The sequence below is a fragment of the Vipera berus genome (genome assembly GCF_964194415.1).
Source record: "Vipera berus genome assembly, chromosome: 3".
NCBI classification, from domain to species: domain Eukaryota; kingdom Metazoa; phylum Chordata; class Lepidosauria; order Squamata; family Viperidae; genus Vipera; species Vipera berus.
The window spans coordinates 51429512-51490459 of NC_138204.1; the positions used below are offsets into that span (position 1 = coordinate 51429512).

General features: G+C 40.7%; 2 protein-coding genes across 7 annotated transcripts; both read left to right on the forward strand.

Moving 5' to 3' along the window:
- The first annotated feature begins 15547 nt into the window (after nt 1-15547).
- CDKN1A (cyclin dependent kinase inhibitor 1A) lies at nt 15548-25051 on the forward strand. 6 transcript variants are annotated; one of them, XM_081326085.1, is made up of 3 exons: nt 15548-15610; nt 21917-22324; nt 23196-25050. In XM_081326085.1, the coding sequence occupies exons 2-3, from the start codon at nt 21925-21927 to the stop codon at nt 23243-23245; spliced, it is 450 nt and encodes a 149-aa protein (XP_081182211.1). In that variant the 5' UTR covers nt 15548-15610; nt 21917-21924; the 3' UTR covers nt 23246-25050. The 6 variants fall into 6 exon arrangements, with proteins under 6 accessions (XP_081182211.1, XP_081182210.1, XP_081182214.1 ...); XM_081326084.1 differs by having other exon boundaries at nt 15574-15610; nt 21920-22324; XM_081326088.1 differs by lacking the exon at nt 15548-15610 and adding an exon at nt 16647-16658 and having other exon boundaries at nt 23196-25051.
- A 7115-nt stretch (nt 25052-32166) lies between these two features.
- Nucleotides 32167-60055, forward strand: RAB44 (RAB44, member RAS oncogene family; the record flags this gene model as incomplete). The annotated part of the gene is made up of 12 exons (XM_081325460.1): nt 32167-32270; nt 33198-33344; nt 35176-35266; nt 37991-38086; nt 40309-40493; nt 44165-44183; nt 47224-48154; nt 49286-49367; nt 50896-51010; nt 55066-55167; nt 58124-58200; nt 58777-60055. The coding sequence occupies 12 exons, from the start codon at nt 32167-32169 to the stop codon at nt 58862-58864; spliced, it is 2037 nt and encodes a 678-aa protein (XP_081181586.1). The 3' UTR covers nt 58865-60055.
- Between the last annotated feature and the right edge of the window lie 893 nt (nt 60056-60948).

The following is a 60948-nucleotide window of genomic DNA, read 5'->3' on the forward strand; positions in this document are numbered from 1 at the left end:
ACAACTATTCATTCAGTGACCTTTCAAAGTTACAACAGTATTGAAAAAAGTGACTTATGACTGTTCTTCACATTTATGACCATTGCAGCCTCCCCATGGTCACGTGATCAAAATTCAGACCCTTGGAAACCGGCATGTACTTATGACAGCTGCAGTGTCTCAGGATCATATGATCACCTTTTGCAACCTTCTGACAAGCAATGTCAATGGGCAAGCCAGATTCACTTGACAGCTGTCTTACTAACTTAGCAACTGCAGTGATTCACTTAACAAATGTGGCAATACAGGTTGTAAAATGGAGCAAAACTCTCTTAACAAAGGTCTCCCAATTCTTGAGCTCAATTGTGGTCATAAGTCAAGGACTACCTGTATTTTGTACGTCAGACTGACAGTACCTCTTTTGTATTGATAGTCAAGATCGAGTATTCAAAATATATCTGGATAAATAAAAGCTGGATGCTGGACTGGAAAGTTGATCTATTCTCACATATGTATGTGAGATGTATATATGACATATCATCATCATTATCATCATCATCATCATCATCATCATTTTAGCCATTGTCTATCTACTACAGGATGAAGGCCTCTTCCGTATGTTTCCAACCTATACGATCCTGAGCTTTCTTTTGCCAATTGGCCCAGCAATACTATAATAATAATAATAATATAAAGTTGGAAGGGACCTTGGAGGTCATCTAGTCCAACCCCCTGCTCAGGCAGGAAACCCTATACCATTTCAGGCAAATGGCTGTCCAGTCTCTTCTTAAAAACCTCCAGTGTTGGAGCATTCACCACCTCTGGAGGCAGGTTGTTCCACTGGTTAATTGTTCTAACTGTCAGGAAGTTTCTCCTTAGTTCTAGGTTGTTTCTCTCCTTGACTAGTTTCCATCCATTGCTTCTTGTCCTGCTTTCAGGTGCTTTGGAGAATAGCTTGACTCCCTCTTCTTTGTGGCAGCCCCTGAGATATTGGAACACTGCTATCATGTCACCCCTCACCCTTCTCTTCATTAAACTACACATACCCAATTCCAGCAACCGTTCCCTATATGTTTTAGCCTCCAGCCCCCTAATCATCTTTGTTGCTCTTCTCTGTACCCTTACTTACTGATGTCATTGAACCACCTTCCTTTAGGTCTCTTTTGTGGATGCTTTTAGTCAAGTGGTATCCATTCTATGACTGCCTTTTTCCATCTGCTATCAGCTCTTCTTCTCGTGACCAGTCCATTTTCATTTCAATTCTTTTTACTCTCTTGATGATATCGTATACTTTTGTTTGTTCTCTAATCCATGTGCAGGTCTTTTTATCTTGTCTTGTGATACCAAGCATGTATCTTTTCATGGCTGTTTGCACCGCTGGTAGCTTTTGTATCGATTGTGAAGTTAGTGTCCATGATTCACCGGCATATGTTAGAGAACGTAGCACACACTGTTTGAAAGTTTTTCTCTTCAGGCATATGGGAAGGTCGCTCTTGAAATTTACACTTAGCTTGCCAAATGCCTGCCAATCACGCTGTTCAATTTCCATTATTATATCACCTTCCACTGAGATCTGTTGGCCAAGGTATATGTAGTGGTCTAATGATATATACATAGTGATAGTCTTGAAAGAAAGAAAAAAAAATGATCCAAAGCATTGAAAGAAAGAGTAACATGTTCAGGCAAATTGCACAGAATCTTCCTTTTCAAATGAATCTTCTTTACTCTATTGCAGAACTATCCTCTCAGACATTTTATTGCTGAGGAATGGATTATTCATATCATAAACAGTCACCCTGCAATAAAAAAAGAAGAGGAATTAAACTGGCATTTCACTTGGGGTTCCAGGTTGACTGGTTTGCCAACTTGTCTCCACCCTGATTACAGAATGATTGAACAATCCAGTGAGGTCATTAATGTACAGAACCAGCCTCCTATTCAAATGACCATTTGATATCTGTTCCTAGTTGTTTGTTTTAATGGATTGAGCTTCAACATTTACTCAGAATAGTTTATCTTGTTTCTGCTGGCTTTTGTGAAGACTGACAGTGACTTTCTCTCACCTTTCTAAACTAAGGGGGATATGACAAAATATAACAGGTTTTTTTCCCTTTGTCAATATCCAGGCTACATACATTTGACTAACACCTGTAAGCATAACCCTAAAGATCCATTAATCTGGAAGTTTGCTAATGGCCTAAACCAGTGGTAGGCAACCTTGGCTCTTTTATGACTCATGGACGTCAGCTCCCAGAATTCCTGAGCCAGCCATGCTGAGGGGAAAGGGAGAGGTTTCCAAGCTGAGCCATCCTGGCTCAGGAATTCTGGGAGTTGAAGTCCACGAGTCATAAAAGAGCCAAGGTTGCCTACCCCTGGCCTAAACCATGTTCATGCTGCATACTAAATCCATGGTTTGCTTAACTGAATAAATCACAATTGGTTGGATTCACCCAGTACACTAAGCCATAAACAAGCAAATTGATTTTCCAAAACTGGAGGCTCATTTTTGAGAAAATAGCCTATATAGAACTCACTGTACCCTGAAACTGTTTATTACCAGCGGGCAATAGGAAAAAACAGAAAAACAACAACCATGACTAAATTTAAATACACAATAGTTTATCAAGCCATTGTGACTATCCAGAACCTCTAATCATATCTTTCCCTACACATCAATACTTGGTTATGCCTGTCATTTCTCATGATGCCATCAGATCTTCTGAATTTGTCTGTTCCTGTATTTTCAGCAACAAAGTTGCCCTCATGCTCACTTCAAATCTTTGCTTCTGCTTTTCTACCAGGACATCACTTTGCATAAATCCAGATGATCTCTAGCTTCTCAATCTACACATTCACATTACACTTCACATGTTCACACCTACCTCTTCTATTCCTTAACTTGAAATCTTCTGGTTCACCCCTCTGCATCTCTGCCCCCTATTATAGGTTGCAAAAGCAAAATTCTCTCCACCCCAGTTGGTACTTTCTCACTCCATGTGGCCTCCATTTTCAGTCTGATTCTTAGCCTGCCTGGTCCAGGGACAAACTGATTGGTGTTCCTGGTCCTTGAATCGGAACCTATGGCTTTTCTTGGTCCCTCTTGCCTGCCATCTGCTCTTGTTTACTATTGACTGTTTGGTAGTCTAGCTTTTCAACCACCTGATCACTGCTCTTCCCAAGGCATTTGCCCAGGCTGAGGCTACTAAGATGGGGAAGAGATTTCCAGTCTCTTCTTCTTCCAACCATTTTTTCTACCTGGATTGTGAGCCACCTATTTTGTCAGTCAATAGCCATACATTTCTCTGCCATAACAGTTTAGCAATTAAACTTTTTCTTACTTCTGTCATCTTCTTACTTCTTCTATTTTTCTTTCTAGTTCCACCAACTGTCACCTTCTCATCTTTCCATCTTACCTATACCGATTCTGTTCAGTCTAATTCCATCACCTGTTTGTCTCTTTTAAAATCTTGTGATTCCACCAACTAAACAGACTGACCGTTGGTATTTCCCAAATTCTAGATAGCAGTAACATTCCAATTGCTATTTTTTCTTCAGTCCATTATTTAGACATCTGTAGTCATCTTCAGTGGCCAATCAATAGTTTCCAGCTCAGTCCTTTGTTCTTTTGAGATTAGAGAGCTTGCTCCATGGATTGGATAACACAAATGGTTACTATTTTTGAGTGTTCCACATTTCCCCTTTATTCACCATTCATCCTTCTGGTGTCTCTGGGACCTAGGATGTTCAATGGTATTTGAACTGACATTTTTCTAGTTCATTGTTGTTTATTCAATAAACCATGATTTATCAAGCCATGGCTTAGTGAAATTTATGAGTTCAGGCAATAGTCTTCATCAGTGCTTTTTTTGTAAAAGAAAAAGGTGCCGGAACTCACACATGTCATACAACCCGCCTTGCCTACCCTACAAGGTTCCATCCAAAAAAGGTGCCGGAACTCCGTTCTGAACGTTCTATGAAAAAAAAGCCCTGGTCTTCATGCACTATGTTAAAACACAATGTAATTTTTCTGTGTGGTTTTGCTGTAAATTATGTGAAATCAGTCTTTATGGCTTATACATCATGGTCTACACAGCTTAACATACTTTTTAAATACAGCCAGTTGTGATTCATTCCATTGGTCATCAATAAACAGTTGTGTGTACAAATGCCTGGTGCATGAAAAAATAATAATAAAAAATCAAACTTGGCAGCATCTCCAGGGTTGCTGAATGGGAACTGAAGGCTTGTATAGCTTTTCTCCTGGTTTCAATTTCCTGATCTATATTATGTTATTGAAATTGTGGGAAATGCCTCAAGTAATAGCATTTCTCATAGGACTCCTCCCTGTTTATTTTATTTTTGCCTATTCGAGATGTCTAAATAATAAAAAAACAGAGTTATTTTTTTTAAAAAGTGCTGCATGTGATACCGGCAGAAGCCCGTTAGAAATCTGGAAGCAATCATCAAGAAGAATCTCGGTAAAAACCCTCATGGGAAAGCAATTACAACCACAGAGCTAAGCAGAGAAATCTGGACATGTCCAAACATATCCCAACTGGTCTCACTAATGTACAATGTGAAATAGATAACTGATGTTAAATGAAGGCAACTCTCAGTATCAACATTAGGAACTAATGCTGTGGGCAGCATGGATGAAATCACAGCTTGCTCTCTCTCTCTCTTCCTTTATTCTACAGATATGGCCCTGATGAAGATAGCACAACAGTTAGGTGCAACATAGCTTTCTTCTCAGTGTAATATATCAACCTATTTTCACCTGTTTCAAATAGATTTTGCACATCACTTCACCTTTCATTACTGTAGTCTTTATAGTAGATATTCCTTCAACAAAGTAAGTGTAAATTACCACAGAGTTACCATTATCCACAGATGGGAAAAAAATCTTAGTGCAATAAATTAAACCCTAAGAGTGCAAAAATCATGATTAGATATGAAAAATCAGCATGAGGAGAGAATCCTTTTTTGTTCACAGTTTGGGGACTGTCTGGTAGAGGAAATGGAGAGAACAAGATAGGATCTGGCATTTACAGACTCCACAACCACATCTCCCTGAAGAGATTATTCACCTGATGATGTATGATTTGGTGGTCTATGATCTGCTTTACATATCCTGACAATCCATGTTTTATTGAATAAACTATAGTTACCTGGATTCACACAAAATGCTGTGTCACAGATAAACAAGATTATGATTCAAGAGAAACTCATTAACAATTTTTATGGGGAACCTACACAAGGCAAAACATCTGCTGTAACCCTGGTAACATGATAGTTCTCTATCCCAACATATGTTCAACATCACACAATCCTGGATACTTAAGCTCCTACTGTCTTCTAGGTAACATAAATCAATCATTCCAATCTCTAATCCTCAAGATCTATTTGGATATATTTCCAGAATTCTGCATGAATTTGACATCTCTGAATTGTAATCCCTGATTTAACTGAAAGACAAGATTGCAGTGTCAGTGAAAGACTGAAATAATTTACCAGCTAAATCTTGTAAGGGCAGAGAGACTGAGCTTTAAATATTTTTGATGGATAGATCATAGGTAAAATTATGTAATTTCAGTTTCTAATAGTCATAAAAGATCTTCATGGAGTACAGCAGATTACAATGAATCTACAATTTTTGAAATAAAAATTCATAATGTAGAGTGTGCCTTTGTCCATTTTGGGTACGAGTTGTTTGGAATTTCCCTTTAATTTTTCCTTGCTAAATAAAATGAATGACATAATTACTGATGGTGAAATCAGTTCTAGTTTTCAGGAAGGCTGTCTTTTAAATCTTTCATTTTCATCTTTTAAATCTTTCATTTTTATTTTTCTTATGATAAATGTATAAGAATTAAAATAGGCTGATCCTGATATAATATTGGTTGTTGTTTTTTTTTTAAAAAACCCACTTGTTTAACCTGCTGCAAAGTTTTATATTTAATTACTCAGTATAATATAGTATAAATAGGACAGTTAAACCTTTTAACTGTATAAAGTATAAAATAATAATTATTATTCATGTAGCACCACTCAGGTGTGTAGTGTTTTACAAAATACAGGTTTGACAGGCTCCTCCCCCAGGGATCAGCCTAAAAATAGACAGTAGGGAAACAACAGAAGAAGGGCAGAGAAATAGAACTAGAAGTAGAAAGGAGAAGAATATGTTGTCATTCCAGATACACCTATCTTGGCTAGATAATATTAGAATCATGTGAAACACATAACAGTTATTATTGACTGGGTTGTTCTCTGAACTGTCATATTCACTTGTAGAAATATATAGACTGGTACCTGGAGGCTGATTATGTGACACACTGCAGCTTGAGGTTAGAAGAGAAGACCTAGAGCCTTGGTGGAGCAGTGGGCTAATGCCTCCTTAAGTAACACCAGCTGTCTGCAATTAGTGCAGGTTCGCGTCCCACCAGGCTCAAGGTTGACTCAGCCTTCCATCCTTCCGAGGTAGGTAAAATGAGGACCCAGATTGTTGGGGGCAATTAAGCTGACTTTGTAATAATGCCGCTTGGGGTGTGTGTGTGTGTGAAAGCCCTAATAAGCAGGCATATACATAGAATGAAGGCTACTGCTAAGCTTGTAAGCCGCCCTGAGTCTTCGGAGAAGGGCAGGATATAAATGGAAATAAAATAAAAAATTAAAAAAAATGCTAAAGAAGATGAGATTTTTAATTGGAACTCTGTTGACTTTGTGGAAGCTACATGGATTGCTTTTCAAGGAATTCTTGCTTTATGTAGATTGTTTGCTTCCAATATGAAGGCGTGTAATAAAGAAAATCCTAACAAAAGTATTAAACTTCTCACATTCAAAGACAATCAAGTCTTTCACGTTTCCTGAAGATTCCCACAATACCCAACAATAACTTTCTTGAGGATTAAACAGATTAAGGAAGACCTGACTGCAAAAATCTGAATGACCATTAGACTACATTAGACTACAGCAAAGAGAGCTTTCTATATTACTACTATGCCAAGGTGCAGTCATTCCAGATTACTGCAGCCCGGATTTGATAGGCCTACATTGGAGGCTAGACATATGGAATTTCAGCTGACCAAAGGTAATGCTATACATAAGCTATATTGCTCTCATTCAGTTGACATGAATAAAAAGGGATTTGGTACTGCCTGAAATAAGCAAAGCCTTTTATTATTGGGCAATGACCTCTCAACACATGGCAACAATAAGAGTGTGACAATATGCTCTAACTTCTTTGTTCTAGGTCACAAGAACAAAACCCCAAATCTGGCTGGCTGCTAGCTGTCTTACAGATAACAACAGTTCTTTTATACTCAGATTGAGTTCCCAGCAGGGAGGGAAAAGTGTAGGGAATACACAGATATTCTTCCCTTATGAACTCTTTTGTCACCCAGTCAGTAACTGGTTAGTGAACACCAGAGACTGATGAATAATAATAAAAAAGAGCAATTGCTGTTTTCACCTGTAAACTGAATGGGGTGGGTGGGGAAATGACATTTATGGCTTAAAAATTATAGAAGTCTTAGCTTTATAAACAGTGCTGGAGCCTATCCAATATAGTCAAATGAAAGGTCTATGCTGGGGAAACTCAAAGTTTGCAGAAGAACCAATACCCACAAAAAGGGAGAGGGGAATTCAAAGTATCTCAATGAGGCCAAACCTGCTTAGTGACCCTGACATGTGTCTTTCTGTCTTTTGGGAGTGGGAAATGAAAACCAAAATGAAAGAGAAATTGATAGGAAGTGGTTGGAAACCTGAATGGTAACATTTTGTTGCCAATTTCACTTGTGAAGCTAAAGCCTATTTTTTGTCCTGTTGGGCAAATTATGGCCCCAGGACTGTCTGTGGTCCCTGAGTTTCTTTAATGAAGGCTCTGGAGCAGGGATGTCCATAGGGTATAGTCAAACATGTCACAAGATAACAGCCACAACAGTGCAATTGAAGCTCTGCCAATTTTTTATGTGTATCATAATTGCCATCGTCACACATTTGACTGTATCCTGTGGACATCCCCTGCCCGTACTGCTGAAAAATAAGGGCCTTATTCTTACTATTTTAAGGCAGGAAACATCTTAAGAGTATAGTGCAGCTCCCACAAAAGCTTTACCAAGTTGAATGAAGTCCCATACACTTATACCTCAAAAAACACACACAACCACTTATATATATAAAAAAACACCACACACTTTGCCTGTGACCTCAGTTTCACTCCTAGCAGTGTTGAGTTCAGCCTACATCTAATCAAAGGTTGCCTGCCCCTCTTGTAAGTGAGAGAAATACTGATACAGAGTCCTTCTGTACTCTCTCTCTCTCTGTGTCTCTGCTCTTCCAAGAACAATTTCACTCGCCTTTAATCTGGAGCAGAATTTCTTAGACCATTTATTTTTACTTTTTCATCTTTACATCTACAACCACCTGACAATGATTTCTTTGGCTGGCAGTATCATAACATATTCAGAAACAGGTGCTTGTATAACTTGCTGTAGTAATTCACGCATTTACAAACTGGGAGACTAATCCAACATTAGCAAAACAGAACCCCTTTCAGACATTTCTGAGATACCTCCTAAAGACAACCTGCTCTTAAAAGAAGAAAGCATGAAAAAGGGAATTCTGGGTTCAGGTTTATCATACACCCTGTCCCCTTGGACCAGTCCCTGGCGACATTCACATGATTTACTGAATCACCTAATTGCAAACCAGCCTGTCTGGTTAGTTTATGTTTTATGTGCTATGCAAAACTAATAACTTTCCAGCAGTTAGACTGAGGCTGTGGTTAGATGCCCTCACACATAGTGGCTGCCACATGTGCACGGTCAGTCCCAAAATAGTTATGAACTAGCAAACTATCTTCTCTGAATGTTTTTTACCTTGCCAGCGAGACCCTTGCGAAGTTGAAAGGCATTTTTGCAAGTAAGCATAATGCTATATGCTATATGGTTGGCATTTTGATGCAATCTAGATCTAAGGAAAAATTTCCTGACAGTGAGAACAATTAATCAAAGGAATGGCTTGCCTCCAGAAGCTGTGGGTGTTCCATCACTGGATGTTTTAAAGAAAAGATTAGACAGCCATTTCTCTGGAATTGTATAGGATCTTCTGCTTGAGCAGGAGGTTGGACTAGAAGGTCCCTTTCCACTCTGTTATTCTGTATTGTGCTTTGTGGCATACAGTATTTGGCTCTATAGATTCAAATTTAACAAGTTTTTAACATGCCAAGTGGATCAGGAAGCGTGATAAAGTGTCTGGGACATATTTCTCCTTTTTAATCTCTCTCTTGCCATCCCAGGGAGTTGACTAAGGCAAATACAGCCACTATTTCTCAAGCTAAACTATCAAGTAAACTTAACATGAGAATAAATCAAAGTTGGCAGACTCATTTATAAGCGCTATTTTGTGTTCTTCAGAGAAATATAAATTAATGGGGAGTGCCTGCTGATTCCATGCTTATTATAGTAATAGGGTCCTGTAAGATCCTCTCTCTCTCCTTGCATTTATGCCCTCTTCCTCTTTGCCTTGTGCAATACAGAGAGGGGTGGGTGGGGGTGGGAAGGAAAAGTGGCTTAGTTTAGGAATCATTGCTGTAGTGATAAAAGCTGCAGAGAAAATATGGGACATGTAGAAGAAATATGAGCAACACTGATCTGGTTCTTATCGTATGGCCTAGTTTTCAGTGTAGCATAAATTCCACATTTTGGAACACTCTGTTGTTAGCTCACGGCTATCAATGTAACAAGGCATGTGATCCTATTTAAAAAAGAAAACAGCTTCTGCTATTGTTCCACTTATAGGAGTTTCCCACTGTTTTGGCATCATTTGAAAACATATGGAAAAGAGGTGCTGTTTTTGTTTTTGTAATTCATAGTGAGCTGCTAACTCACAGTCACAACTGTTTCTGGCACGAAATTAATGCCTTCCCAGGCCCTCTACTCTATTTTTTTGTAAACATAATTTCTCTGCTCTGTTTAGCTGAGTGAGAGAGACTGGGTATAACAAGGGAATCTTTCACATGTGGCCCTTTGCCAGGGGGAGGTCTTACATCAGCCAAACTGGAGAAGTTGGTCACCAAATTGGGTCTGAGCTAAAGAAGAAGAAGAAGAAAAAAAAACCAGTGCCTGGCACAAAGAAGAATGACATGTCACAAACATGACAAAACTCAAAATATATAATGGGAAGAAATGGGATGGATATAGTGAAATAAAAAGGCAATGATGGGAAGAAGCTGCTGCATCAGTTGAACAGCTGGTAAATATGTAGGCACACTTCCAGAAGTAAAGGTAAGCCATCAGGTTTGAGACTAAAATGGACAATGTGAAATTTGAGCAGGCCACGAACAAGGAGTATATATCGGAGGTGGCGACCCTTTGAGAGCTGTATGCAACGAAATGTCATTTTGATGTATGCCGATTGGTGTACATTCAAAGTGACAATAAAGTTATCATCATCATAAAGAAAATCAGGCTTGAATCAAATCTAGTTCTTTTTCAGTTGCAAAGGGTGAATGAAAGCACAACACAGTAAATACAGCTCATGTAGAACAATTGTGACCACCATATAGTACTGTATGTACTACACAGTACTCTTCTTCTCCTTTTCAAAATTATAGATGACAGGTTAACAATTTGCAAGTAGATTTAATAGTTTAACAGCTTGAAATTTTTTTTTTGGCCTGTTTCGCAAAGGGTGGGAAAATAATATTGTTATATTATACTAATCAGCATTCAACTAGGGAGAACATTAGGCATATACGTGTTAGTTTTAGTTAGTTTTTTTAAGACACTTTTTTGTAAATGTCTTTTTTGTTGTATTTTTTCTTTTGGTTTTTTTAATGTTTTGGTGTTTTGTATTTTAACCTTTTTTGAATAAACTAAACATTTTGAAAAAGTACTCTTCTTCTGAATAAATGTTTATTGGTTCAGAAATAGTAAATATAGTTAGGATGCAGCCTCTTCAGTCTCTCATGCCCAAACATGTTCTTTGCTAAAATACAGCAATTTGAAATCAGCTTATTCAGTGAATGCCGGAAGAGGACATTTACCGTTTTTATGTAGAAGTGAATTTTCGAAACAACTGGTTGTTTACTTCACTTTTGTTTTGTATTGAAATACTACAAGTTCATGGAGCCTGCGTCTTTTAAAAATTCACTGATTTTCGATGAGACTGATATATTCTGCTGCTTACTCCCTCTTCCCATGCAGATTTTTTTCTAAGAGATTTTATGCTGTCCCAACTGTAATTAGTTTTTGAAGATCATAATACAGTAAGCATTTATAATATTTGATTAGGGAAACTATAACTCTCTAAAAGTTGCCGAGTGACAACTCCCAGCATCCTGAACCATCACAGCCACAGGTAAGCAATTCTGGTAGCTGACACTCAGCAATACCCAGAGTGTGACAACTTCCCTATATTTGTAGGGCACTCAACACATATATTTATTTTTACTCATGTATTCAATTTCTATAGCTGCTAAACTCAACCATTTATAGTTTGGATTTTCTACATGAGGAGAATATTCCAGAGTTATAATTTTTTTTCTCCTATATAGTTGCAGTGAGGAAATCTTGTCTTTTCTAAATTCTTTTGGCCAGAGACAAGGTATTTAAAATATTGTCATGTAACAGATATATGATGATGATCCACATTGATGATCCAGATATAGCAATAGCACTTAGACTTATATATGCTGCTTCACAGTGCTTTTACAGCCCTCTCTAAGTGGTTTACAGAGTCAGCATATTGGCCCCAACAATCTGGGTCTTCATTTTACAGGCCTGGGAAGGATGGAAGGCTGAGTCAACCTTGAGCCGGTGAGACTTGAACTGTTGAACTGCTGGCAGCCAGCAGTCAGCAGCAGTAGCCTGCAGTACTACATTCTAACTACCATCCATCTCATTATCAAGTGACTATGGGTGGCATTTATTTTAATTTAATGTTGGTTTAATGGCTATGGGAACTGAAATGCAATACATTTGGAGAACACCAGAGCGTGGGGAAGGTTTATTCTGATCATTCATTTAGCCACGATGGCGCAGTAGTGGTGCAGTGGTTAGAATGCAGTATTGCTGGCTGACTCTACTCTAATCTTGACAAGGGTCAAGGTTAACTCAACCTTCCATCCTTCCGAGGTTAGTAAAACGAGGAACCAGATTGTTGGGGGCAATATGTTGACTCTGTAAACTGCTTAGAGGGGGCTGTAAAGCACTGTGAAGCCATATACAAGTCTAAGTGCTATTGCTATTCATTTTATTTATTTGAAAAATTTATATTGCTGCCTACTTACTCCCAGATGACTCAAGATGGCTTACAGAAAATAAAAACACAATAAAAAAGAAATAATAAAAAATAACCCTCCACCCCCATCCCACGACAACACACTTACCAGCCATTTAACAGGCTCCATCCCGCTTTGGGTTCCCCAGGCCCACTGGCAGTATCACGTCTTCAGGGCCTTCCAAAAAAGTGTCAGGATGGGGGCTAGTCTAATTTCTGGAGGGATGAGGTTGCAGAGGGAGGAAGCTGCCACGGAGATGGCTCATCTTCTGGGCCCTGCCAGATGTATCTCCTTAGGGGACAGGACCTTCAACATTCCTTGCCTCCTCACTCTAGTGGGTGTGGTGGATGTGACCGGCAAGAGATGGTTCCTGGGTTCAAGTCCCTGATCCCAAGTCATGAAGGGCTTTAAAGGTGACACATTGATTTGCACTTGGAAGCAAAATGGCAACCAATGCAGCTCCCGCAGATGTGATACATGTGCACAAGTCAGCATTTACAGCGAAAAGCTGAAGTTAATCCTCAGGTAAATAAAACATGAAAATAATGGTAATAATTTTGAGACAATTTTATCAAAATAGTATTTTAATTTAAACAAATCATGAAGATTTTCAGCTCCGTATTTTGCTTTAAAAGGCTCCGCTCACATACCGAGGCCTTCTTCACATCACTTCTTAGGAACTTAAAGAGACCTAATAATCTTACTGTTCCAAAATGAATGGGGGAAAAAAATAAACAGGTTCAGGTAATTTTGATTTTCCAAATACAGATTGTGAATGTAAGTAATATCTTTTTCAGTGCACAGGCTCTTAACAATTAGTTCAGAGATTGGATATATTGGAAACCATAATAGTTTATTAAATCCTTGCAGAAACTGAGTACACTCTAAAAAGACATCAGGCCACTGACTTCAGATGAGTGGAAAAGGGCCACAAATTGTTAGTTATTTCTGTATTAGAGGGAAGGGAGAGATACTGCTGTGTTTCCACGAAAATAAGACCACCCAGAAAATAAGCCCTAGCCTGATATTTTTTTGGGGTGCTAATATAAACCCCACCCCAAAAATAAGCCCTGGGGTGTGTGGGCATGGTCAGCACAGGAGGCGGCGAGCTGGCAGTAGCCGCAGCCAGCGCAGCGCAGGTAAATCCAAGCATGGATAGACAGGGAGGGGAGGCAGGCGATTTGGACGTCCTGTGCGGCCACCTGGCACCTGAGTCAGGCAACTGCGCAGCACATCCAGATTGCCTGCCTCCCCCCCATGCCTCTGCCTCCACCTGCTGCTGCTGCTACTGTGCCAGCTTCCTGCAAGCCAGGCAGCTGCAGCATGTCTGGATCACCTGCCTTTCCCCTCCTCCCGCCTCTGCCTCCCCTCTCACTGCCAAGGGGCCAGTGGGCTGCGGCTGCTCTGGATACCATTGGCCAATGTGGGCTCTTCACCTCTTGTGCGTGTGCCGGGGTTGGGCACCAGGCCAGGATGATCACCCTGATACCATGTTTTCCCGAAAATAAGCCCTAATGCATCTTTTTGGTGCAAAAAAAAAGGCCGTCTTATTTTCAGGGAAACACAATAGTGCAGGGATGTCCAACCTTGACAACTTTAAGACATCTGAATTTCAACTCGCAGAATTCTCTGGCCAGCTTAAATATAATTTTAGTACTTTTAGTATTTTTAAACAATTTTAAGACACATGAACATATATACAAAATGCTGACAATTAGGATCAACTTTATCAATATGTTGTTAGTTGTGAAGTCGTGTCCGACCCATCGTGACCCCATGGACAACATTTCTCCAGGCCTTCATGTCCTCTACCATCTTCTGGAGTCCAATTAAGCTCACGCCTATTGCCCTCAATCTTTCCCAGCATTAGGCTCTTCTCCAGTGAGTCCTTCCTTCTCATTAGGTGGCCAAAGTATTTAAGTTTCAACTTCAGGATCTGGCCTTCTAAAGAGCAGTCAGGGTTGATCTCCTCTAGGACTGACCGGTTTGATCGCCTTGCAGTCCAAGGGACTTGCAGGAGTCTTCTCCAGCACCATAGTTCAAAGGCCTCAATTCTTTGGCGCTCAGCCTTTCTTATGGTCCAACTTTCACAGCCATACATTGCAGTTGGGAAGATCATAGCCTTGACTATACGTACTTTTGTTGGCAGGGTGATATCTCTGCTGTCTAGATTTGCCATAGCTTTCCTCCTGAGGAGCAAGCGTCTTTTAATTTCTTGGCTACAGTCCCCATCTGCGGTGATCTTGGAGCCCAGGAAAATAAAATCTGTCACTACCTCCATTTCTTCCCCATCTATTTGCCAGGAATTGAGAGGGCCGGATGCCATGACCTTGGCTTTCTTAATGCTGAGTTTCAATTTACCAATATAAGCAATAACAAATTTGTTTGCAAAATCAGCAAACTGATATTCTGAAATTTTGTGAGGCCCCATGGATTGTGAGCCCTTAGAATGTAGGTTGCTTAGTTTTTTCCTAAATCCAGCACTGCCTTCAGGACTAAGCTATCCTCACTGTCTGTTTTTTCCTGCATTTTGAGAAGGGGTGGGTTTCTGAATGAGGATTACTTTTGTGAATGTGGTATCTTGCCAAGCAGAAATTTGACCTGCAGGATGCATGTGATTCCTTTGCTGTAGTTCTACTTGTCAAACAGTACACATGAAGACAGTCTGAATCAGCTTTGCAAACTGCACTTTGGGGCGATGCTCACAGGGAATTGTACTGTAGTCCTGTAGAAGAGGAAGGCACTAGACCTAGGGTAGGCAACCTCGGCTCTTTTATGACTCATGGACTTCAACTCCCAGAATTCCTGAGTCAGCATAGCTGACTCAGGAATTCTGGGAGTTGAAGTCCATGAGTCATAAAAGAGCCGAGGTTGCCTACCTGTGCACTAGACTGTGGAAGGCTATTCTCCTTATTCATCCTTGAAATAAATCTGGTCATAATTTCCTCTCTCAGGCTGTTTGAATCAGCTGTGAATATTGTTGATAGGGAACAGAAAGCCTGAAAGGCCCCATCGAATCACAGAGCTACTTGAATTTAAAATTAGTCGGAGGCTGTACTTCTCTGTGAGACTTAAATGAACCCTGGACGAGTTCATTAAGCTACCTCTCACGTCTCGTGTGGACGAGTCCGATTCCTTCCCAGGGCCACTGCGTGAGAGCGCGAACGATGCGAACGAAGCAAGCTAGCTCACTTAGCAAGGCGGACCTTCGGAAATTCCTAGGAGGGAGAAAAGCGGCGAAACTCCGCCTCTTCACGAGGCGGGCTTCTGCAGGCTTTATGTAGTCTTGCAGAAGCGGCGGAGCTCAGAATTGCGGACCAGAGGGCGCTTTTCCTTGAGCGGCTAAGGGAGGTGAGCGTTGCGTCTAACCTACATTTTCCCCGTCTGTCTGTCTGTCTGTCTGTCTGTCGGGAGGGAGGGTGCTGGGCTATCATCAGTGTTGCATGGGCGTGTTGTTCGGATGCATTTATGAATATATGGTCCCGTTTTATAGGAATATCAAAGTTCTATTTATCTCCCTACCTGGACTGGGAGAGCTTGTTTAGGCAATTCCAGACGCGTGCAGGTACTGCCAGGGTTTTTGTGTGTGTGTGTGTGTGTGTGTGTGTGTGTGTGTGTGTGTGTGTGTGAGGGGGCATGTTTCGGGCTGGGATTATGTTCCTTTCTTTTGGAATTTGCTACTTTTCCCCTTCTGGATTAAGAGACTCTCGATGGAGCATCACGGCCTCTTACGATGGGCTGATTATCCAATCCCCTGGTTATAGTTTTTGAATATGAAACGGAACCTCGTCTGGCGAGGGAAGGAAGATCAGCGGACCGAAGGAACGTGAATCGAGTAGCTGTAGTGATTCTCTGCCTTCCCCGCCCTTTTGATCCCGGTTTTATTAGATTCTGCATTCCCGTAGAGACGGTCTCGTCCTTCCACCTGTTCTTTCCACCACCTCTCGCTACTCGTTAGGTGGATGGTGGGGTTGCTTTTCGCACTTTTCCTCCTTGCTCCCAGGAGGAGATAATCGCCAAATGAGATTAGACTCGTTTGGAAGTGAGAGCGTCGGCTGGAGGCTTCTTAACCCCAAGTTCTTCAGCCTCTCTGATGAGCTATCGTCGAATGTGGTCGATTTGCCCTCAGATTCCCGAAAGGCTAATTTTAAGACGGCGATATGGAGGAGAAACGGGGTTGCGATGTTCGTTCGTTCGTTCGTTCTCTCTCTCTCTCTCTCTCTCTCTCTCTCTCTCTCTCTCTCTCTCTCTCTCTCTCTCTCTCTCTCTCTCTCTCTCTCTCTCTCTCTCTCTCTCTCTCTCTCTCTCTCTCTCTCTCTGTCTCTCTCTCTCTCTCTCTCTCTCTCTCTCTTTTACACACAGCAAAATTAAAACGTCGCAGCAAAAGGAGAAGTAGCAGGTTTGGTCTGATAATCGGAGGGAGGGAGGCGGGGGTGGGGTGGGGAAAAACAGGAGATGAAGGCTTCTGGCAGGAAGACCTTCTCTTTCCCGGAGGGCGAAACTGATTTGTGCGCTCTTCGTAGAACCGGGTGCGTGCGTGTCTAATAGGGTAAGTGGTGATGCCCGCAGCCGTCGCCGAGTCCTGCAAGAGGAGCTTGAAGAACCTTTCTCCCGCCTTACCAAAAGGGGTGCTCTTGGGTAGCTGCACTCCAGTTTTGCCTAGGAAAGGAGTCTGTCAGGGCATGCCCTGGCGTGGAGGCGGCGGCGGCTGAGGCTGCCGCTTGCGAGAGGGTGGGGAGAGTCAGGCGGCGGCCGTGAGTGATTCAGTGACAGTCACTCTCTGGGGCTGATGTAAGAGACGTAAGGCCCAGCCCTGCCAGTTTTTGGGGACGTTTGGAAAACGCCTCGTTCGATAGGGATATATAACCACCTTCCTGGCGAGTGAGACAGCCCCCCACCCCCCGGGCGCCCTTCCTAAGGTCTCCTCGGCTTCTGTGAGCAGAAATAGCCCGTGTCACTGGGAGGGGTGGGCCATTGAGACGCACGAGTTCTTCCGACTCTCCGCCCAGCCCAGCCGATGTTCTTGTCTCAGTTGGGAACTCCTTGTTCCCAAACGCAGTTTTATTTTTGTTCTTGCTCTGTTTGGAGAATCAGCCCGCTTACGCTGTTGGGTTTTTTTTTGGTGTTTTTTTTTTGAAGAGTCGCGCGCAAACTCGGGCACGCGCCGGAGGCGGTGGCAGGAAAGCGGCTAGACGGAGGCTGGTTTTTTGTTTACTGGTCCGAATTTATGACTTCGTGTCTTCCAGCAGCTGTGGCATCCTCGTCTTCCTTTGCCTTCCTCCCCCTACTAAAGGAGGGGACGGGCGGGCGGGGTGTGTGAAGGTGAGGAAAGAAGCACCCCTGACCAGCTTTAAGGAGACCCGCCGAGGCTTTAAACCCCAAAGAGACCAGTTCGTGTGCGCGGCTCGCGCCTGGAGTTTTTCTCATTCCTTTGCTTCTCTTAAACACAAAGGCGGTGGTGGGTCGGGTGAAGTTCAGAGAGCTCCAAACCGTAAAAGCCCCCAAAGCTGAGGGGGCAATATGCGTGGGAAGGAAAGAGAGGCGGAGCCGTAGTAAATTCGGCGCACGTTTCCCATTTCCTGGCAGCAATCCTGTCGGGTCTGTGTGGCAAGGGCGATTTCGCAACTTCCAACGCGGCACGTGACGCGGCTTTGCCGTGGTACCAGATGACGTAATCCCTCGGGCGAGCTTCGGGAGCGTCTCGCACGGCTTCCCCGAGGGCCGAGTTGGAAGGGTCTGTTGAGAGAAACAGCCGACGAGACGGGCGATTTCCAGCCTGGAAATAAAGCAGGCAATCGCGCGACCGAAACTTTTGCAGCCGCGGGACGACTCGCTAAACTGCGGGGAGGGGAGGGGAGGGGAGGGGAGGGGGAGGGAGGGAGGATAGCTACTGTTTCAACAATGGTGACCTAAATTTTGATTGGCTGGCGCTTGCAAAGTCCGACTAAAATTCAAGTTCGCAGGGTAAACAAGAGACTAAATTTGTGCTGCGATTGAGATGGCAACGTATGCTGTATTTCATTTTCTTCCGCCAGTAGGCGCTATTATCTGTTAAACCTACAAAGGATCCCTCTCCCCTTATATAGAGGTGGCAAATGATTTTCTGATAACTTAATAGCAGCCAAAGTTAACGCTTGGAGGAGAGTATGGGAGTCGTCATCCAACGTTTCTGGAAAGCATTGGTTGAAGTTAGCAGTAAAGATTCCAGAGCAATCCCTTTCGATAGGTACTGAGCTAGTTGGACTACTAGTAGCCAAGTGAAATATGAGTTTTGGCAGTTGCGTGACAGGCAGTAAGGCTGGATTCACGGTGCAAATTGTAATGCGGTTGCCTTTGTGGTTTTAGCATGTTATGTGAATTCCACCGTTATGGTCTGTAACCACAGTTAATGGCTTGAGGTAGGATGGGAACCAAACCATTGTAGTGGAACTACGGGTGAAAATTCATAGGGAATGACAGTGTGTGAACAAATCCAAAGAACAATTGTGTGGGGCTGTGTTTGCACTTAGTTATTACTGAATCAGTAAATAGATGGGTTCGAGGGACACATTACACTATAACCCATTGTGGCTGGGATCATGAAGGCACAAACAAGTCTCTTTTCTCAAGTCAGATGCACTAACGAGGAACCAGCCTAACAGAGCACATATTAGTATACAAGTGTCCACAATGGAACTCAGTTACTTAGAATTAACCAAGACTACTTTTTTAATTAATTGTACAATTTGGGGGATGTGGATGACATAAAATACTTAAAAACCTGTTGCTTAAATTCATTGATAACTGGTATGTGTGTATTCAGCTGCTTTAGCCAATTTTAATTTTGTCATTTTGTCAAGTGGAAGGCAACAAGAATGATAAGGAAAAGTTCTGAATAACACTTAAGGATACATTCTGAGAAATAAATATTTAAAATATACTTCACTAAACATTTGGAAGCCAGAAATGCGTTGTCTTGAAAATAACTTTGCTTGCTGGTAGAACAACGTCAAAAATAGAGCTAGCTTGATCTCTTTTTGGCCGAGAGTTTCAGAGATTAGGGTTTCGGAGAACTAGGAGAAACCATCCAAAAACTTGCCCAGTGTTGTTTTGGTTATATATTGAAAGCATATGATGGTATAATATATTTTAATGATACCTTCCCCGCCCCCACACTTTGATCTACACGTATTTGTGATCTGGAATCCATATATGTGCTATATGGATTGCCCTTAACTCAGTTGAGATGCAAGCACTGTTGTAAGACAGATGTTGTTACAGTTGATTGTGCCCTCACTCTTTTTGAAGCATGTCAATAGTCCACAAGCTTGTCTGTCTTCTAGGCCAATGTTTCTCAACTTCAACAATTTTAAAATGTTTGGACTTCAACTTTCAGAATTCCACAGCCATACACACTTGCCATTTCATTGGAAACTGGTTCCAGTGAAAGAATAAGAATAAAGAAACTCAGTTCAGAGTTAATATTTATGGGGTAAATGGCTGAGAACTGCAAATATCTATCTGCTAAGCGTCCTGTTTTAGTGACTTGAAGTGGTGAGTTAAAAACTGATCAAGCTGGGTCCTGTCCTTAGCAGTTACAAACCTGCCTGGACTTGTCCTGATGTGACTAAAGCTCTGAGTGATGTCATGTGGCATAGCTGTGTGTAATGGGTATGTGAAGGCTGCTACTATTTTTAATCTCTCTGCCTCTTCTTTAGCAACATCAGTATGCAGAGCAATGCAGATGTGAGGACTATTTGGGGAAGCACTGACCAAAAATAACAGAGACATGGGCATCGCAGTTCAGTTGTGGTTTTGACCCAGAGCTTCTGTGTGGAAAGATGTACTGTATATATATTCAAATAAAGGTGGCAAGTCAAAGAGTAAAATGGGTCTTCAATTTATACACTAGCCAGAAGTCATGCTTGGAGATTCTCTAGTAATCTGCTCTTCATTAATGGAATTCATAACTGAAAAAATGGCATCAATGCAGGATGGCCTTATTGGATGGATACAGAATATAAGTCTTAGTTGCTTGCCTTGTGATGAGCCTTGTGAATGGAGGGGAGGTAATGAGAAGATACCAAACTGTAGCTCTTTATTTATCAAATACACTGAAGTAATTAATGCAAACTCCATTATGGCCAGAAGAATTGTAACATATACAGAAATTGGATGATCCGTGCTGCATAACCACAGACTTGGACTTTGGCATTGTTAATGTTAAAAAGATATGGATGGAGAAGTACTATTCCGCTAATAGTTAGGAACTTTATTGTGTTGTACTGCATTTCATGCTATGATGATGCTATGACAAATGTAGAATGGATATGTTAAATTATATCTTTTATACATCTTTTCTATTTTTTAAATATGGGGAGTCAGAGGTTATTATTCCACACTAATCCAGTCCAAAGAGGAAGATAAAAAAGGCAAGACACAGGATCACAATGCAGTCCTTTGTATGCTTATATTGTGCCCCTGTTTCTGTTGTCTCACCCTATTTGATTACACACACACACACACACACACACAGAGAGAGAGAGAGAGAGAGAGAGAGAGAGAGATTTGCTGCTGTTCTAATCTCTATTTTAACAGTACTTCAGAATATGAGTGAGTGAAATAATTGAGTCCTGTATGAAGTGCCTTTTAGAGAGAATAAATACAAAAAAATCAGCAGAAATTCTGAAACAAAACATTAGGCCTACCTGAATGGTGAGGATGTATAAACAGTAGATATCTCACAATGGAAATTTCCACTTTCATAGGCTATCTGCAAACTCTGCATGGTGCAAAATGCTGTATCTTAAATGTAGGACTTTCTTTTGCATAGTACCTGCCTTTGTTGGTGCCCAGTGACACTGTTCTAGTAAGAAAAAGGTTACATGAGACAACAATGTTAACATTTGGGTTGTGCAAATGCTTTAATTCTCCTTGGACTAGAAGCATTTCATTACTTATAACTATTGGGCAATACTTTTCTGTGTTCAGAACTGTTTAAACATTAGGAAGAACAATACTGGCATGTATAGGGCAAAGAGCATCTACTTGGGAGCTGGTAATAGTTACTCCAAAGAAACTTTTAATTCTTCAAATATTCCCTGACATGCTTCTTTCTCAGGGTGAACTCTTGGTAAAATATGTCCCTGAAAATCTCATAAGTACAATTCTATATGGTTCAGTTCTATTAGAGATACGGTTTGTATCCTGATTATGAAAGTGTCCCACTCATCCAAACTTGTTTTCCGACTAAGGTTTCTAATGACATTTTATTATGAGCTCTGTCACACTTAGCTGGTGTCACTAGATACAATGATGCTCAGTATTATCTCTCTTTTGAGACATATTGCAGTTCTTTAATAAATTAGATCAGGCATGTCAAACTCGCGACGTTACGTGATGTTGCGCGACGTATCGGACCTTTTTCCCATTGCCGAAAATGGGATGGGCGCGGTTTCTCCGTGACGCTCCTGCCCGCAGGCTGGCAGTTTGACACCCCTGAATTAGATTAAATCATGCTATTTTTGTCAAATTCCAGTAATTTGAATCAAAATGATTAATGTTACCCTGATAGACTTTTCAAGGAAATTTATTTACTGTTTTTTTTTAAATTGCTACTGGCTTGGAGGTAAAAAGTGACCTCTCCTTTTTAAAAAATGTTCCTTATCTTTCTCCCAGTAGGAAACATGCCTCTTTCTGAGAGTAAAATCCTTCAACCTTCCTGCAGTAGGAAACTATGCAGAAATCTCTTTGGACCAGTTGATCATGAACAGCTCCAGAAGGACTTTCAGTCCTTGATGAAGGTCCAGCTGGAAGAAGCCCAGCGAAAGTGGAACTTTGACTTTGAAACAGAAACCCCTCTGGAAGGCAATTACAAATGGGAAAAGGTCTCTCATCTAAATATGCTGCCATCTCCGGATCTCTTGGGCCATACAAAGGAGAACAGCTGTACAGGGGAAAAGAGCCGGAGTTCATCAGCACTCTTCAAGAGGCACACAAAGACAGAGAGACAAGTGCAAATGGGCCTTGAAGCTTGTAAGGCTGAGTCCCCCAGATGTTTGAAAAGAAAGCAGACAAGCATCAAAGGTAAGAATGGGGCAGCTCTATTGGTTCTTTGCAGTGCTTTTTTTGTAGAAGAAAAAGGTGCCGGAACTCACACATGTCATACAACCCGCCTTGCCTACCCTACAAGGTTCCATCCAAAAAAGGTGCCGGAACTCCGTTCTGAGCGTTCTATGAGAAAAAAAGCCCTGGTTCTTTGTATCAAGTTATATAGAAGTTGTTAATATCCAGAACTGGAACTGAAATGAAATTTTATAAAACCCAAATCCCATTTTTTTTTAAAAAACCCCCTCACAATTTGAGTTCAAAAGCTTAAGGTTTAAAGTTGGGCATTTGTGCCTTGACTTAACTTATGGAAGATACTTAATGGCCACAGATTTTGTTCAGGATAGTGTGGTATGTCTCTCTCTGTGTGTGTGTGCGTGTATAATCTTTAACAAATTTAGTGTTCATCATTGGGAACTGTGCAAGTAAATTCATTTTTAATTGGAGACATAGCAAATATGTATGTAAAGACACCCTATTGAAGCAATTTATCTATTTGGTTTAAAAATACGTAAGATTATAGATGGAGTATTTATTCTGCCTAGTCATATTTATCAGGTTGCATGTCTTCTGTTGACAACACAAAAGGAAAAGGAAACAAAAGCTGGCATTTAGTGATAAAATCATCATTTCTGATGTATTTCCTGAGCATATGCCCTAATACACCAACAAACACTGCAGTATTAAGGTTTATCAAAACTATGACAGTTCTGGAGATGCAAGGCCTTGTTGGCTGATGTTTCTACTAAAATCTGTGAGCAGACTTATTGACATGCTTGAATCCCATTTGGTCACTTGTTCTTATCCCTTTTAGTAAAAAAAGTTAATTTGTTTTTCTCATCTTTTCTAGACTTTTATGGTTCAAAGCGAAGAACTATCCCTTATAAGTCAAAGCCATGATAACAACACTGCAAGCAAAATGCATCCATGTAGTCTGTTGGCTGAAGATCTTGATCTGTCTTTATTATTATTTGCTGGAATGACCTACTTGGGTACCCCACCCAGTGAACTCATGCAGGATGGCTATTTTGAAGGACCAGCTAATCAGCATTATAATTCCTTCTCTGAAGATCCAGAGATCTGTTATTTTATGTAAACTGTTTTAGTGGACTAGTATAACACTTCAGAAGGATATAGTGGTTTTTTTTTTAAATCATTGGTAGCACTGGAGCCTTATGTGCAATGAAATATTGTAAAATCTTATCTTTAAATATACCATATATAAGTTGCAGCACGAGGGATCATATCTAAAGGGCCAAGTATGTAGGGGCCAGTTTGATGGACACAAGAAAGGGCCAACATTAGTTCTGCTAGCTGCAGAGATGTGTTTTATGTGTCACCTACTTGCCATCTTTTATGGGCCTCAGGAAAAGCTTGATATGTTTTCACTATATGCGGGTGCCGATCTAGGAATCAATAGAAGTATAGGATAATATCTTAGACTTGTGATCTTCCTACATCTTTTTACTCCATTATATTTAAACAAGTATTGTGAGGGGAAAGAAAGGATTGGGGTTTTTTTCAGGCTGGTAAGGGATTTTCTTAAAGATGAAGAATCTATGGTTATGGTGGGTGCAAATGTACATCAAACCATAGCACTTACTGCTGTGAAGAGGGTAGGGTTGGAAATATTGTAAACATTGTAGCCTTTATCAGTTATTTTTTCTGGGTAATTTATATGTTCTTTTGTTATATAACTGTACAGAAATATATGATATAACTGCCTCTCTTATAATATAAAAGACAGAAGATGCAACACATAATATTAGTGTGAGAGACAGGTATAATCATAAAACTGAGCATATTTCACTACTGTCTTACTTGCTCCTTCCATACAATATGTTCTTTGCCAGGATAATTAGCTATTGAATCTGCAGATTGTTCAGTTTGTAATTATGTAGCATTGTAGTGATTAGTGAGGGGAAATGGTGTGTGCTAGCAAGGGTGGATGTAGTATAATCTTTGACTTTCCGTTGCCTTATTTCACTGTTATAGCAAATTTGTGATAGAAGCTGATATAAGGACTTGGCCCAGACTTGCTTTCTGTAATTCCTATAGACTTTATGTAAGAGGCATTGCCAAACTGGCAATTGTATCACTTAAATTAGTATGAGATAATCTAATTTACAGATTACTTCTTGCTTGGAATTTGGGGCTATTATAAATACTTGCTGTTGCACTTTCATATCAAATATCCAAATCTTAATCCTGGGTACAGTATACTATTATAATCAAAAGTGCAGGCCTTATTATAATCTTTATTGCCATCTTGTTGTAATAGGTTAGGGACAAGGGTCCCTTTTCAAAATTTTGTTACAATAGTGTAACATTTTGGTTTTTTTTTTTAGGAAATTGCTTCTTTTATCGGGTCATCTGTAGTTTTAACCATGAAAGAAAAGCTGCTTGATTGAATTTGGAGATTCATGTTGGTTCATGCCATCTGCACAAGGGCCAATCTATCAGAAAAACAGCTTCAGGCACTTTTTATATAATAAATTTCCGTAAGGTCTTCTGAAATTTTTTGTTAGAATTTCTATAGACACATTTGGCCACTTTGACAGTTGCACTTTTACATTCAGGATTATGCTGGGATTATTGAGCATTAATCCAGTTGTGAATATAATGCTGCTGAACTGACTTAAGTCTGAGAGTAAAATAAAGCCACTTCATAATGGAACAACACTTTGCCTGATGTGAATTTCTTGCGTGTTTCATCAGAATTGAGCATATGGATGCTTTGTCCAGGGATGACATTTGATGGGCCTTTAAAAATAGTAGTAGTTTTATAGGGTAAAGGACTTTACAAAAGAAGATTATTACAGGGTAAAAATTCAGTGGAACAACCCACTGAATTACAGACCAGCCAATCTTCTTTTAACCTGACATGTCAGTGAATAAATCATGATTCAGTTAACCATGGATAAGTGCGGTATGCAAACAGCCATTGTATCAAGCATAGCCTCTTCCATTGTTATATTTTAATAGATTAGTATGGTTTGCTTAATTGTGTTTTATTGAATAAGCCACCATTATCTGAGCTTACATAAGGACACTGAACCATTAATTACAGTGGCTGAGATACCTACATTAAGCCAAAACAATCAGTTATAATTAGCACATTGTGTGAACCTAGGAAAAAGTGATATTGGGGAAAGTATAAGAAATTGGACTACAATTGATTGCTTCCTATACAAGTAGTCTTGAGAGAGAGAGAGAGAGAGAGAGAGATTTCCTTATCTTTCATGGCATTATCTAGAAACACTTAGCAAATCCTGTTTCGAAAAAGTTAATGCACAATGTGTTCTTGATAAGACAGTCTAGGGATTACAGAATAAAATACAAAAGTCCATAGTTACAATATTTGAAGAGCTTTTCTCACATAAACTATGAATTAAGTTAAAAAACCAGGACCTTGGGTCTGTAATTATGTTGATCCTTTAGAATGATCAACTCAATACAGATGAATTTTGAATTTTGTAGGATGTTATTAGGGTGCAATTCCATTTTATAGCTTCTATGCAGACCAACTTTTTGATTGTGACATCTTGTGCCTAAACCTTAACTTCACATGAGATAAGCAATGCACACACTGGTTCAAAGGCATCATTGCTTGTTAAAATGTCCCTTTAAATAACAGCTAATCAATGTGCATTTACAATCAACAATGTGACAGAAAGGGAAGCAGGTTATTACACAATTATTAGGAAGAAAGCAATTAACCTGAACAAAAAAAATGTTCTTGGCTGCCATCTCAGACTAGCTTTGATTCAGACAAACTCCTCCAACATAGAAATTCATGACTGCACCTTTGCATAAATACTTTGTTCCATATTGTATATTTTTATATTATACAATATTGAAATATTAATATATTTCTACCTCCGTCACAGTTACATAAACTAAGGCTGACATGAATTTGTGATAAGCTGTTGCTATCCTTTATTTGCTCGGAAATATGTCCCGTGTAGAGTTGAAAGGAATTTCATTTTCAGCTTCTGTCTTACATTTAGCACAACAAATTCTAACTGTGTAACAAATTTCTAATCTTGCATTAAATTGGGAAGCAAACCCAATTCTCCAAAAGGTCTGTTGAGAAATACAATATATGCCAGTAGTATGAATGGTCCCTAAGAATCTTAGGAATGTCCTGAGGGAATGCTAAAAGTTATCAAATGCAAAATTTAATGTATGATTACATACATACATAAAATAATGAGAATTCCAATGCTATTTAATCTGAATTAAATGCAAAAGATTTAAAATCAGTTTTAGGTGTTCTCCTGGGTTCAGTCCCACTGCTTTATGAAATGTAGTCTCCAGCATGCCCTTAAAGCTGTGTTTTTCAACATTAACAACTTTAAGATGTGGATTTCAACTCCCAGAATTCCCCAGCATGAGAAACACTGCCTTAAAGCCAATGGTGCCCATATCTAAAAAAAATAAAAAGGGGACAGTCCTTTTCTAACTAAACCAGAGGTGGGTTGAGCAAGAATGAAAATGACAAACTGATGGTTCAGAGCAGCTGATGAAATGAACCAGCAGATAAAACCTCCCCACCACTCTGCAATTGCACTAACTTCCGCTTGAAAAAAATAAAATAAGGGAACCATCTCTTTAAAGCAGATGAATCTTGCACCGTAGAGCACCCTAAATGCTCTGTCTTTTTATTGACTGGTAAGTTTTCTTAAGAGTTTAGCCAGGGTTAAACTTCAAGTTATGCTTCATCTCTGACTTGGCTAAGAAGGCTTTTTTTAAAAAAAATGTGAAGTTAGATTTCATTTTAATGGTGGAAACTGGGTCTGATTTCATACATAACATTAAACCATAATATGCTTTGTCTGGTTTTGGTTTAGCATGTGACATAAAGTCAGTTACAGTATATTTGAATTCCTGGTTTATGACTGTACTATGAGTAAACCCAACTAAGTGCTTGACTTATTTTAGAACCTGTAGTTAAACTATGGCTTAACATCTGTGAATCCAGTCTCTGAAAGTGAGTTGCTTCCAAAAACAAGCCAAGTGCAGCATATCAGATTGCACTGCCTTTTCCTTGTTGTACCTCCTTTCACATACTGAATCTCATCAGTATGGATAAAAGCATACAATGCCTATGAGAGACAACCTATGTAGCTCGTAAGATTTTCCCAAAGAGGCACCAGGACAAGATTTTGGATGGCAGTTAATCCAAAATCCTCAGTAGCCAATGTAGGAAAAAGTGCTTTGGGCATCTAATAAACTCATCTAGAACATATTTGGAAATGTGGATTCTGTATGGGGCAGACAGTTGCTAGAGAGAGAGAGAGAGAGAGAGAGAGAGAGAGAGAGAGAGAGAGAGAGAGAGAGAGAGAGAGAGAGAGAGAGAGAGAGAGAGAGAGAGAGAGAGAGAGAGAGAGAGAGAGAGAGAGAGAGAGAGAGAGAGAGAGAGAGAGAGAGAGAGATATGAAGGTGGGCTACAGAAACTGAATGAGCTGGCAGTATGTAGCATGGATTGGGGCCCAAACATGGATTCTTGAGAATTTCTCTGTTTTCAAAAGCTATGTTAATTATGTTTTATAGTTTACAGTGTTTATGATTTTTCCCTAAAAGCGGTAGAGAGTATTTTTTCCTCTTGCAGTTCTCCTTGATCCTTCAACTAGAAAAGATGGGTACTCAACACAGAACTTTCTGCAAAGTAAACATATGTTATGGCCTCCTCCACACCTGGTGGCTGGACATTTTAAATACTGTATATTTTATCATAAGCCACAAAAATATACGTAGGTAGGAAATAATGTCCACAGGGTATAAAATATTGTTGATCTATTGTCTGAGCTTGGAGTTTAGTTACAGCCAAATTAGAACCAGAAAGTTAGAAATCAGAGATCAGACATTATGAAAGTAGTTGCTTAGATCACCCATATGAAAGATGTTTTCTTCCTTCCAGGTGCAGGAAATCTACTGGCAGCTTTAGGTAACCAATCACTTCAGAATCCAGGAATGCTTACTAGGTCAGGACTTTTCAACCAGCGGTATGGGTACCACCTGTAGTACATTGGCACCTGGCAGGTGGTACGCGACCATCCTAGAAAAGTGGTAGCGGGGGAGGGGAATGAGCTGAACCGGTGGCAGCACCGCACAAGCCTGAGCGAGAGACGGCTGGAGCTGCAGGGCTGTCAGGGCTCAGCGGAAGCGCCAGGATCAGCACCAGGCTGAGCCCGGAAGAAGCACCGATCAGCTGGAATGTTGCAGCATCTCCAGGGCCTTGTGATTTACACTCAGATGCTTGGCAACTGATTCATATTTATGATGGTCACAATGTCCCAGGCTCATATGAAGTGACCAAAACCTGCTGCAACCACCCAGCAGATGGGAATAAAAACCAAACACCCCCCCCACCCCACCCTTGCTGCCAATCCTCAACAGAAATGCTCACAACGATGAAAACCTCGGACAGGAGGAAAAGCGCCGCCAGGTGGGCAGGCAGGTGTCTTTTCAGTGTCGTTGTAAAAGTTGTACCACTTTTAGGATAAGACAGTGTCCGAGTACCACCAGTCACCCAGGAAGGTGTCAAAAACCTGACCAAAAGAAAAAGGAAAAAAAATATGATAAAGTACAGGTAGTCCTCAACTTACAACAATTCGCTTAGTGACTGTTCAAAGTTACGATGGCACTGAAAAAAGTGACTTATGACCATTTTTCACACTTATGACCATTGCAGCATCCCCAGGGTCATGTGATTTACATTCGGATGCGTGGCAACCGATTCATATTTATGATGGTCACATTGTTCCAAGGTCATGTGATCGCCTTTTGCAACCTTCTGACAAGCAAAGTTAGTGGGGAAACCAGATTCATTTAACAATCATGTTACTAATTTAATTTCTCTCTCTCCTTCTCTCTCTCCCTCTCTCCCCCTCCCTCTTTTTTTCTCTCTCCTCTCTCTCCCTTTCTCTCCCTATTTTTCTCTTTCCCTCTATTTCTCCCTCTTTCTCTCTCTCCCTCTATTTCCCTCCCTTTCTTTCTCCTTCTCTCTCCCTCCCTCCCTCTCTCCCTTTCTCTCCTTCTCTCTATTTCTCTCTTTCTCTCCGTCTCTATTTCTTTTTCTTTCTCCCTCCCTTTTTCTTTCTCTCTCCTTCTCTCTCTCCCTCTTTCTTTCTCCCTCTCTCTTTCTCTCCCTCTCTCTATTTCTCTCTCTCCCTCTCTTTCTCTCTCTCCCTTTCTCTCCCTCTCTCCCTCCCTCCCTCTCTCCCATTGTCCCTTCCTTCTTTCCTTCCTTTCTTCCTTCCCTCCCTCTTTGTCCTTTCCTCTTTCCCTCCCTCCCTCCCATTGTCCCTCCCTCCCTCCCTCCCTTCCTTCCTTCCTTCCTTCCTTCCTTCCTTCCTTCCTTCCTTCCTTCCTTCCTTCCTTCCTTCCTTCCTTCCTTCCTTCCTTCCTTCCTTCCTTCCTTCCTTCCTTCCTTCCTTCCTTCCTTCCTTCCTTCCTTCTCCTGGTGCCGGCCAAGGGCAAGCAGGGCAAGGACACTGTCAAGTCCCAACTCGACAATCAACAGGGTGGGGGGGGGAAATCCGTGCAGCAACCCGGCTACCTGGCCTGCCAGCCGGTCTTTGCTCCGCCAATCAGCTGGGAGGCTGGGACTCTAGATCCAATGCTGTCGGCCAGCTGGAAGTCCCGGCGGGCAGCCCTGACGCTGCCGAACAGCTGGGAGCATTGGCAACCTTCTCTTGTGGCCACCAGTCAGCTGGGAGTGCCGGTGCTTTTGAGCAGGAGCGGCTGTCAAGCCCCAGGGTTGACAATCAACCGGTGGGGGGCGGAATCCGCGCAGCAACCCGGCTACCTGGCCTGCAGCCACTCCGATCTGTGAAACCATTAAAAGCTTTTATGAGGTTAGGGGCCCAAACGTGATCGAGAATAGCTGAATGGAGGGCTATGCATGCTTTTGGCAAGATGCAAGAGATTTTGAGAAGCTCACATCTGAAACAACACATCCTGTATTTTATTTTAAATATTTTTAAAGACTGGGGGAGAGAGGTAGCCAGGTTGCTGTGCGGATTCTACCACCCCCGGTTGATTGTCGAGCCCGGGCCTTGACAGTCACTCCTGCTCGAAAGCACCTGCTCTCAGCTGACTGGCGGCCCCAAGAGAAGGTTGCTGACACTCTGGCTGTTCAGCGGCATTGGAGCCACCCGCCGGGATTTCCAGCTGGCCGGCGGAGTCAGATCCAGAACCCCAGCCTTCCAGCTGATCAGTGGAGCAAAGAGCAGCTGGCAAGCCAGGTAGCCGGGTTGCTGCATGGATTCCCCCCCCCATTGATTGTTGAGCCAGGGGCTTGACAGCCGCTCCTGCTCTAAAGCCAGAGTTTGGCGGCTGGTGAGGCAGTTGCGTGGGCTCTCCCGGGGCTGGCGAGCCGAACGGGGACCGGCCTCCCTCTCTCCGCACTAAAGCGGCACCCACGGAGGCGGCCAAGGGCAAGCAGGGCAAGGCCGCTCCTGCTCAAGTGAGGTTTTGGTGGCTGGCGAGGTGCTCATGCAGGGCTGTCCTGGGGCTAGCGGGCAATGGGGGAGGAGCAGGCCGATCACCTTACTGGTACCTGGGACTCTGATGCGCCTTCCCGGCCATGTGTGCCCTGAAGAAGCACTGATCAGAAGTCAATCCGGTTGCTGCACGAGTCCCTGGGTAGGGCAGGGCCTCGCTCTGCGCCTGTGCTCTTCACTTGCCCTCGGTAGGCTTCCTGCAGGCCGCTGCCAAGCAGCATGTTTTCTGCAAGCAAGTGAGCTGGGAAGGAGCGCAGCGCAGGGAGGGAGGAGGCGGGGGAGGCGGGGAGGAGGAAGGCGACGTCGCGTATCACCAGCAAGGTGCTCGCGTACCACCAGTGGTACGCATACCACCGGTTGAAAAGCCTTGCCCTAGAGCAGTATTTTTATGACTCAACAACTTCAAGTTATGTGGATTTCAACTCCCAGAATTCCATAGCCAGCATGCTAGCTGGTAAATTTTGGAATCTGAAGTGCACACTTCTTGACATTGCTGGGGTTGAGAAATGCTGCCCTAACCTAAATTACCCTGGTATCCTTCAGACTGAAGTTCTGAATTATCTGAATTCAGCCAGCTGATAAAATTAATTTGCGGTTCAATGTGTTATATAAACTATGATTCAACTAACTAAGGTTTAGTTGTGCAAAAGTTTGTGAGTGAAATGTTAATGCAGTTAAATATTAATACTGTGCCATGTCTGTCTCATATGTCAAAATAATAAGTCTACTGAGGATGTAAACATTAGGGATAAATACCCTCCCTACCCAATGAAGCTGTCAATCATGTACAAGTAGAGAATATCTGGGAATGGCAGAACATTTAGACTTAGTCCCTGGGAACAAGAAGAAGCCCCAGTGAAAACCCACAAAAATATTCTATCTCAGAAGAAGAGTTATTTAACTCTAAAGTCATGGAAAAGAACTGGGATTGATGAAAGCACAGAAGTTTTATATTCCACAATCTGATATGTGGGTAAAGTGAAGCTTTTAGTTACTCTGTTTTGGTGTGACTAAGGTGCCAGAGTTCAATAGTGAATGAGCAAACCTTGATAAAAATTCAAAAGTCAGTTCTTTTGTGGCACCTGCCCATTTTTCTTTCATTTTATCTTATTGTAGGTGGCCTTAGAGGGGATGGAGATGAAGGAGTTGAAGTCCACATATCTCAACCTTGCTAAGGTTGAGAAACACTGCACTAAGGAGTTTTCATATAGTAGCACCATGAGTGTGGAGCATGATTTCATATTTGTTTATTTGCAGGGCATTTGCTGACCTCACAGTTCTTGATAATACAGGAAGAAGAAGACAGCTTTGATGAAGGCAACTTCAACCTTGTCCCTGGAGGAAATTAATAGTGAGGAGAAAAAACATTTTGAGTCTTTCATTAACCAGCTGGGAGCTGATAATGTCTTTGAAGAGTAAGAGCAATATGATAACTTTACATCTGTTGAACACTGACTCTCACAGATAAACGGAAGCAGAATGGGAACAAGTGAAAGAGAAATGGATTTAATACAAATCAACAAGTTAAACTAATATAAGAGCCTTAATGGTGGAAGGTGATGTTAGTAATCATGTAAGCGTTACAGGAAAGGTGACTGAGGAATATCTTGCCTCCATCCATTTTTCAGGATCTCTATAAATTCCTTGATTGCGGTCTTGAAATCTGATAGCAAAGCCTTGGGTTTGGGCCATGCAATTTTAGCCAAAGAAGATGCAAAATTAAATTTCCCTAAGCATCTGAAAAATAAGGTGCTTAGGGAAAGGGAAAACGACCCTCTACAGAAAGGATAGACAAATATAAGAGTTTTGGCACTTGTTTGTTTACTAGAACTCGCAAGTTCTATCAATCAGGTGCAAAATCTGTTTCTGATTTTCCAGCAAAATTAGTTTTAGCTGCTTGGTTTAGCATTGGTAGAAATATTTTCCTTGTTTATGTAACTCCTACTGCCCTCTATCCTTAGATATCCCATTTATCTTCATAGGTATCCCTATGTGTTTTTATAGCATATTTTTCAGGCTGTTATCTCCAGCTGTGTGGAACACCAAGTACCAGCAGCAAGCATAACACTTGTCAATTGATATGATCGAAATCAAGTTAGCATATATATTATTATATCTCATTTACCCAAGATCTTTTGTGACTTACCTGTAAATGAGTCACTTCCAAGACAATTTATATGGAAATAAGGATATTTCAATGCTGGCAACAGAAACGTTTCAGCCTTAACGCACATTTCCATGGTGATTTATTCATGTTCAACTAGAACAGGGATAAGCTAATATAATAAAAGTAATTGAACCAGAATACTGACCAGGAAGCAATAAACTCTCCTCTTGTACAGCAGGTCAGAAATATGGAAGATCTGGGTGCAGCTCTGGGAAGCAGAACCACATCTGTTGGGAAATCTGAAGGAGTTCTTGGCTAAAATGACACACTTGATCAAGGAAGCTATGCATGAAAAAGAGAAGATACGGTTACTGCTGAAAATGTAGGTCACTGTATAGCAGTGGAAATATGGGATGTGTTTTCATTAACAGATTTTTAAAATGGGGAAAGCAACACAATTCCAGGAAAAGTAACTATGGAACTGTAAGGCGGGGGGAAAAAGACAAACCTCAGTACCTGAATTACATAACATACTAAGCTGTGGTAGTTGATTTGTTGATGAGTAGTGCGATATGCAAAATATAGTCATTAGATTTGTAAATCATATCTTACAGCAGAGCATGTTACAACGGCTGTTGCTTTTAAAATAAACCATTGCTTCTTGTAATGTAGGAAACATGCTTACATCAGAAGAGGGCAGGCATTTTAGCTTCAAAAATATCAAGAGGCAAAGCCCCAGTTCACAAATCCTGCATATGGATCCCAAGAAGTTGTCCAACATGTATCCTAACTTACAGTCTAAATGTTGGAGATGTGGTAGTTTAGAAGCCTCCTATTTTCATATGTGGTGGACTTGTAGAAATATAAAAGCTTTTTGGATTAAAATTTGGTGGAACATTCAAAAGATTTTTAAGAGAAAGATAAAGTTTTCTCCGCAATTGTTTTTATTGGGTATTGTTGTAGATTGCGATGTTAAAGAAACCAATTTGATGTTGAATATGATAACAGCAGCACGGTTACTGGTGGGACAATATTGGAAGAAGGATAGTTTGCCTACTATAGAAGAATGGGTGTTTAAAGTTTCGAATCTTGCAGAAATGTCTAAGATTTCTGCTTACTTGAAAGATCATTCACAGGAAAGATATATTTCATTTGGAGGAGATGGATAGATTATATTCAGAATAAATATGGGACTAAAAAGTTCCATTTAGCTTATGAGTAGATTGTAGAGGGATATTGTTATTGATCTTAGTGTTGGTACTTCGTATGTATCTATGTTAAAGGGGAGTTAAAGCACATTATGAATTTGGTTAATTGTATATTATGCATAATTTTTATTTAGAATATGATTATTATAACTATAATCCTGTATTTAGCTCTGGGAAGTGGGGGGGGGGAAGTGGGCGGGTTTGGGATGGGGGGGATTTGGGGATATATTGTAAAATCTTGTTTTTGTAAAACTCTTTAATAAAAAAACCAAAAACAAATCCTGCATATTTTGCTGAACTATGATTTGTGAGAGAAGCCACAGTTAGGAGAGTTGATGCATAATTGCTGAACCGACATATTGCTTTGAGGCATGGCATTGTTTATTTGGATTTGACTCAGTATGTTACGTGAGGTCAGCACATACACCTGGGATTAGAAAACTTTGAGTTCAGGGATTAGTGTTTTGTGCACCACGTTTTCCTCATGTAAACTATAATTGGGTGCAGTGGAGAGAAGAAGTTAATAATTGGGAATTAGAAGTCATTATTGATAGCTGCAAATGCTTGGGGTCATATTTTTCATGAGTATTGTTTTTCCACATTGGCATAGATGACCCTCTAGTTTTAACAAAGTAAACAACGTTAAATAGAGACTCCAGGGATGGTTTTGTTTCCTTAAGATACTTTTCTCTAAAATGGGTTTCTGCAGAATTGTTGCAACACCTGTGAGTGATAATCCCAATGTAGCTGCGAATCACTATAGTGGGAAAGGCTGCTTTGGAAAAGATAAGAAAAAGCAGTAGAAGACCTAGTGGTATGCCAATGGCCTCTGGTCTCTCTACCTTATGGGAACTGGTGAGGTTGTGCTAGTGTATTTGTTACAGAACGGTCCTCCTGTAAAATTAGTTACTGGGCAGATTGAGCGTAACTGAGAGTAGTAACAGTTGAAGAGTCTCTTTATGTGCATAAATACCCCTTAACATCTTTTTATTGGCACTCTGCTAGACAAATATCTGATCACAATAAGAAGGTGCAGAAGCTATATGAGGAAATGGAGCAGCAAATTGAAAGGGAGAAACAAAAACTGCAGAATGAGGTAGGTGACCAGTTGAACCATGCCAGTTCCCAAAATGTATGGTTTATTTCCTTTTTTTTAAAAAATGTGCCCTTTCTCAATAACTTTGGGCAAATTTACCTGCAACATCCTAATCTAGGATTATTTTCCTATATAATAATTGGAAGCAAGGGTGTATTTTATCTTCCTCTTCTACAGAAGCAGAATTGAATCTGGCCATCCAATAAGGACATCTCAGGAAGGCCTATAAGGATTTAAGGGACATGGATGAGATACCAGGCCTTCTCCTTGTCAGTCCTCCCAACCCTTTCCCCCCCATTTTAGAATTCCTAAGCTCCAGCAGTGTTTATAAAGTTCCTTTCTCAGGGTATTTTGAAAATAGATTTAACATAGTTCTATTCCTTCAAGCCTTCAACCTTATTTCATTGTTAACAGTATCTACTTTGCAGCTGGTGGGTTGGTTTATATTTGTATACAATTTTATATTTTGATTTATGTTATCTTTTGATTGGGGCAGGCTATAATAATTAAATAAATGTATAATATGAGAAAGGGACGCGGTGGCTCAGTGGGTTAGGACGCTGAGCCTGTCGATCAGAAGGTCGGCAGTTTGGCGGGTCGAATCCCGAGTGCCGTGTAACAGAGTGAGCGCCTGTTACTTGTCCCAACTTCTGCCAACCTAGCAGTTCGAAAGCACGTAAAAATGCAAGTAGAAAAATAGGGACCAGTACGGTGGGAAGGTAACAGCATTCCATGCGCCTTTGGCGTCTAGACATGCCGGCCACATGACCATGGAGACATCCTCGGACAAACGCTGGCTCTTTGGCTTTGAAACGGAGATGAGCACCGGCCCCTAGAGTCGGAAACGACTAGCACGCATGTGCGGGGGAACCTTTTACCTTTACTTTACCTTTATAATATGAGAGGTCCAGGAAAATCAGAGCACCCAATATCCAAAAAATTGGAAGAGAATAAGTGTCCCCAGAAGGGCATTCAGAACTAAGTTGCCTCTGCTTCAGAAGTACTGGTTCTATGTTAGAGGATTTATGCATTGTATTATAAATGTTTAATAACTTCACATTCAGCAGAAAAATAGCAATTCTCAACATGTAAGGGAGTGAGATGATGGGAACTGCCATTTGTAATGTCTCAAGACTATGGATTCCCTCTCTTGTACTGTAGGAAGACACAGTACAAAAATACAAATCTTTTCCTTACCCTGAAATAGTCATTCCACATTTCCCCTGACCTAGCTTGAAGCAGTAAAAATATAAGGACTCTGTAAAGCCAGAAGTAGCTTCTTTTCTTCTAGCTAAAGCAGACATGATCCTTGGGATGAGCACAAATTTGTTACTTAGGTACTTGTATCCTGTTACTTATAGGGTCCCTCCCTTTCCCTCTTTTTCTGTGTTCTTTTAAATATGTATTTGTGCATTAGTTCCTTTCATTTTTTCCTTCCAAATTAGAAGGAAAGGGCCACATACATTATATGACTATAGTCCTCGACTTACAACCATTTAGTGACTGCTCAAAGTTATAACAGCACTGAAAAAGGTGACATGATGATTTTTCACAGTTACAACTGTTGCAGCATCCCCGTGGTCATGTGATCAAAATGTAAACACTTGGCAACTAATTCATATTTAGGATGGTTGTGGTGCCCTGGGGTCATGTGATCACCTTTTGCGACCATCTGATATGCAAAGTCAATGGGGAAGCCAGATTCACTTAACAACTGTGTTACTAACTCAGCAATTGCAGTGGGAAAAATTCACTTAACTGTCTCCTTTAACAACAGAAATTTTGGGCTCAATTGTGTTCATAAGTTGAGGACTACCTATACTCTAAAACATCTGACAGAAATTAGCAGGAGAAAGCAGAAGCTGTAAGCTTTTCCTTACTCTTCTGTCTATTTTCTGGAATATATCCTGAATTTGTCATGTGGTACCTTCCAGTATTTTTTTTAAAATCCCATTTAAAGTCCCTCCGAAGACTCAGGGCGGCTTACAATCTAAAGCACAAATCAATGTGCTTAGCAATAGCCTTCATTCTATGTATATGCCTGCTTATTAGGGCTTTCGCCCCCCCCCAAGCGGCATTATTACAAAGTCAGCTTATTGCCCCCAACAATCAATTTTACCTTATACATTTTATCCATTCTAGGGTTTATTTATATTCTTCTATGTGCTTACTGATTAGTGAATAGATGATCTTTGTGTATTGTTATATTGCTACAATGGCACCATACATACATAATAAGGAAGTATCAGTGGGGAACTCCAAATATTGTAAACATATTTTGGGATGGGTGCCCTAAGCTGACTTTGTAATAATGCCGCTTGGGGTGTGTGTGAAAGCCCTAATAAGCAGGCATATACATAGAATGAAGGCTACTGCTAAGCTTGTAAGCCGCCCTGAGTCTTCGGAGAAGGGCGGGATATAAATGGAATTAAAATTAAAAAAATAAAAATAAAACAGTGAAATCCAGAGAGAGGGCCATGGGTACTAGAATACAAAACAAGAGTGGATGGGTATAGAGTAAATGATCATGGAAAAGTTATGGCTGCCAGTCTGTCTAGAAACCTGAATTTCTGGCAATTTCTCCAAAGGTATAGGACAACTTTCTCTTCAAAGCCAGACTTACAGAAGACAAGCTTCATGTATAGAAATGTATTAGGGTTGTTGGTTGTTGGGTTGTTGTTGTTTTTTGCAACCTTATTGTTTCATTACAATTTACTGTTGCAGAGTAAAGCCAGGAGCCAGCTGCATTACATGGAGATGCAGCAAGAATTGGATGTTAGAGAACAGGAAATCCAGCATTCCCTTATTGTTCAAAAAGAGGTAAAATATCAGTGTGAGATGAAGTAAGCAAGAGCATATGATTGCAACCACTTCTTCAATCTTTCACAGCACTGGGGCATTGTTTCACTTTCAGATGAAATATACTTTATGTTGGCATCTTGCTTAATGAGAGTTTATTTCTTGCAACAGAAGCAGCGCCATCTCCTGGAAATTTATCCTTGGTTTCAAACCATCCTTCTGAAGCTGCTGTTTTCATCCTAATGCTTTCAACTTTATGCAGAAACAGTGGTTGTTGTTTAGCGCAAGCAGAAGGGGACATCACTTTGGAAGCCTGCTATGAAATATTTATTTACTTAGGCCTCTTACCTGCTTTAACTTTCTTTAACTTTGACTCCAAGCAAGCAGATTATATTCCTACTTTCCAGTAACAAGATTAAAGCAATACTCTTCCTTTGAACTACCAAGAATAACAAACAAACCGAAGAACATAACATACACTACCGTAGGAGGGGCCCAATCCCATCCACCCCTGAATGCCTTCTGGAACACTCAGGGCTTAATAGCTTTAATGAAGCAGCAGGGTTGGTGACAGCCTGAGCTTAGGAGAGATGTTGTTCCAATGGAGGTAGCAACTAACCCACCTCTCCCTGGTGGCCCTTGATGATGACACTTCATTGGTGTTAGAATCCAGAGGGAGACCTCCCTTCTAGATCCTCTTGGACAGGTTGAAATACCATAGGGAGGTGTCTCTTGAAACTATTCTGGTATTTTTGAGCTTTTGTTGCCTGCGTCCAATTTGCTGCCTGCAATTACAGCTGGAGCGCAACCTCATAATTCTGAAATTGCACACTCAGCATTCCCCATTGGGTGAAAATTATGCAACTTGCAGTCCTTTGGGAGGTCACAAGACTGAAGAGGTCTGTTTATCTATGGAACAGAGTTGTGCCAGGTGGCAACATGGAAGAAAAATAAATATACGGATAGCTTAGCCTTAGTTCAAGAATACTCATTCTCAGATATTTAGTAATATTACCTCTTCCTCTGCCCAACCCCAGCCCCTTGGTCCCTAGTGGTTCCTGGAGGAGTTTTAGACAGGTCAAAGGTGGTTTCCAATGGAAGCTTACTTCCAGGCCCACTTTCTGAACAGACAGAAAAACGGTTTTCAGATACAACAAATACTTTTCAAATTAGTTTGCTTTATCATTTTTCTTGGCTTTAACTGTGTCACAGCCAGCAACATCCAACAGTTGCATTTTCTCTCCCCGCCCCTTCCATTTCTTTGTTTGCGGGAGACAATGAAATCTGCTTATTTTTCCCAGTTCTTAAATGCACAGGAGATTTCACTTTAAAAAAAAGTGTGTGTGGGGAGGGAATCGATGTTATTTCAAATGGGTGGAGCGCCATCTGTCTTTTTCCAACCAAGATTCTGGTCCGGGAGAGTAAAAACAGTTGCAGAAGACCCTTCCTGACAAGTGGGGCTTGCTGTGTCCAAGGCAAATGTGGTTATTAAAGGTGGATGGATGGATGGGAGAAAGGCCAGTAGGGCATTATAAACCCACTTCTTCCCTGCCCCTGCTTCACAACCACTTATGATGCTCAGAAGGTGAAGAAAGTGAGAAGCCAGAGAAGTCACAAGTGTGGAATAGCAGCTGAACACCCCCCCACCCCCCAACACACACGCTTCTCATTTCCCTGCCATTCGCTTGCTATCTATTCCCAGCTCAGGCTGGCACACCCAATTGTGAACAGGAACTGAGTTGGGCAGGGCAGGGCAGGGGGGAAAAGGCAGCATCACAGTAGCTCATGGTGGACATGAGGCTCCTGGGGGGAGCGTGGAAAGGTGCCAGCTGTTTCATTAATCTTGTTGTCCTTCCCCAAGCCTTAAGCCCTACGCGAACTAAGCCCCCTCTCTGGGCATGTAGCTGAAGTCTATCAGGTTTCTCTTGTAAGAAGACCCCAAGGTGGCAGCATCACTAGCTTTCCTTCTATTTCTGCCTCTGGAGCCGGCTAAAAAATTATATCCTGCCTTTATTATGTTTTTTTTTTCAATGATTCAAGGCAGCAGACATAATAGTTCTTCCTTCTTTTATTTGCCCCACAACAATTACCTTGTGAAATGGTCAGGCTAAGAGAGAATGACTGGCCCAAAGTTACCCAGTTGATTTCCATGGCTATGGCGGGATTAGGACTTTCAGTCTTTTGGTCTTAACCACCAGACTGAACTTGTTGTACTGCTCTACTGGACTTTTCTTATTTCTCAGCTTGAAACTCAGTTGCTCAGGCTCAAAGAGAAACAACTGGTGGCCAGCGCCCAAGCCCAGCAGCTGCAACAAATCAAGAGCAGCCTTGAAAATCAGCTCCAGCAAACCCTCCATCAGCTTCAAAAGGTTGAAACATGCCTGGATGTCATGAAGGATAGAATATCCCAATTGTACAGTGAAGGCAGGTGAGTCCTAATAATTGTATGAGTGGTTGCCTTGGAAGAAGGTCAGCACATTTCAGTTGGTCCCAAATGCTTTCAAAAAGAGACTGGACAAACATGTGTCTGAAATGGTATAGCGCAGACATGTCAAAGACAAGGCCCGGGGGCCGGATTCGTCCCGCGAAGTGGTTTCATGTGGCCCACGAAGCCATCCTGGAAACAGTGAGGGAACGGCCCCCACTGCCTTGGCCCTGGCCCAGAGACCCTCCTTCTGCCAGAGACCCTCAGATCTGTCCCACTCCTGCCCAGGCCCCCATAGGCACCCTTGATGCGAACGATGTAGAGCTGGCCATGCCCACCCAGTAGGCCATACGCACTCTAGCCACGCCCACCCAGTAGGCCACGCCTACCCTGGCCATACCCACCCGGCCCCTTGAGGGCAACCACAATGATGATGCGGCCCTCAATGAAATTGAGTTTGACACCCCTGGTATAGGGTCTCCTGTTCTAGCAGGGGTTTGGACTAGAAGACCTCCAAGGTCCCTTCTAACTCTATTATTCTATGTTCTATGCATAGTGCACTGGCCACTCATGCTATATGATGCCTATATCATATCTTTTCTCTCTGTTGAGTAACATCATCAGTTTTGAGGACCATGACCTTCCTGCATCTCCCACCCTTGTGTTTTTACTTCACTGGGCTAGGAAAACTGGATTCAGAGCGCGGGTCCTTGCTGCCTAGGCCCAGCAGCACACCTAGGTCTGCTTTTGTTCAAGAGCTCCAAATTAACTAAAACCCTGCTGATTTTAATATGGATCACGACATACTTTGGGGCCAAAGGATACAGAGGGACTTTTGCTCTCGTCTTTAGAAGCAGCTTTTGTCAACTGGGCTTCCATGAGAGGCTGCGATTTTTAAAAAAATTGTTTTGAACTTTGCCACACAGTGCTAATACATGATTCAGCTGTCCACCTGCCATTTTGGTGCTGTTTTTTTGTAAATGTTGTAAAACCCATGAAATGTATAGGTTAGAAGTGAATTGTGCTGGGAACTTTTTGTATACTTTGCAATGTTTATGAAAGGCTTCTTTGAGACTTGAAATTATCTTGAGGGTCCCTACAGGATGAAAAGGTTGTGGTAGGCTGGACTAGACCAATTTCTGAACTTCAGCAACTTAAGATGGGTGGAATACATGGGAAGGATTTCTAGGAATAGGAATCCACCCATCTTAAAGTTGTTGAGAATTAGAGTATAGACCAGGGCTGAGAATTCTGGGAGTTGAAGTCCACAAGACATAAAAGGGCCAAGTTTGAAGGCCCCCAGTCTAGACCATAAACTGATAATCTAAGTTTCTTCTTAGGATCTCTTACGAAAAACACACTGCTACAAGTCAGTTTACTGCCTTATGTGATACGCTTGTGGGGAAAGTCTTTCAAATTCTTTTGACCATTTTAATAGCTCCACAATGTTTTATTCACTGTTAATTTTTGTTTTATGCTGTTTTAAGACACTTCCACGTGAAGCTTCTGTTTTTTTTTCCCTGCTGCTCCTGGATTGGCTCTGTACCCGATCATCCTACACCACTTGGCAGGAGATCAACTGTGTGCAAAAGTTTGGAAGAATTGAGATGGTGTTTTTTTTCCTTGCTGCTCCTGCAGCAGGATTTTTAACCATAGGACAGTGATTTTTGCTTTTTTGTTCTCAGGATTTTTTTAGTGGGTAGGAGGGAAGACAATGAAAGGTCATTTTCAAATTTCTTGTAGGAAATGAACTGAAGCAATAGTGAAGTAGAAGCATCTCTATTCTCACTATTCTCTCCATAAAATCTGCACGGCTATATACTCTGTACTTCAGACAAATAATGTGAAAAACAAGTGCATATGTCTTTGGAAGAAAGGCTAAGGTGCACAGAAAACAGACTGAATAAAGCAGTTCTTACCTGATGGAAATGCTTGGTTTTTTTCCCTCTCTGGACAAGTCCTTGCATCCTTAGAACATCTACTCCCATCAGTATCCATTAATTTGCTCCACAAGCATCAAGACCTGGTAACTTGGTGAGCACAGAACAGCTCAGTTGCATTCCCCAGTAATTTTCCACAAAAAGTTGGGATAAGCATGTGGAGTTTTGGCAGGAGGAAGAGCATTTTAATTGTACTAGTACCCTTAATATGCCTTGAAATAAATGTCCAAAGGCTGTTCTGTTTTTGAAAAACCTTTATTTATTTATTTATTTTTATTTATTTAATTAGTTTTATATACCATCCTATTCCCGAAGGACTCAGGGCGGTTTACAGGGCAAAGTTATTAGGGCTGCGGTGTGATTATAGGTAGTCCTCAACTTACAACCGTTCATTTAGTAACTGTTTGAAGTTACAACAGCACTGAAAAGTGACTTATGACCATTTTTCATGCTTATGACCGTTGCAGCATCCCCATGGTCACATGGTCAAACTTCAGATGCTTGGCAACTGGTTCATATTTATGACGGTTGCAGTGTCTTGGGGTCATGTGATCACCTTTTGCGACCTTCTGACAAATAAAGTCAATGGAGAAGCCAGATTCACTTGACAGCCTTGATACTAACTTAACACCTGCAGTGATTCACTTAACTGTGGCAGGAAAGGTTGTAAAATGAGGCAAAACTCATTTAACAAATTCTCTTTTAACAAGGGGGCACAATTGTGGTCAAAGACTAGCTGTATTCTCTTTTCCTTGATCTCTTGAGAGAACACCCATTTCTCTTTGCGCCATCATTTGTATTTCCATTCTCCGCATACATTATTCTATTAGTTTTGACTTACATTCCTGCTATCAGGTATATATCTCTACTGAAACAATTTGCAAAGGTGCATGGAAGAAATGGAAAACCCTGTGCTATGTCCCTTCCTCTCTTTGCAGAGACAGACAAAGGGAGGGAGACGCCAACAAGGTTCCTCACTCTGTACAGGTACTGTTTGCTCATTGCTGACACCAATATTTTCTTCTGAGTTAATATTGGAGAATGGCTTTCTGATAATAATCTAAGATTTATTTATTTATTTATTTATTTATTTATTTATTTATTTATTTATTTATTTATTTATTTATTTATTTATTTATTTATTTATTTGTGGGACTTATATGCCGCCCTATCTCCCGAAGGACTCAGGGCGGCTAACAACAATAAAAATACAGCAAAGTTAAAAAGAATTAAACTAACAGCCCCAATAAAATAATTAAAATTAATAAGTTAAAATTTAAAAACATTTTAAAAATCCCTATCGACAGTCCAGGTCAGCCTGATGGAAAAGGAATGTTTTAAGGCCGCGGCGAAAGGACCGGAGATCCGGGGCCGTCCGAAGCTCAAGGGGAAGTTGTTTCCACAGGGCTGGTGCTTTCACAGAGAAGGCCCTCCCCCTGGGGGTCGCCAGCCGACATTGTCTAGCCGATGGCACCCTGAGGAGGCCCTCTCTGTGTGAGCGCACTGGGCGATGGGAAGTCGTTCCCGGCAGCAGGCAGTCCTGCAAATATCCCGGGCCTAGGCCATGTAAGGCTTTAAAGGTAAGTACCAGCACCTTAAATCTCATCCGGAGGACAACCGGTAACCAATGCAGCTCATTTGATCATTGAATTTCATAGGACACAACTTCTTTCACAAAGCCTCATTTCCTATGTTTCTCTATGAGTCACTGTTTGCTTTGTGTCCTTTCATTAGAAGCAGAATAGATTCCCTGGTAAGTTAATTATTGTGTATGGCTATATAAGATTTATTCAGTGATCCAGGTAGGTAGATGGATGGATAACAGTTTTTATCATCTTTCATCTTTGTAGCTTTGATAGAAAAAAACCCCCAGCAAGTACATTTTATTAATGTAACTTCTATATTGCTGACTTCTATATTGTCTTTTAATAGTTAACAATTTTTAAAAAATTATATAAAACAACTCCAATCTTATTGGAGCATCCAAGGCAATATCTCTTTAAGAGCTCTTAAAAGTTTAAAGATTAACACGTTTATTTCTGCATAAACTTTTATGGTCTACAATTAATTCATCGGGTGTACAGAGTGTTGTTTAGCTATTTTGCTTATTTTTTGAAAAAATAAAACTAGTTTAAAAATTTGTCTGAAGTACATATCTAACTTTATGTTATGCCTATCTTTGGTAGCTGTAATCAATAAAGTTTAAAGATTAAAGTTACAGTAAAGTTCAAAAAGTATTTGTTTTACTTGATTTCCTCTACTGCTGTGCTACTCTAGAAATTCTTCACATGGATACTTCGTGGTTTCATTTATTATTTCCAAAATGATTTTCAATCCTATACATAGTTATCAGCAAGTAAATTTAATCTGATAGTATGCTATTTATTCCTAGTTTCATGAGTGATTTTTTTTAAAGCTTTAATAAAGAATCTTCAACAAATCCAGATACGTTGCAGAGAAATGAAATGTCCCACTGAAGATGTTAAGTACAGTATTTTCTTATAGAAATTGCTTCTGATAGAAGAGCTTGGAAAATAAATAATTTTCTTTTATGCTATTTTCTTATAAATGATGATAGAGTTTAAAAGTTTGATTCACTGGCTGGGGAAAGGAATGTATGTGAAACACTTTGATTTAGTGAAAGATTATATTGCTGCTCTGCTCTTAAAATAAGCCCTGGAGCTGTGCTTTTTTGCCTTTGTTCCCCATTGTTTCCTGCCACGTCAAAAATGAAAAAAAACCAACAACAACAGAATTGTCTCTTTAGAAACTGGGAAAGTCGCAGTAGTAGATCATGTTGAATAGTATTTAGCATTTCCTTCAAAACCAAATACAGAATTAATCTTTAATATTTTTCTTCTTTCCTTTCTTCCTTTTCTGAGGATCCTGTGAATTTAAATGAGATGATCTGCTCTCAACAGGAGGTGAAAATAGAATACATTCTGAATGAGGATAAAATGGATAGCTCTATACAACAGTAAGGGCCAAAACGCATCTATTACAGCTTTTACATGAAGGTAGGATAGAAGGGAAAAGAAGAGTTTCCAGTATTGGTGGGGTCAGGAGCTTCTAAGGCAAGAGTGAAGTGACAGGTGTATTTAAGAACTTAAAACCCAATTTGAATTCTTTTCCCTCCATTATCCATTAACTCATGTGCTAGAGAACAAAGGAAAAAGCCATTCAGAATGTGCTATATAACAGACCAAAAAACCCTCAAAGAAAACTTCTTTTAATCAAATGAATCTTTTGCAAAAGCGAATATCTACCTTCAGTACAGAAAATTATTACTTGGTGATCTGGGCTCCAAACTTCTGATTACTACTGCTGCTGGTAAAAAAGTAGAAGCTATTTTCCCCCATACTAATAAAGGTAAATGCAGATATTCCTTGGTTAACAACCACTTTTGAAGTTATGATAGTGCTGAAGAAGTGGTAGTTATGGCTGGTCCTCAAAGTCATGTGATTGCTATTTGCAACTTTTCCTGCTGGTTCCCCACAAAGTCAATGGAGAAGCTGGAAGGGATGACTGCAAGTTGCTTGGGGAAATCTCCCTCTCTTACATACCTTCTTCCAGCCTTTCTGCTCTTGAGCCTTGCAAGCCACTCACATATCCTTTCACACTGTCCCTGAGCCTCATGTTCACATTGTGCTTCCCCAACCACTCATGTCCCCTCAGTCATCATCTCTGAGCATTGTGCTTGCCTCATGCCTCCCCTGCCACTTGTGCACTCTTGTGTATCCTCTCCCACCTAGCAGCAGCCACCCAAAACATCCCTGCACTTGTGCCATGCCTCCCCTGCTACTCATACACCCCCTTGCTCCTTCTCCCACCTGACAGCAGACACCTACCTGTATACTGGCCTGCTTTTGAGCTTCCTGGGACTTGTAGGCTTCTCTACAGGTTTCCCCACTGATTTTGAAAATAGGCAGAAAGTTGTGAGCTGATGTCCTAAAGGTGTTTTTTTTCATGAGGCAACTGGACTTCTTGTTTTTTTTAAAAAGATGTTTTGCTTCTTATCCAAGAAGCTTCTTCAGCTCTGACTGGATGGTGGGGAATGGCAGGGTTTATATTCCTTGCAGACAAGAGTATAAATCCTCCCATTCCCCACCATCTTTCAAGAAAAACAAAGTCCAGTTGATTCATGAAAAAAGCACCTTTGGGACAACCATGACCTGGATGACTGAGGATCTCCATAGACATTGTGAGATGATGCTTGCTTAATGCCCTAGGAACTTCACTTAATGATGTGCCAGGCATTGCCGTTGCTAAGTGATGGGGCCATGTGACACTGCGCTTTACAGCTGAACAGAACAACTGCATCATTTAGCAATTGAAATTCTGGTCCCAATTGCCGTTGTAACTCAAGGACTCCCTTTATCATTATGCCAAGGTGGAGTTGAACCTAGACTCATTCAATAATGGGCAAGCTAAAATATATTTAATGCATATAGGAATCCCATATTTCTGGTAGATAGTTTTGCGTCACTAAAATTCAGTAAGCTCTATGATCTGTGTCATTATGAGCAGTCATTTATTTTTCTTTGTATTGTTAATGATGTGACAGGACATCTGATGATGTGACATCAACGACTGAACCTGATGTAGAAGCCAGTAGAAAAGTGATTTCAACTGAAGAGGACCCTTTGATAGAGCCTTTTATAGATGAAGATCAATACTTTCCACAGGAGCCTGCAGATCAAAATTCTTTGTTTAAAGAGTTGAATGAGGCTATTGCTGCACTGAGCAAAATGTCTGGATCCCATTATCAAGAAATATATGATTTTGGTTTTCAGCAGCAAGAATCCTTGGATCATATTAAACATCATGAAGATATGCAACAAAATGGAATGCTTCTGTCTCCAATAAAAGGATGCTCAACAAACAATGCTATACAAAATAGAATTTCTGAAATAGCTAGTGATCAACCTATATCAGAAGCAGGAGATCGTTTTAGAGAAGGACCAGTTCATGTACAAGTCAAAGATCTGGAGATGAAGACAGCTAATTTTTCTAAATTCAGAAAGGAAGTCAAAACTACAGAGCCTACCCTGAGAGAAAGGTTTACTTCCATGATTCAGCCTTTTGTTTATTCAGACTTGGCAATACAGGTCAGTGACTACAAGAAAAGCCCAATAGAAAGTGGGATTCTAGTTTTAGAAGAGGTCATTCAACCTGAACATAAAAAGAAAGTTTTAAAACATAATGATACCATTCAGGTTCCACACCTATCCACTGATGAAGGTGTGGCAAACCAGTCTGCAAAAATGAAAATTCTAGATAGAAATGTATCACAGACTCAACTTCCTCTACTGAAAGATGTGCCATCAGAGTATTTTCTGTCCAATGAGGCTCTGCACAAATTACCTGCAGGGCATAATCCAAGCAGTCAGTTACAGAATATGTTTGGACCAGGAATGCACACAAAACTTGCTGAAAGGCTAGAGATGTACTCATCAGAAGATAGGAGAGAAGGATGGATTGGTCCATCTGAGTGTAAGAAGAATCAAGAGGTCATTGCAGAATTTAATGAAGAAACCAGTGTTAGAACAGAAGTTTGTGATTGCCAAATGAATAAAGAAACTTCTAAAGACACAGCCATTCTGTATTCTCATCCAGATCACTTTTATAACGTGCTATTTGTAGGAGACTCTAATGTTGGCAAAACTTCCTTTTTAAACAGGTTTCAAAATGATTCTTTTGAAGCAAAGGTGACTGCAACTATAGGTATGAATCATGTGCTTGAAAATCATGTGATAAATGTATAGGTTTTTCTTTTTGAAAAGTCTTTTACTTTAGTTTTAGTGGTTTATTTGTTTCTTTGATTTTGCTTTGACTTAGTCCTCTGTTAACAGGACTATCAGATTTGGGTTGCAGAAATCCAGATGACCAGTAAATGACAGCAAGTGTCATTTTGATGTAATATTACATTAATAACAGCAATAATAATAGTTGTTTTTATTGTTATTGAAATATAACCCAAGAGGATGCAAATAACTGTTGGGATATAGAATAGTTGGAACTATTCTATAATAAAGCAGGATTTTTTTAAAAAAAGAAATGATACAAATTTTAAAGAAAAGATACAAATTAGATACGGAGCTAAACAACTCCTTGAATATCTTGAAGAAAAACAGATTTTTGGGATTTTTTTTTTTAAAAAATGGGCTCGGGTTGTGCTTACAAAGAGGCAACTTTCTGAATTGGAAGCCTTTGGTATCTATTGAATATTGCCAACTACTAATGCTGTCTCTATTTCCACCTCTTCCTACTGGCTCTGTCAGGGTCCCTTTAGAGATAACTAGCTTTATGTATACTGGAGGTATCTTCCAAACAGTGTGGCCCTTTTACAGTGTGCTGTATAAATAATGCAGAGACAGCTTGACAAATTCCTTTTGACCCAGTACTTCTGTTACTTAAGTAGGGCTTCTGATCAATAATGGAAAGCATTACTTTTTCTACTGTATGTCTAATGTTGTTCCTTCCTGGTATTATAATGGGACTGCACAACCATACTCTTAGTTGAACTATATACACTTTTAAAGGAAAACATAGGCAGGATATGTATCTTCTCCACATTACCTCATGCCTCCTGACAGGATTTTGCATAAGGTTCTATTTCCCCCCCTTTTTATTGGTATAGTTAACATGAAAGAAAATCCAATGTCATTCTCTGCCTGCAAATAGCAATGCTAGGTAAAAAAAACCTTGATTTTATTAATGCCTGCAAAATGACTGATCTTCAATATTCTACTCTTACCTGTAAAATTCCTGCTTGCATTCCTTGTTTTCTTTTGTCTGAGCCAGCCTGAGGCTTGACTTGAATTTTATTGTAAATGATTGCATTGTATTCTGTAGGAATGGACTATCGGATCAAAAACCTGTTTTTGGATAGCCAATGCTTTGCTTTACGTCTGTGGGACACAGCTGGGCAAGAAAGGTAGTATAAAAGGCTGCAAAAATAAGGACAAAATGTTGGGGAACTGACTTTGGACTATACTCAAGACCAGTGTGATTAATGTTGATGAACAATGTTTGTTCATAGAACTGCATGGCTTTATAACTGCAAATTCTGTTATTGAAGGGAAAGTCCCATCAACATATCATTCACATAATTTCAGCCACTGAGTGCAATTGCTCAATCAATGTAAGAAGCCAGATTGTAGCACCTCTGACAAAAGGCTGTCTAACCCTTATATGAACATATCATAAAAACGTATTTGTTTCCACAGGTAATTAGTTCCAATGTTGAACTATCATACCCTTTTGAAGATTTTTCTAACATTTGTATCCCACCAGTCTTCCAGTAATTTAAGGTCATTATTCTACATCTTTTGTTGTGGGATAGAGGCACTTTATCAAATGGTTGAAAAGTGGTTAAAAAGTGCAATGATAACTCAGTTCTCTCAAGGATAAGCGTACCTGCTCCTTATTCCCTTTTTACAGCTAGTCCTCTGCTTAAGGACTGCTTGTTTAATAATGGTGCCCATGACCTTGGATAAACTGACTAACAATCCATCCTTGAAGTAACAACCATTATACCACCCTTGCGATCCACATGATCTCAGCTCGGGTGCTTGGCAACTGGCATGCATTTACAACATTTGTCTTGTGATCACAGGATTGTGAGTTGCAAATTTCTCAGCTGGCTTTCCATAAGCAAAGTCAGTTCACTTAACGACTGGGTGATTGACTTAATGACTACATGATTTGCTTAACAACCATAGTGATTCGCTTAATGACCACATTAAAAATGGTTATAAAATTGGATCCAGTCATGTGATGATTTGATTAACAACAAAAATTTCAGTCTCCATGTCATAAGTTGAGGACTACCTGTATAGGTTTCAGGACCTTGATCATTTGCCACTATTTGGTTTTTAAAGAATCTGTTAAAGTGGGGTCTCTAGGAAATTGCTATGCACAGTACTTATGAGGGCCTTGACCAGTGTAGCAGAATATTGTATGTCACATTCAGAGAATGTGCATATATGTATACCGTATTCCTAACAACAAAGCTCCTTTTTTACAACCCTGTAGCCCCTTAATTCAGGGTAGAATCAGGGTGACTGGATGGAACTAAGCATTTACTGGCTGGATACCCTTCCTGATGCCACACAGAGTTTGCAGCAGATATTTTTTTCTTCACGCCCTAGGAGACAAATATCTGCCTCTACCTAGGATTGAACTCTCAACCTTCCGAGTGGGAAGTGAGCATCTTTACCACTAGGCCACCATGCTGCTCTATTTCTAACAATAACATATTAAATATATTAAACAACATCTAAACACTAAAAACCTTTTCCCTTCTGTTTAAAATGCATTTCAATTGTTAAATTAAGTTTCAAGAAATTGAAAAGAAAATGTATGATAAATTTTAAGTTTTTTTTTCATGCACAATCATGCAAATGAACCAATATGTACAGTATGAACACAATATTTGTGAAAAATGACACTTTTCCTGACAGATATCATAGTGTCACCAAGCAGTTTTTCCGAAAGGCTGATGGAGTTGTTTTGATGTATGACATCACCTCAGAATACAGTTTTACAGACGTGCGTTACTGGTTGACCTGTGTCCAGGTAAGCAATAAACAGCTATATTCCTCTATTGTTTAATCTCAGTTTTTTAATTTTGATCATGATGATTCTCAGAAATTTGAAACACTTTAGTTGGAAAAATGCCGGTTGGTGCTTTATGTGGTTACTGTACATAGTCTGCTTTTGATAGTCTTTATTGCTTTTATAAATACATTGAGGGTTGCAGTTCAATCTCTGTGATGTTACTCTAATGCAGTTTCAAGATTTAGCTAAAAGTATATGGCAGCGCTGCTGCATAGATATAATATCAAAATCTTTTAAAAGCATAAATATTGGAAATTATTTTAGGTAGATTGTGTTATTAAAATAGTCATGGAGCAGAACTTTAAAATTTGTGTATCTCAAAGGTATTTTTTCAAAAGGCAACTGGACTTTGTTTTTTTTCTTTGAGGAAACATTTCGCTTCTCATTCAAGAAGCTTCTTCAATTCTGACTTCATTTGATGATGAATTTGAATGATTCAGTCAGAACTGAAGAAGTTTCTTGGATGAGAAGCGAAATGTTTTCCTCAAGGAAAAAACCAAATCCAGTTGCCTTTTCAAAAAGCACCTTGGAGACAACCATGATCTGGATGACTGAGAATCTCCACAGAAATTTGTATGTTATTTTATTTTTTAGACATGGGTTAGGGTGCTTCTGGATTATATTTTTATTTCTTGCCTTACAGAATTTTGTAGGGTATCAAAACACCCTTCTTAATCAGTAAATCTTCTGTATTTTCTTATCGCTTCAAAATTGAGGGTAGCTTATCTGATTCACTGCCATGAACAAACAAATATTTAATACTCGTTAATTACTCAGGCTGAGTATGGATAGCGAGTGCTCCATTTTGGAATTAAAGGCACATCTCTTATATATTATATGTATTCATGGAAATAAATAAAAAATGAGTAAAATAAGAGCCAGCAGTGTGCTGCAGCTGCCAAAAAAGCCAACACAGTGCTAGGCTGCATTAACAGAGGGATAGAATCAAGATCACGTGAAGTATTAATACCACTTTACAATGCCTTGGTAAGGCCACACTTGGAATACTGCATCCAGTTTTGGTCACCATGATGCAAAAAAGATGTTGAGACTCTAGAAAGAGTACAGAGAAGAGCAACAAAGATGATCAGGGGACTGGAGGCTGAAACATATTGAGAAACAGATGCTGGAATTGGGTATGTCTACTTTAATGAAGAGAAGGACGAGGGGGGACATGATAGCAGTGTTCCAATATCTCAGGGGCTGCCACAGAGAAGAGGGAGTCAAGCTATTCTCCAAAGCGTCTGAAGCAACAAATGGAAACTAATCAAGGAGAGAAGCAACCTAGAACTAAGGAGAAACTTCTTGACAGTTAGAACAATTAACCAGTGGAACAACCTGCCTGCAGAAGCTGTGAATGCTCCAACACTGGAAGTTTTTAAGAAGAGACTGGACAGCCATTTTTCTGAAATGGTATAGCGTTTCCTGCCTGAGCAGGGGGTTGGACTAGATGACCTCCAAGGTCCCTTCCAACTATTATTATTATTATTATTATTATTATTATTATTATTATTATTATTATTATTATTATTATTATTATTAAAATTTCCTTAAAAAAACTTTTACTATTCTAAAAATCAGGGGTAGGCAACATTTTTTGACCGAGAGACACATTCATTTTTATGGGAGAAGCCTGAAAGCCACCAAGTTGGTGGGGTAGTTTTACACATGGGCATGTGAAACTTGGATAATATGGGAGTTGGGGCATTTTATTTGTGATAATTCTTAAAACCATGAAATAACTATTTAAGGGCTTACATATTTTCCCACTGTAAAATGGGAGTGCATTTCAGTTTTTATCAGTCAAGATTTGAGGGTGGTCCAAGGGCTGCAAGAACTCCAGTTGCCATCTTCAATATACCTTATTGATGTTATTGTGCACTTCACTGAATGTCTTATTAGTTTCTAAAGCATGGACATATTTTATCTGTAAGTTCTCCCTTTCATTATTATTTCATATGTCTTTATGGTGGCTTTAGAATTTCGTAATATACTGTATAGCAAACTAGATATGTAGACAGAAGGACATATGCTTCTCCCATAATTTCAAGGGGATTTCCAAATTGCTGTATCTGTTTTAGTACTATAGGTGGTAAAGATATTGCATGGAGCCAGGGTTAGTCCACTAATATGCTATGTAACAGTTGATGTCCTAGTTGCTGCTATGGCTTAATCTGAACCACTAACATAGCTTATTCTGTGATGTTGTAGAAACTCAGTTGTTGTTTGTTGAATAAAGCTTGACTAAAGGAATCACAGCATAACATTATATGTGAAACCAATAAATGAGGCACTTGCAGAACTAGCACCTCTTTTGCTTCCCCTTCATGAAGCTTTTTGGACAACATTGGGTCTCCCTTTTCTATCAATCAGCTTTATTTCAATCCTTGACCAACTCAAAAAGAAAAACAATTCCAAGACAGTAAATAAAAATAGCAACATGAAGCAATAATTATAAAATGGATGTGGTTAAAGTACAGTGCATTTCACAAATGATAAAGCAAAACTTCGCCACATTCAGAGAAATACAATTACATTACTCAGGCAATAATACAGACTGAGTGGCTGTGCATACCGGCATCCCGGGATATTCAGAATATCCCATCTCTTTCTATGGGGGGTGAGCTATTACTCCCCTTAGATAGGGCTCGCAACTTGGGAGTCCTCCTAGATTCACGGCTTACTTTGGAAGATCACATGGTGGCTGTGACTAGGGGGGCCTTCGCCCAGGTTCGCCTGGTGTGCCAGTTGCGGCCCTATCTAGACCGGGATGCCCTGAGTACGGTCACTCATGCGCTCGTGACCTCTCGTTTAGACTACTGCAACGCTCTCTACATGGGGCTGCCCTTGAGGACCACTCGGAGGCTCCAACTGGTACAGAATGCAGCCGCGAGAGTTGTGTTGGGAGTCTCCTGATACTCCCATGTTACACCTCTGCTCTGTGAGCTGCATTGGCTCCCAGTTGTCTTCCGGGTGAGGTTCAAGGTGCTGGTATTGACCTACAAAGCCGTACATGGCATGGGTCCGGAATACCTTGGGGAGCACCTGCGGCCAGCATCAACCTCCCTCCGCCCAATACGCTCCCACAGAGAGGGTCTCCTCAGGGTGCCACCGGTCAAAGAATGCCGACTGGTGGCCCCCAGGGGGAGGGCGTTCTCTGTGGGCGCGCCGGATTTATGGAACCGTCTTCCGGTTGAGCTCTGGATGGCGCCCGACCTTCGCTCCTTCCGGCGCGATCTAAAGACGTATCTCTTTGAACAAGCTGGCCTGGCCTGATGGGAGGGGGTTGGGTTTTTATTACTTTTAAATGTGTTTTAATCTATTTAACAGTTCTGGGCACTTTGTTTAATCTTTTTTAATTTTTGTATTCTGTCTTTTTAACATGTATTGCCCTGTTCACCGACCTGAGTCCTTCGGGAGAAGGGCGGTATACAAATAAAATTAATAATAATAATAATAATAATAATAATAATAATAATAATAATAATAATAATAATAATAATAATAATAATCAGTGCTTTTTTTGTAAAAGAAAAGGGTGCCGGAACTCACACACGTCATACAACCCGCCTTGCCTACCCTACAAGGTTTCATCCAAAAAAGGTGCCGGAACTCCATTCTGAGCGTTCTATGAGAAAAAAAGCCCTGGCTATAAATATATTGAATCTGGGTAGTCTGGATATCTGACTACTAGATAGATAGTGAAGCTATTAGCTGTAATAATTCTTTTGTACTCACAAATACTCACCAGCAAAAACATGCAGTTGTGAGACAAATCATTGACAGTTATGCAGTAAACCATTGTCAAAACAACTATTTGTTTTAAATGTTGTAAAAATTAGGCAATTAAAAGTAGATCTTGCCTATTTTATATCTCCAAATAAATGAGCATATTATTTCTTTTAATGGTTAGGAAACTTAATCCCAATAGATTTTCTTTTATTACTGTTGAAAGGTTTAACAACACATTTTGATTTCATTTAATCTTTGAGGAAATCTGTGCTTCCTCATAGGAAGGAGCTGGACCTGGAGTCGTCGTCCTTCTGCTTGGTAACAAAATGGACTGTAGTGTGGAAAGGAGAGTATCTGAAGACAATGGAGCATACTTGGCTAAGGTACACGGTTCTGCTTTTCTCTTATCATTTTAATTATTTTTCCACTGATAGTAAAAATAATCTGATGCAATCTGAAAACATTTGCCATTAATTTAATAAAATATCAATAAAAGATTAATTTAATAAAATATTAATACAACATTTAATAAATTATTTAACAAAATGTTAAATTATTTATTTATTTATTTGTTTTATATACCGCCCTACTCCCAAAGGACTCAGGGAGGTTTACAAGGCAAAATTTAAAAACAATACAATATAAAATTAAAATTAAATTAAATTAAGTCTAGCCGCAAAAATTAAAATCACAATTTAAAAACATTAAACCCCTCAGTCCAGACCAGATAGCTCAAAGAGCCAGGTTTTTAGGTCCCGGCGAAATGAACGAAGGTCGGAGGCAGTCCGGAGTTCCGTTGGCAGTTGATTCCATAGGGCAGGCGCACCCACAGAGAACGCCCTCCCCCTGGGGATCGCCCGTTGGCAATCCTTGACTGGTGGTACCCCGAGGAGGCCCTCCCTGTGGGAGCGCACAGGACGATGGGAAATTGACGCTGGCAGCAGGTGCTCCCTTAGATAATCCGGGCCCATGCCATTTAGGGCTTTATAGGTCATCACCAGCACCCGGAGGGCAACTGGAAGCCAATGCAGCTCGCAGAGAAGAGGTGTTACATGGGAGTATCAGGAGACTCCCATCACAACTCGCGCGGCTGCATTCTGCACCAGCTGAAGCCTCCGAGTGGTCCTCAGGGGCAGCCCCATGTAGAGAGCATTGCAGTAGTCTAGCCGGGAGGTCACGAGCGCATGGGTGACTGTGCGTAGGGCATCTCGGTCCAGATAGGGCCGTAACTGGCGCACCAGGCGAACCTGGGCAAAAGCCCCCCTGGCCATGGCTCCTATATGATATTCCAAACTGAGCCGTGAATCCAGGAGGACGCCCAAGTTGCGGGCCCTATCAACGGGGGGTAACACCTCACCCCCCATAGTTAACGATGGAAAAGATTGCTTAGTCTGAGATGCCGGTATGCACAGCCACTCAGTCTTGGCAGGATTGAGACGAAGCCTGTTTCTCCCCATCCAAACCCGGACCGCCTCCAGGCAATGGGACATTACGTCGAGGCCATCACTGGGTTGGTTCGGGGTGGAAGAAAGAGCTGGGTATCATCAGCATACTGATGATACCCCACCCCAAAACCACGAATGAGCTCACCCAGCGGCTTCATATAGATGTTGAACAAGAGGGGAGAGAGGACTGACCCCTGAGGAACTCCACAAATGAGAGGCCTTGGGGCGGACCTCTGCCCTCCCGTCAACACCGACTGCGAGCGGCCCAAGAGGTAGGAGAACCACTGTAAAACAGTGCCCCCCACTCCCAACCCCCTGAGACGCCGCAGTAGGATACCATGGTCGATGGTATCAAAAGCCGCTGAGAGGTCTAATAGGACTAGGTCAGAGGAACAACCCCTGTCCCGAGCCCGGCAGAGATCATTCACCAGCGCAACCAATGCCATCTCCGTGCTGTACCCGGTCCTGAAGCCCGATTGGTATGGGTCCAGATAATCAGTTTCCTCCAGGAACAGAGGGAGCTGAAGTGCCACCACGCTCTCAACCACCTTCGCAAGAAGGCGAAGGTTGGAGACTGGACGATAGTTGTTCAAAATAGCTGGGTCCAGGGCAGGCTTCTTGAGGAGGGGCCTCACCACCACCTCCTTCAAGGCGGCAGGGAAGGTACCCTCCCTCAAAGAAGCAGTTATTACTGCCTGGAACCAGCCTCGTGTCTCCTCCCGGGCTGCATATACCAGCCAGGAGGGGCACGGGTCCAATAAACACGTGGCGGAACTCAGTCTCCTCATGATCCTGTCCACCTCATCTGGGGTCACAGGATCGAATTCACTCCAGGTAACATTCTCTAGACCACTCAGTTCCTCCCCGTCAGTCTCTGCCCAGTCAGAATCCAAACCGGCTCGAATCTGAGCGATTTTGTCCATCAGATGATAGCTAAACTCCTTGGCTCGCCCCTGCAAGGGCTCCTCCTTCACCTCCTGATTAAGGAGGGAGCGAGTCACCCTAAACAGGGCGGCCGGGCGATTATCTGCGGACGCGATGAGGGCAGCGAAGTAATTAGACTTCGCTGTCCTCATCGCGAGATAAGACCTCGTAAAGGTTCTTAACTGCAACCGGTCAGACTCAGACCGGTTGGATCTCCAACAGCTCTCTAGACCTCATCTCCGATGCTTCATCTCCCGAAGCTCCACAAAAAACCATGGAGCCCACCGGGATCTGCGCCAGGTCAGGGGTCGCAAGGGTACAACACGGTTGAGCGCCTCGGTGGCAGCCCTTTCCCAGGCATCTACCGGGCTGTGAGCGAGGGGGATAGGTATAGACCCAAGCACCGTCTGGAACTGTTCCGGATCCATTAGGCGCCTGGGGCGGAACCACCTGGTCGGTTCCGCAGCCCAGCAGCGGGGGGTGGCATAGTGGAAGACCAACCACAGGAGGTGATGATCGGACCATGACAGGGGGACAATAGTAAGAAACAAGTTCAAATGCTGGACATGGCCCTAACCCTTTTATATTCATTTGTCCAAGACTTACTCTCTGCACGGAGAAATAGAAAAAAAGTAGTATTATAAGCCTATGTCGACAGTACACTAAAACAGGCTACAAAAGCTAAAAAGGAGAGTGGGAAGCTTCATTGGCATTTGTACCTGTATTTCATTGACATTGGCAGGTGGGTTCATTTTAATCAAATTACTTGCCTTTTTTTTTACCCAACTTCTCTACATCAATCCATCCAAAACAATAATAGAAACATTTGACGATGTCCAGTGTGATATTCCATCTTCCAGATAAAATAGCAAGATTGAAAATTGGATTCAGTTTTGGGGTTAAAGTGTAAAATTTGTCAATTAAAAAAATGTGTTTGTTGTCATCATTGTCTCTTACTTTTTTGTGCCAGGTGTATGGACTTCCATTTTATGAATGCAGTGCTGCTTCAGGCTACAATGTTACAGAATCCATAGTACAGTTAGTCAGGTGAGTATTCAGTGCCAGCTCTTACTTAGATTGTGACAGGAATAACTCATACAGTTCATACAGAAACCTACAGCAACAGAGATCTTTCTAAGTAGTGAATGAATTAATGAAACTGTCAAGTGCAAAAAATCAGGAAACAATGAATGAATAAAAATTTATTGCATGCTAACACTCTCTACAAGAATCTTAACTACTAATGGTCAAGGCAAATTAGTGGCAGATAAGAGTCAACAGAATTCAAGGTGGGCTGGACTTCATTCTCTTGTGGGTGCGAAGGGACTCAAGACTGATGACATGCTTGACCTCCTCCCTCGGGCTAAGTCTGATCATCTCCTACTGAAACTTTGCTGAATATTCATTGTGGATGTCAATTATACCCATAATGTCAAGAGTGACTAAAGCTGGACTATTTTTTTATTTAAGGGGAGAATGTGTGTGAATTTGAGTACTGTATAAGTTTTGTTTAAGAGACTGTGTGAAAGAGACCTGTTACTTTAAATGGTCTCAAAAGTTTTGGAAAATCTTTAGGAGTATGTAAAACAATATAGAGACTATTTGCTTCTGTATTTATAATAGGTTGATGAAAACTCAGGAAGACCAATTAAAAAAGAAGGCTCTAGACTTGCCAGTGCAACTTAAAAATAAAAGAAGTTGTTGTTTATAAAGTGGAAAAGACTAATGACTGTTGATACTTGTGTCCACTATGTGATTGTGTATATTGTTTGCCCTCTTGAATTTGGATTGAATCCAACTTTTAAAGTTTAGGAAGTTTAGCCACTCAGATGAAAATTGTCATCACTTTACAGATTTCAGACTTTGAGGTACTCTGGATCCCTGACCTGTTCTTTCCACTTGAGATTCTCAAATTGTTCTCCATTGGAAATTTGCCAAGCAGTTATGAAATTAACTCTATTTTCCCTGCATTTGGTCATCTAATTCAATAGATGTGGCTTAGGATATGTGATTTCTATAATAATGCTACAGGTCATTTACATTGCTCCTTAAAATATATCTGTTAAGAGACAGAGACAATTATTTGTGCTCTTCTGTAGTGGCTAACATGTTCATAAAAGGGACTGTATTGAAAACAGTGCCAGTGCTGGGGGGAAATGTTTATTTCATATGAGCTATGGACATGTTTTGGATTGTAGAAAAATAACAATTACTGAAAGAAATAATGGAAGATGGTTTTGCACTTTGAGATTGGATGAGGGAACCACCTGTAATTCTTCACATAGCCACAATACTTCACATATTTTGCTATGTTGCCTCCTACCCCATCCCCATTTATATCTCTGTTTCTGTTCACATAGAAGAAATTCCAAAGTGCGTCCTGAAGTTACTGTATGGTACCTAATAAAAAGGCTGGCCTCATATGCATCTTACAGAACTTTTTCAAGTTTGGCAGCTTTAAGATGAGTGGACTTCAACTCTCAGAATTTTCAGCCAGCTTGCTGAGAATTGAAGTCCACCCATCTTAAAGCTGTCAAGTTTGAGAAACACCAGCATGTATTATCTTTAGTTAAGCCCCCCTCTAATACAAAGTTTCTTCTGCTTATTAATACAATTTGGTGGGTCTTCTGTGATTTCAAACTGATGGTAAAGAAGATTTTAATGTGGGGGAAATTATCTTTCTTGCTTGTTATTCTATTCTGCATATCATATAATGTGTATTTTTCTGTTTATGACATCCTTGTGCTGACAAATATTGGCATAAGAATAATACAGTATGCAAGCATTGCATTGCCTATAATGTATGATATTTCTTTTACACTTACTAATTTCATTTTTAAGTATATGATATCCATGTACAGCTGTAGTTCATATATCTTTAAATAAAGCACTCTATTCTTAATATACAGTTCAGTTTCTTCCCTTCATAGAATTTTTACTGATATGCAGAGGGGGAGAAGGTGGGGAGGGGAGAAACATGCACATTTATTCTACTCTTGGCATTGTGTTTTAATATGTTCCCTGCTATTAGTGTCCTCAGGATATGGCCAGAACAATTAACATGGTAGCCAGGAATGGTGAATTCAAAGCTCTTATTTCCTAGGGATTCTTGGGCAATTGTATGGAAGCCGATTGCATTGTTTTCTTATATGATTTTTAACATCTGCCTTCTAGCCTGCTTGCCAGGGAAACTCCTAGGGCTCTAGGACTTCCTAAGGAATGATACTACATGTTTTAGTTGTTTTGAGAGTAGCAAAGTTGGTCAGTGTGGCCATCGATTATTGGCAAAAAGCAAAGCAGAATGTAACCTGTGATCCACTATCAGAAATGAGCTCTTGGCCATTGGTAATAATCCTAGATAAATTCATCAGTATTGGACCTAATTATTCAACTTCTGTTTCATATTGATTGATCTGAAACATCTGCAAAATAAATAAAATAATTCCAAATAATTTACATTCTTGAAAGATTTTTCATTAAAAACCATAACAATTGCAAAAATATTTAGTAATTTAAAACTTCTTGGTGAAATTAGCAGAGCTTTACCTGGGATTAAAAACAACTGCATTGGTGTGAACATTGGCCAGTCTTAAGGATATGGCCATTAAAACATATCTTTTCTATAGAACTTTGGGGGCAGAAGAGATATCAGAAGTACAGATACTCCTCAACTTATGACCACAATTGAGCTCAAAATTTCTGTTGCTAAGTGAGATAGTTGTTAAAGTCCCCCCCCCCCAATTTTATGATCTTTCTTGCCACATTTCTTAAGTGAATCATTGCAGTTAAGATAGT

Excerpts from the sequence above, each read along its gene's own strand:
- CDKN1A (XM_081326083.1), top strand. The coding sequence starts at position 21,895 with ATGTTCCTTATCTTTCTCCCAGTAGGAAACATGCCTCTTTCTGAGAGT. Across the intron at positions 22,325-23,195 it reads AAAGCAGACAAGCATCAAAG|ACTTTTATGGTTCAAAGCGA; the intron begins GTAAGAATGGGG and ends CATCTTTTCTAG.